The following is a 72,089-nucleotide window of genomic DNA, read 5'->3' as shown; positions in this document are numbered from 1 at the left end:
GCAGGTTCCATATTCATAGACTTTTCCCGGGCAGTTGACACCATTGACCATGACATTCTTAATAGTAAACTAGACTCATTTGGTATAACTGGTCCTCCTTTACTACTACTACGCGACTACTTACGTGACAGGTATCAGGTTGTTGGTGTATGTAATGCTTATTATAAACCTAAAATGACTAATTTAGGTGTATCACAGGGGTCCATTTTGGGCCCCTTACTATTTTCACTGTATATTAATGACCTGCCTAATTGCCTTACATTTTCTAAGTGCATATTATATGCTAATGACACCACAATCATTAATTCTGACGAAGATCTATCACTAGTAGTAACCAGGCTAACAGTGACCTTCATAACTTGTTAGGATGGTGTAAAATTAATAGACTTACCATTAATCCATCTAAAGCTCAATTTCTTGTGTATTCATCACAGCATAAATCACCAGAGTGCATTCCGCCCATTTTCATTGATAACCACCCATTATTAGATAGTGAAGAATGCGTATACCTAGGCGTAAATATCGACCGTAACTTGAAATTTCAAAACTATGTAACACATTTAAAAAAATTATCACATGGAATACACATTCTCATCAGAGCACGTTCATTTTTTTTCACGACCGGTACTACTCTCACTTTATTTCGCGTTTGTACACTCTCACATTAATTACTGCCTAACCTCCTGGGGCAACACGTACACTACTCACATTAAACCGCTACAAATTATTCAGAACCGGGCAATTAGATTAATCACGTCTAGTCCACCCACATACTATCCTGAACAGTTACTTCAAGAAAATAACATTCTCGATGTTGCCGCCCTTGTAAAATACAATCTCGCCACTTTTCTTTTCAAACTAATTAATGAAGAAATCTCATCGTCATTAATTCCTTCATCGTCTTTACTTAATACTAACCCAACTCGTTTCGCGCAGCATAACAACTTCATTCTGCCCAAAGTGCGAACTAATTATGGCAAACAAACAGTTCACTTTGCAGCCATATCATTGAGGAATACATTACCATTTCAAATAAAAATCTAAAAAACCATAAATTTCGCCATAAATTAAAAAAGATATTGTTATGCGACATTCATTCTTCTGTATAACTGGTTTTTCGGCATGTCATTCTCTCCTCAAACTGTTGTTTTATTTTTTTATTTTTATGTTATTTACACTTATAGCTTATATAACCGATGACACACAGTTCATGATAACATAGTCTTTCGTTGTATCTGTATTTCACTTTTATTGAATTTTGTAATCTTACTATTTTTGCTACTGTCGTCGCATCAAACATTTATGTTAATATTGCATAAGAGGTCCCATTTCAGTTCACACTACGGGACCTCCTTCTGTTTATCCTTATCTTGTACATTGTATTATGACTGAACAAAATTTGATTTGATTTGATTTCATTTGAAGAAAAAGGTTCATATATGGTCCCTCCCACTCATGGTGTCGAAAGGAACAGAACATTCTTTTTTTTTACGGCAAGCGCGATAGATGCACACTTGGACGTGCTGGCTGAAGCAGCTGAGAAAACCTCTTCTGAATAGAGATTCATGGAGAAAGTATTTGAGAAGTTTCGGCGTGTTCCCACCGTTCGCGTTGCTGTTCTATGCACGCAAAATTTGATTTTTTTTTATATGTCTTGCTAAGTTTTCCTGATTTCCTTCCGAAATGTGCAGAAACAGAAATGACAGGCGCTTTAGCGGCATACGTGTAGTTATTACTAAGCATTGCCTGGTTACGTGCCGGGCGCTGCTTGAAACGAGCTACGAGCAGCTGGAACAGACGACGTCAGCCGATGAATCGCCGCCACAGTTGATCGTCACCGATTGGCCTAGAAGTCACGAGGCTCTGCGGAGAGCGCGCTTTTCTGTTGAGCCGACTTGTGTAAGAGAAGCTGGATCGGCACAATGCACGGCGTCATGGCTGAAATAATCAGGACGCACGTGCAATCATTGTTTCGTTTGCACAATAATCTTTGCTCCGTGATTGTAACAATTGGTGGCCTCAAGATCATGTTCCACAAATTTTGACGCGCCGGCAGAGCGATTGCGGGTGATAGACACAGTCAAATCCGAGGCTGTGGTGCAGTTTGGCGCACTTTAAGCCGATTTTATCAGGAAGGCGAAGTGAATTGAATTTGGCGCACTTTGGCGCAGGAGTGGAATCACTGCATTTTGCCTCCATCGAAATGCGGCCGCCGCGGCCAGGACTCGAGGCCGCCCTAGACGAACAACCATATAACCACTAGACGACCGCGGTGGGTAGCCACCGACGCCAATGTTTGATATATAATTAAGGAAGGCTACAGTTGTTACGCACAGTTGATTGGACCTGATTGATTTGGCGAAACATGGGAGAGATATCTGCTCTGCAATGGGCACAGTCCTGGTTTATTATGATAAAGGTGACAGCTGTTACGGCCATTCAGAATACAATGAAATATGGAGGTGCCCATATAGAGTTTAAAAGCACGGTTTAAACGTATGTGTAATGCTAAGTTAATTCTCCGTGCTATCGCAAAAACTGCAAGGGTTCGTGAAAAGCACTCATCGCCAAAAACAGCATGGTTGGTTGCTTCTGCCGCTTTTAGTGCAGCCACGCACATTGTTTCCAGATGGCAGCAATACGGCGTTAAAGCTTTGCATGGAAAAGGTCAGCCCTTCTTTTGTAAACTGACACGGGTTATGTTCATTCAAGTGTAATTAACAAGATTTGCCATGATAAAATAGGCTTATTGACACAAATATTCTAATGCCACCGTCCTCCTTTACCTTTAAGATCTTTAAGGAACGAAGGCAGGAAGTAAGGAACAGGAGAGAAAAGATTAAGTCCTTTAAGATGGCGTGGGTCTTTGCCTCTATGCTACGGCCGATCAATATTTTCCTATTGGAGTGCGACATAACTGTAACTATATCAGTTGTTTTCTTACGCATATTACGTTCAATCAAAACTTATACCTATGCGCTGGAGGCGTGAGCGCGTATAGTAGTAGCCCACCTAACTCGTTAACGTAAAAAAGTCAGGCGTGTATGCGATTAGAGGTGGGCATTACATGAACAGTAACAATACACTCGGTTTTGTAAACTGCTAAAACGTATTGCTAAATTACATTTATAGAGTGCGAGTGGCAAATAGAAGTCATCTGATGCTGCAGTAATTTTTTGCCATTCAACGCCATTCTAATGGCTATTGTGTATTTTCTCCTAATGGACTACCTCGTTCGCGCTGCGCTAAGGATATATCTTTAGGCAGGTCTTGGACGATTGCAATGTGTGGAGTCTTCCATGCTCCACAACGGTTTGGGCTGAATAAAAGAATCGTCCAGCAACATACAACCTGTTCCCAAGTCCTACGAGAAAGCAACATTCTTTACAATGTTATATATATATATATATATATATATATATATATATATATATATATATATATATATAATATGTGTGTGTGTGTGTGTTTGTGTTTGTGTGTGTGTCTGTGTGTGTTATTTTAAAGACGTCTTTCTCGTAGCACTGCAAGACAGCGAACGAACAACCTAGCCGCATTTAGTCGCAATCATGGCGACAAGAACAAAAAAGGAAGCAAACTGCATCATCTGTCCAAACGCTGAGTATATGAATGCGTATTTCTTGTTAACTTTGAGTGAGAAGCTTTTATTTCCTGATCGTCTGTATTCTTCTTGTCGTTTTGTTTCCTGATTTTTCAAAAACATTGCGGTGATGGCAGCAAAACCAGCAAAGAAGGTTGAAAAACTAAAATAAGGGAGTTCCACCACCAGAAACTACGGCTTCGGGTATTTATGCCTTATAGTTCCTCAACAAGAAAATGTAATTTAAAGAATGCTAGAAGAGGCAGTGCTAATATTATGTTTTCCAAGTATTCAGCGTTCAGTTTGTCGACTGATGCTGTCACTTTAACGTCCAAAACTTCTATGTCTGTCGTTTACATCGGACACCTTGTTCATGGTATTGTTTGTAGGCTTTACTTTATTTTTTTTTTCTCTTACCTATGCAGTATTTCAGAACCGTCTGGTTGAAATGACCAGTGAATACGTCAGGTGCATTCACTGATCCTGCGGATAGATAAATAATTACGCTACGTACTGCATTTCTGATTTATTTCTTCTTTCACACCTTTGAAGGCGAAGCAAGTGTGTACATATAAAAATAAGGTCATATAGAACTTTTCTACAGGGCTTCGTTTGTTATTTCTTCTGGAAGGATTCTATTTCCGCTGCTCTCCGCATTCTGTACGTATCTTCATTCTGCGAGCAGCTCCAATTCGTCGGTGACAGTGTCAGCCGCTCTTGGGCCTCTTTTGTTCCCTGCCACGAATGCATCTGCCGCTTTCAATTCCTCGAGCGTTGTCGATTTTTCTACCGTCTTTCAGTCTATTCCGTTTAGCAGTTTCGAGCTGTTCGAAGAAGGGTAGTTTCCAGTTCGCAAAGCGATTTGTTCTAAGGCACGGCGCACTGTTTTTTATTCAAAGTACAATTTTTTCAGTGCTGTCTTGTAGTAAATAACTCTCACTGTCACTAGAAGGGCTCTCTCCAATATTTTCGTTTTATCCAAATCAGCCTGTAGTTATTTTCTGGCCGAGGGTTTATATCCCGACGGCTTTTGCTTTGCACACATTCGAGTCGATAACCCATCTATGAGGCCTTGGCTCAAGTATTTCGTTTCTTGTACTTTCCTCGCAGTTTTACTGCTGTCTTTTACAGCCTATACAGAGCAAACAAACTGCGCATTCTTCGCTTCCACCGCAGGGTTGATGAGCCAGCAGTTCCTCTTTAATTTAATAAATGTCTTTATCTCTTATTCTCTCTTTCTTTTTTATACAGGACGCATCCCAGTGATATCGTACCACCGTGCACACACATGCAGCAAACTGACGCAACTGCCTCAGGACAAAGGACGGTGCGCTTCTCGTTGCGTTTGCGTCATTCAGTGCCACCCTTTCGTGGTAGACCGTCCGCTTCTACGCAGAACTCAGTCGTATACAGTGTTGTAGGCGTTACTGAAAAAAAAAAAAAAAAAAACGCCAGGCCTGCGCGCAAAGCGCAGCACAGTCACAGCGAAAGCTAGAAGAGCGGCGTTTCTAGAGTCCGTTATAAACTATCTTGTGGCTACTAATACAAGTATATTAGCAACGTACCCACTACGCCACAAATAATAATTTCTGGGAAGTTGGGAAGCACCCACCACGACATTATTCGTTATTCTGCGGAGAAGCGAGGTACCATCTGTGAGGCATTATGTACACTTTGTTATTGCAGTGGTTGATGAGGATGAAGAATTATGGCCGAGCCCTTTGTAATGGGCTGAAAGCTTTAAACGACCCACTAGTTACGTAAGTCATATTGTGTGACGCCCGGTCGTTATTTAACTGTGCCACCACGCTTTATGACATACGTTAACCGGAGAAACCGAGAGCGAGAGAGAGAAGGAATTAACTTTATGGAGAGCCTGAGGAAATGGATCATGGGAGTCTTATGGGCTTTCTTGGCAACCAATAGAAGTGCACTTGCCAGGAACCCACTACGCTATGAATCGTCATATTTTTTGTGAAGTAGGGAAGCAGCCCATATGCAATTTTTCGTCATTCTGCGGAGAACCGTGGTACTCGCTAAACACCTGTAAGGCATTATGTGCACTTTCTCTATGCTGTGGCTGATGACGATGAAGAATTATTGTAGAGGCCTTTGTAATGGGTTGGAAGCACTCAACAACCCACTCGTTGCGCAATTTGCATTGTGTGACGCCCGGTTACAGAATTCGCGTTTGTGTGACGCCTGGTTGTTATTTTACTCTTCTACCACACTACAATACATATGTTAATCTGGTTCCTTCCCGACAAGAAGCCTGTGTAGGGTCTCTTTGCAACGCAGTTTCAGGCACCAGCATGGCCCCGAGGTAGAACACTGGGCTCCCACGCAGAGGGCCCAGGTTCCAACCTCGTTCCATCCTGGAAATTTTTTCTTATTTCCTTTTTTACAGCGAAAGCTGTTATGAGATCATTTCACCGGCCGTTTTTGGTGCCGTAGTTGTCCGCCGCCGCCGCCGCCGCCGCCGCCGGTGTCCGTAACCAGTATCGCTCGAAATAAGAAAAAAAAACTAAATAAGAAAAAATTCCAGGATGGAACGAGGTTCGAACCTGGGACCTCTGCGTGGGAGCCCAGTATTCAACCTCTGAGCCATGCCGGTGCTTGAAACTGCTTTGCAAGAAGGTCCTGTACAGGCTTCATGTCGGGAAGGAACCACATTAGCATATGCAATATAGCGTGGTAAAAGAGTAGAATGAGCACCAAGTGTCGCACAACGCGAATTCTGTAACCAGGCGTCACACAATGCGAATTGCGCAACGTGTAGGTTGTTGAATGCTTCCAACCCATTACAAAGAGCTCTGCCATAATTCTTCATCGTCATCATGCACAGCATCAACAAAGTGCGCATAATGCCTTACATGCGTTTAGCAGGTACCACGGCTGTCTGTAGAATGACGAAAAATGGCACAGTGCCTACTGCCCTACTTCTCAAAAATTACAATGATTTATAGCGTAGTGGGTCCTCGCAAGTGCACTTCTGTTGGTCGCCAAGGAAGCCCATAAGGCTCCCATGATCCATTTCCTCAGGGTCTCAATAAAGTCAATTCTCTCTCTCTCTCGCTCTACGTTTCTCCGATTAACGTATGTTATAAAGCGTGGTGGGACAGTTAAATAACGACCGGGCGTCACACAATATGCATTACGTGACTAGTGGGTCGTTTAAAGCTTCCAACCCATTACAAAGGGCGCAACCATGATTATTCATCGTCATCAACCGCCGCATCAACAAACTGCACATAATCGCTTACATATGGTACCTCGCTTCTCCGCAGAACAACGAATAATGTCGTGCTGGGTGCTTCCCAACTTCCCAAAAATTACGCTTTGCGGCGTAGTGGGTACGTTGCTAATGTACCTGTATTAGTAGCCACAGGAGAGTTTATAACGGGCTCTAGAAATGCCGCTCTTCCAGCTTTCGCTGTGACTGTGCTGCGCTTTCCGCGCAGGCCTGGCGTTTTTTTTCTTATTTCGTGTGATAGTGGTTACGGACACCGGCGGCGGCGGCGGCGGCGAACAACTACGGCACCAAAAACGGCTGTTGAAATGAGCTCATAACAGCTTTCGCTGTAAAACAATGCGCAACTTTTCAAAAATGCAGGACTTTATGACGATGCCATCGATATCATGAACCAGCAATTACGAAGCCTAGACATCAAAACAATAATCATCGCTAGGTCTCTCGATCATTTTAGATCCTATTTGTTGTAATATAATACTCAATGCATTTGTTTTGCTATGAAAACTGCGAGAAAGAAAGAGAAGTCGGACACGAACGAACAACTCTGGGCGGATATTCACACTTGCAATTTGCGTGGGATAATAAATGGTGTCCCACGCGTAAATTGGAAGTATCCATCACTAAATTAAGATGTCGTATTCCACCGCTTAATTTCTACTTAAACAGGTCTGGTCTGGTCCCATCCCCTGTGTGTCCCAACTGTAACGAAACCGAAAATATTGACCATTATCTTCTAAGATGCCACCTTTTTAAAAACCAAAGGAAAAAATGCTTTGAAATTTTATTTTAAAAATTAGGAATACCACTAAGTACTCTAAATATCCTCTCCTTTGGGGCTGCTTCATTGGAATTCAGTAAAAGGAACGTCTGCGGGGCCCTCTGCGAATTCCTGATTGACACGATGAGATTTCCTTGCTAATCCTTTGTTTATCAATTTATTGTTTCCCATCCCCTTTCCCCGAAAACAAAATCTTATTTATTTCGTTATTTCCTTTTGTCGTATCACAAGAATCACCTTATTCTACATGAAAAATGCCACCTTTCCCTTTTCCTGATTTTCTTTTTTAACCCAATGTTCCAATTGACTGTAACCGCCGGCTTCTTGGCCAATCCCCCGGTGTGGGTGTGAGCCAAATGCAAGGAACAAGCAAGCAAGCAAGCGGATGCCACCTGTGCCACCTGTGTCCAGGGACTCCGAGCCGCCACCTGAGGCCGCCAAGACCATACTGCCGGCCCATTCTGTACTTCTTCTTCAAGAGAGAGGTAGAATGTATTCTCGTGGTGTCTCCGTTCGTTGGTTTTTGGAAAAGCTAAGCTATGAACAGAGATATTGAGATTTATTGTTATGCAATAATCAGTCACGCATTAATTAGAAAAGATAGGAAATAAAATTATCACATACGCAATTGTTCGTTGAAGTGCTGCGTATTTTAGAGTCTAGGCGACAGTTCTAGCTTGAGCATTCAGAAAACGTCGTCTCATAGAGCATACTGGAATCCTTATTAAAAAAAAAAACATTTTGTTCACCCTAGATAGACATTTTAGAAAATTCTTTTACAATAACAAGCATCACCGACGAGACGTGAAGCTCGAATGAGTTAAGTCGCTTTTCATAAAAAGCAGAAAAATGGTGAAGCTTGCACTAAGTCTCGCAAGGCTTGAAACAGCGATACGAAACAGCTTGAAACAGCGAACGAAATCGGAAGTCTAATCTGGTGGTTTCTAGGTTGTTTCTAGGCCTTAGCTAGGTGATGCAGGTTGTTTCTAGGTTGTTTGTAGGTCATTGCTAGGCTTTAGCTAAGCGAAGCTTGGTCGTTTCTACGTTGATTCTCAGCGCATCTAAGTTCGAGTCAAATGACAGACAGTCACAGACACGACACGGATGTTCGACCTGCAGAGAGAGAACCTCGCGCTGAAACATATCGTTCGCACCCCTCATAGATCCACGGGCTGCTTAGTCTAGTTGTAGCAGGCAGAACTTGGTTAGAGCTAGGTTGCCGGTAAATTGAGTCGGCAGCTTGTGGAGTTTACTTTTTGCCTTGGCTTCTTTTCGCATACACGTTTGATGACGATGGTTTTCTACATTTTTGGTGGGCCAGAGGTGAGTACTGAGATTTACCCAATTTCTGTGGCACGTACCCGTTCATGATGATGGTACCCGCATAGACGCTTGATGAGGAAAATTTTCTGTTTCACTTAAGTTGACCAGTGGTTGAGTAGTGGGATTTACACAATTTGTGTGGCACATGCCCGTTTATGATGACGATAGTTCTCGCGTAGGCCACACAAAATATAGCTAGCCTTAACAGCTTCGCCATTAAAGAAAACGGCTTGTTACATGGGCTTGTTGCGTATGTAGGCAGCCCAGGTGGCATGAGAACTGTCCGATTGCGTCTGTAAGCCATCTGTATTGCTCTCTCCCAACAAAGAGAGGACGTTTTTATAGAGCCGCACGTGTCAACTGCTTTAGTGATGATTCAGAAATTTTCGTGTAGTTCATGTTTTCTCATGTTCATCTCTTTCTGTTTCGGTTTCTTCTAGTATGCGCGAGACAATTATGGCTTCGCGTATCTTTTGTATACACTCAAATCGTTACGGAAATAAAACACGACTCATTGCTTCTCTGCGTCTCTGTCTTTTTTTACCTGTTTCCTATGCGATGTGCACCCTCGTATATATTTCAAAATTTCTTCGGTGTTTCTGGCTCTTTTTTTCTTTTTTTTTCCATTTCAGCATCTATAGCGCCTAACACAAAACAAGGACCAAGTGACAAACCGAGAAGACAGGCGCTAACTTCCCAGATATTTATTTTTTTTGAAAGCGTCACGCTTATAAGCATGGGGTTGATGAAAACCCTGCGCAACCGTATTCGCACATTTGACATGAGATATGATGAACAGTGCAAAATAAAAGCCGACTGAAAACTATAAAATTAAGAGGTTATTTGTATTGCCGTTTGCGCCGAGTCATTCTCAGCTTGTGATTAAGATCTTTGTTTGCGTCTATCGCTTTCAATTCCGTTTCTCTCACTCATTTTTTACAGCGAAAGCTGTTATGAGCTCATTTCAACGGCCGTTTTTGGTGCCGTAGTTGTTCGCCGCCGCCGCCGGTGTCCGTAACCACTATCGCACGAAATAAGAAAAAAAAAAGGAAATAAGAAAAAATTTCCAGGATGGAACGAGGTTCGAACCTGGGCCCTCTGCGTGGGAGCCCAGTGTTCTACCTCGGGGCCATGCCGGTGCTTGAAACTGCGTTGCTAAGAGACCCTACACAGGCTTCTTGTCGGCAAGGAAACACGTTAACATATGTATTGTAGTGTGGTAGAAGAGTAAAATAACAACCAGGCGTCACACAAACGCGAATTCTGTAACCGGGCGTCACACAATGCAAATTGCGCAACGAGTGGGTTGTTGAGTGCTTCCAACCCATTACAAAGGCCTCTACAATAATTCTTCATCGTCATGAGCCACAGCATAGAGAAAGTGCACATAATGCCTTACAGGTGTTTAGCGAGTACCACGGTTCCCGCAGAATGACGAAAAATTGCATATGGGCTGCTTCCCTACTTCACAAAAAGTATGATGATTCATAGCGTAGTGGGTTCCTGGCAAGTGCACTTCTATTGGTTGCCAAGGAAGCCCATAAGACTCCCATGATCCATTTCCTCAGGCTCTCCATCAAGTTAATTCCTTCTCTCTCTCGCTCTCAGTTTCTCCGGTTAACGTATGTCATAAAGCGTGGTGGCACAGTTAAATAACGACCGGGCGTCACACAATATGACTTACGTAACTAGTGGGTCGTTTAAAGCTTTCAGCCCATTACAAAGGGCTCGGCCATAATTCTTCGTCGTCAACAACCACTGTAATAACAAAGTGCACATAATGCCTCACAGATGGTAACTCGCTTCTCCGCAGAATAACGAATAATGTTGTGGTGGGTGCTTCTCAACTTCCCAGAAATTATTATTTGTGGCGTAGTGGGTACGTTGCTAATGTACTTGTATTAGTAGCCACAAGATAGTTTATAACGGGCTCTAGAAACGCCGCTCTTCTAGCTTTCGCTGTGACTGTGCTGCGCTTTCCGCGCAGGCCTGGCGTTTTTCGGATGCAGCAGTTTACACTGACAAAATGGTAACGTGAGCACGTAGCTCGAAAATTCGCTAACGCAGACAGCAAGCGTAGTTTTCAATAAAATCTCGGTCATTATTTCACTTCTTGCTCTTCCTTCACACTGACTGATTGTTTTTGAAGAAGAAGATGGTATCTCTTTATTAGCCTGGCATGACATGTTGAACCTTCGGATAGTCTTTTTTTACACTCGTTTCGCAACGTTTGAACTGCCGGCGACAAAACGAAGGTGATTTTTAAAGGTGCTTGTGGGACTGTTACCAAAATAACGTAAAAAGGACATTGCTTTGAGGATAAATAAATCGGTGAAAGAGAATATTATGACGTTTCTGACCATGAATGAAAAAGTAAACTGTAGTAGAGATAAATCATCAAATATTTAAATACAGGACATCGGGTGTGATGGCATAATTTTTAAGTTGACACTCAATTTTAATAGCGCCTCACTTAACAGGACAGCTCTGCCGTCCGATGACAAAGCCTTGAGTATGCCATATCATCGCCTCGGCCACGTTACTGGCAAAAACGCCATTTTTTTGAACAGCGAAGCTATTTAAGCCCACAATAATACCGTCCCTGCCGCAAAACTATCAACATCATGAAAGGGTATGTGTCCACAGAATTTGGGCAAATCCCAGTACTCATCGTTATGGCGTGGGCTTGTATGGTATAATGTAGCAAGAAAAAGGAAAGGAAAAAGAGCGGGAGAAGGAAATATGTGATGGTGAGGAGGAGGGAGAGAGGAGGAAGGGAGAGAGTAGAGCGTAGCAGAAAAAGAAAGAGAAAGAGAGAGAAAAAATGCAGAAAGAAAAAGAAAAGGAGACAGAGAGAACGTCATTGAAAGAGAGAGAAAGAAGTAGAGGGATAGAAAAGAGATAGAAAGAAAGAAAAAGAGAAAGATTTATGACCAAATAATGCTCTTCAGGAGGTGGGATTCGATCCCGCGTACTCTCATTCCGAAGGCGAGCGGCCTAAGCCCTCGGCTATCCAGGCACGCTAGCAGAGCATGTGAGCAGACCTAGAGAGTCATGGGGCGTCCTAAGAAAGTGCGTACTACCGAGGAGGAAGCCGCGCATCTCGAAGCTGGACGTGTCGGTCGACAGAAAGTACGAGCTGCGACGGGCCCCTGCTTCGCTGCGCCAAGCTTTGCGCGACTTATGGCAAACATGAATTTTTTTGCTTCGTCTTCTTTGAGACACCTCGCAATATTTTGGGTTGACAACTCATTTTATTAGCGCCTGACTTAAGGTGACTGCTTTCCCGTCTGATGGCAAAGCCTTGAGTGTGCCATCAGACGCATGCGAGATAATATTTTGTTGTTTATTTTAGCCCCTGGCTTTTAAAGTAAACGTGTCGACAGGACAGATCGTCTAAAAATACTATGTGACACCTCTGACATTTTCATTGTTAATACCTGCACATATGAGCCGGTGTGTATGTCTTTATAAGGCTGCTTATTGCTATGCGAGTTGCAGCTACTTTATTTTCGATTCAGCTTAGCTTCGCCGAGACTTTCGTTTCGTTAAAATGAGCCCCTGAACGCCAGCAGACTTTGTTATGTATCTTCCCTGATTTTAGTTTCTTTGTTTGAATCATGTCAGTTCCACGTACAGCATGCACGTTTCAAGCTATAATACATATATACGAGTGCCTCCAGCGCCTCGAGGGCATGATTGTAGAGGGAGCCTGGCAGCTCGACAATAAAAGAAAGTATCTTCACAAAACAGAATACTTCTTTACAAACATGAAGCAAACATGAACATATGACGTACTGCCAAAGCATAACATACAGGATGGACAAGTGGTAACACACAGAAATGAGAAAAATTGACTCGGAAGCAGTCACAATCAATTCAAAAAAGGAGGAGAGGTAAGTTACAGCTCACGGAATGTTAGAATGCGAAAGCGATTGGAATTCGGATAATGATATACAATGCGATATATCATAAGAAAGTCTGTTCCAGTGCATGGAGGTATGCGGGAAAAAAATTAATTTCGAAACACATTCGTACAACAGCGCGTTTCAAGTGCTTTACACTCATGATCACAACGCATAAAACGAGCTATGACTGAGGTATAAATGAACAAATAGGCAACAAAACGAATAAATTTGTTGTCGCCGCCATTCCTGTAACCTCTTATTTATTTGTGGACCCTGGTGTACGCACAGAATTGAAATAAAAATTCAGTGGTCGTCGTATATTTAAAAATGTCAGAGCAAACGCTCGCATTATGTCAAGCAAACTCTTTAACTCTTTTTATTTGTTCTAAGAATTGATAGGATCGATAATTAACGTAGTGGAGATTGGCACGTCCTCCTGGCCGTTGGATGTTTTAAAAACGCCGCTGGTGATTGAATGTTTTTATCATTGCATGTTTTAGGAATGAGGATCGCTATTTCATTGCAGCGTCAGCTGACGTCCTCGTTCAGCAATATTAGGTTACGAGAGCATTCTATTCCCACATCTTAAATTATTATTTTTTTATTCGGTTCAAAAAAGCGTCGAAGTGGACGCGCATTTTTCAGTACAATGACTTTGTGAATTCAAATGAGGTATAAAAAGATGCTTTTACGGCATCCCAGATGATGTCCACAGTAATTCAAAATTTATTGTTCGACATACTGATGTCCACAGCGGCAAACTGACTTATGGGAAAAAGAAGACAGGTGAGATTGAAAAGAGCGCTGTACGGCAACAAATGCACCGAACTTGTAGCCTGTCTCACGAATTGACGTGTTTAAAGATATTGCATTAAAATGTGACTCTTGGTACAAGCAGTGCAATTACGTTATTTCAGGCAACTATAGTCACCATATGGGACACGGAAGCGTCCATACCTTTATGCACAATTACCATAAAGCCGTTCTATTCGTGAATTTGAACTTAGTGCTTCGTATTTAAGTTTGTTATCTCCATAGAAACGCGAACAAGGCTCAGAGTTTTGAGTTTTACTATGCGGTATCTAAATCAACCCAAAATAAATACTGAACTCTCGCTAGATAAACTGATGCAGTCTTCACAAACTATGTACAAAAAGAACAAAAGAAGAAGAATAAATCTGACCGCTAACAAACCGCGATCGCCAGAACAGCAATAGAAGCCATAGCTATGGCTTCGTTTTTAATGGCAGATTCAGTGCAGTGAAGCAATATAGCAGCAGAAATGTAAATGGGCTGCTTACGACTCCTGATGATATGTGGTAATAAAAATAATGGTACTCTAGAAAGCTCTCCGTTCAGAGAAAACCTCAAGTAGTTATTTGAAAGCAGTCATACTGCTTTTATGAATCGCTGGCGTATATTTCATGTTACAGATTGTGCAACCATCAAGCGAAATCCGCAACACGAGAGAACTAACTTTTTTCTTTTTGTTTTCGACGCTACAAACATATTGTGACCCACTATCTTGATTCTGAATAAAAGAAATTCTATAGACGCCCTACTGCTTGCAACAGGAAATTAATGCACCCTGATCGGACGACATCATGGATATAATGTTAAATTTTTTTTTGAGAAGCATGCCGCGTCTCCGCTCACCCATTATTACGAAAATGTACTTGAAAAGTTTATGACAGCGCGCATACAATGCGCCATATGCTTCACAGCACTCGTCTCTGCGCTAATAGTGTTAAAGTCTCTCGGTATAAGTGTGATCTGTATCACCAGATCAGTATAATATGACTACATTAGCTGAATGCTCATTAAAAACGGTTATGAGGTCTTTAGAAGTTTCAAAACAACGTCATATCAACCGATTCGAACAACGCTTTCAGGGCCGCATCTTATATTCTAGGAAGCAGTCCAAGTCAGTTCCAAATCGATAGTACTAGTCAAAATCTAGCTCCAATAGCGTCAGCATGGTGGCCAGTATACAGTAAAACCTCGGTGATACGAATCTCGCGGGGTTACCAAAAATATTCGTATCATTCGAAATTCGTATCACCAGAAAACATGGAAAATTAGTATGCGACAAACGAAAGTTAGCATACGTTTTGATTTAGTGTTTCTCAGGGTCGCAGCGACGTCATGAACAGCTCTGAATGATTCCCAGTAAAGTTTTTAGACATCAACGTTCATACTTGTACTCGTAAATATACGGTGCATGCATGCGTGTATTATTAATGAACAAGATGTGTTGTGCCCCGTGACCGCTAGTAGTCCCTTCCTAATCTTTCTACGCTTTTCTGCATGACACCGTATTACTGCGGCGAAAATGACTTAACAAGCGCTTTGCACACGACAGATAGAGGCTCAGGCCAAGCTCCTTCGCCAAGACCGTCCGCTTCGTCTCTTGGGGTCTTCGTCCACGTTTCATGGGACTTCATGACAGACCCGCAGCCCAAGTTTCAGTCTTGTTTCGTGGAACGTCTGATTGCGGGGACATGGCTTGCATCGACGTGGCAGGCACGTGTTAACACAGTACAAAGACGCTGCTGCCTCGAGCACAGGAGCACGCGTCAACACGTCAAGAAAAAAAAAAGCATGACGTCAACGTCTTCTGTAATCTAAACGCGAAGGCGCATAAAGGCCTCCAAGAGTGGCGCGCACTATTTCGGAGACAACGACGCACCATTGATGATCGCGCAACGCGCATGGTGACTGCCGCGTCTTCCGCGACAGCTCGGGCAGCGCCTGTTCGTACCTGTGCGCTAGCGTACGTTCGTATCAAACGTCGCGGGGTGCAAATCGGTTCGCAACAACCGTACTCCAATACATTGCAGGCTAATGGGCCTTGGCTGGGACCACAAAAAAATTCGTATCACCCCGAAATTCGTACGAGCCGTGATCGTATCACCGAGGTTTTACTGTATAGAGGTTTCTGATATCTTGACACTTTCACCTAAACTCGAAATACCTAGGTAATTGTGATAGAATTTGCTTTATGCTGGACACTGATCGTCGATTCTTTAGGCGTGCCAAAGGGAATATGTAATTTAACGTCTTTAATATAGCACCGCTGTCAATGAACGTATTAAAGTTCAAGATTTCCTCGGCTGATACACTGTCAGTGCGTGTAAATGCATAAACGCGAGTTTTATCGCTAGGAAAATGGTCATTAGTACAGTGAGGCTTTCCAAATGGGTCAAGATAATTATAACAGAAGGAGCTCGCTCTACAGTAATATATCTTTTCTGTTTAATGCGTTCACAAGTAGAATTCACAGCTGTTTTCGACCGAATGTATGTGTATACACATCAGTCAGTACGTACTTGGGCTTCATTATGCAGAAAGCATTGGTACAATTATTTCTCTTTTACCTTTTTCCTTTGACTATCATAACCAGAAGCCTGAAGCACGAAAATCTTTTCATCTAGGCGGCAGCAACCCGGTTGCATAATTTTTGACGGCAGGCCAGTTTCGCGTATCGTTTGAAGGCTATGTTTGCTCAGCAGTAGCGCTCCGAGGGACTCGATTACTACGAAAGCTGGGCACGTGGCTTTGAGGTAACGGCACTCAAGCGGCTTCTATAAAAATACCCGAGGCTGTTTCGATTGCTGCTCCTAAGCTGAGTAGTCTCTCGCTGCAAGCGGCAGTGTATTGAGCCATCGGACACAATCTAGGAGCATACATATCTAATGTCACCCTGCCATACGACAGTGCGGGGCTGAGGAGCGCACCGTAGCTGTTGCAAGAACCGTTGTTTGAGTTGGTTACAGTGTGCTCGAATACGTTCGAAAAATTATTCGTTTTGTACACTGTATCCTCGTTTCTGTAACCATAAACGTGAGAGGCCGGATAGGTGATGCCCTATGGTGGGGTCGAGACGACCAGCCAAGCACAAAATTCTGTCTCCAGAAATATAGTGCATCTGCTTCTCTCCTGGTGTTAGCTCCTTGCATCGGCGTAATTCCTGATGAGATGCCTTTTTATTATTTTTCCCTCGAACAGAGGGCGAAAAAAAGCATGTCAATAGATGTCCCATCACGAAGCGTCACAAGATGCCGACACCATCTTATGGTAACCCGGTATTCTGCACATCCTGTTACGTATACCGGAATTGCGTACGCGCTAAAAGCCTCTATTACGATTTTGCCGCCGCATTGATTGAAACTTATCACAATTAGATCAACCTTAAAACCAATTATCATCATCATCTAGTAGTTTGTGAAAACGTAAACGTATACGTCTGCGTACGTACATCAACGTTCGAGTATGGGGAGCTAAACCTTTCGTAAAACATGCGTTCCGGTAACACGGTAACGCTAAGAAGTGTACGGAAAGGGTCAAAACCTCTAGTATGCGTGGTCACCATTTGATTCCCACGACATTGAATTGTAACAATAGCGATTATTGCGATAGGAGAACGGACGCACCTTCCTTTTTACTACGTTCACATTTGTCGAAAATGCTTATTCGACCTTACTTCTCCTGCGCTAACGATTCACCGTTTATCGTCCCGAGCACCAAAGGAGGAGAGATCTGGCTATTTGGTGTTTGTTCGTGGCTGCAGGTGCGCGACAGCAACCTGCACAGTCGACAAGACAGTCGCATTGTTGTAGCCTTGGGCGTTTAATCGTGGCTACTTTAGCAGCGTAGCTTGTGATAAACTCGTCAGCGTAGTGCCCACAACTCATGTGTGTGGTTCAGTCGCCAAAAAAGGCAGCGCAGCGAGCTACAGCCGAAAACAGAACCGTCACGAGCAGGTGCCAATATTAACATCTGGAAACGCTAGCGATTGCACCTTTTACACCAGAAGTGCCGATAGCTAGACCGGCAGTAATGGAACCGAGTAATGAGTAGAAACGGAGATAATAAGGAAAATATAGTTGCATGAAAATCGCGTGCACCGTGTTAGCAAAGAACGTGTACATGCGTGTATATAGACCAGTGTACATAGCATACTTCTGTATGGGGTAAGGAAATGTGCGTATGCATAGAGTATACTTTCAGGGGCGAAGCTCCTTAAGGCGGCACCCGTTCGTCCCTCGTAGTCGTAGTCGTTGTAGTCGTAGTGCGTAACCAGTCTTACGCTTTGACCTCCAAGGTGGTGCCGGTGGGAGATTTTTCCTGTGCGTTGTTGAACAATCAAAAATTCGCAGCGTGCGCGTTAACTAAAAGCCGAATTCTTCTGTCTCTCATTCCCCATTAACAGCCATTGGCATGTTCCAGCAGGAAACGTTAGTAGAAGTAGAAGTGTAAGTGTTAGCTAAAAGCCGACTTCTTCTGTCTCTCATTCCCATTGGCAGCCATTGTTTACCTCCAAGGTAGTGCCTGGTGAGATTTCTCCTGTGCGTGATTAAACAATAAAAATTTTGTTCAAAACACCGTTGATTGATGAAATAAACCAACGAAAGACGCCAGATGTTTTGTAAAAGCAAAACGAAAGACCGCCAGATGTTTCTAAAGCAAAATGAAAAGACGCCAGCTGCTTAACAAAAGACGCCAGATGTTTTCTAAAGCAATGGTTTTCTAAACAATGAAAATTCACAGCGTACATGTAAAATTAAAGTGAGCTGCAAGTCGTCATAACTCATCGAACCTTTAGTATAAACGCGCCCGATCTCACGTCGGTGATGATGTACTGGGCAGAATTCACGGAAGATTCACGGTTTACCGATGAACCTCCGCAGCTTCGCCCACTCATCATCATTCACTCCGTGGATATGCTGTGATTTTTTTTTGTAGGTACACATTTTCATTTGTGTATGCATAAATATCAATGTATACATACTTTTCTTTCTGATTTGAAATTGTATCTTTATCTCGCTTATTATTTTGCTTCAAGAGTTGTATTTATTCATGACATTTATGCAATGTGCTGTTGTCATTTGTTAAAGGGGGCAGGACCCTTGTCAAGCTTCTGTAGCTTTTAGTCCTGTCTCCTCTTTTTCAATGGGAAAATAAAATAAAAGTGATTGATTGATTGATTGATTGATTGATTGATTGATTGATTGATTGATTGATTGGTCGACTGATTGATTGATTTATTGATGTACACGAAGCGTCTTTGAGCGTATATATTAGGGCGTATATAGTAGGGGCAACTTGAATACGGGCGCAAATTGCGAGTGCTTTCCACTCTGGTGGGTCCTGTACATTACAGCACTAGGACCTGCGTCTGCCTTGCTGTTTTTCGTCAATGAGGAGCGGTAAGCGTGCATATTACTTCTATATAAAATGCTTGGGGCAGGAAAGTAGTGTAGTGGGTAATGGGTTAATGTGGAACACTAAAAAGGAAAACATGCTACACATCCTTTTCCCTCTTCAATGTTGCATGCACTGTATTTTTTGTGATCGTTTCAACGTCTAGCGTTAATGTATCTGAACCGTGGTAAATTAAGTGGACTCTAGACTATATTCAGAGCAAAAAAAAAAATGCTTGAACCATTGACATATGAGAAGGCAGCTTGAAAGGCGACGCAGATACAGTTGAAACCCGCAATAACGAAATGAGCGGGGAAAGCACAAAATTTCGCTCTTGCGGGAATTTCGCTGGTGCGAGAACGCGGCAGAAAAGACATGGAATTTACAAAAACCACATTTCATTTCCAAAAGTCAGTGTGTTTGCTTTGACGGGCCTTATCAAGCCACAGTTTCATGCCTCTCGATCGTAGGTAATGTTGCGAGGGTAGATTATTTGCGCACTCGTGTTTCAAAAATTTCGTTAATGAGGGACTGCGGTATGAATATCTTTCGTAGTCGCGAGTTACGAAATGCATTGACTCCTATGGGCGTTCGCCGGTGCTCCGAAAATATTTCGTTGCGGTGAGAATTTCGTTCCCTCGGGATTTCGTTATCGTGGGTTTCGACTGTATTACTTGAAATAAACTGACCTTAGTGATTCACTGTGGGTTTATTAGACAGCCATACCTGTTTCAAAATGATATCGTTGCCTGCCTCCGACGTTCGTTTTTCAGTTGCTTCTTTTCGTTCCTTAATCTCGTTTTCAAGGCGTATGGTAGGAAACCGGATTCTTGTCTCGTTCCCAACTCTACCTTTCTTTCGTTCGCTTCTCCCACTTTTCTTGAAAAATCTTTTACGACAATAGGCCATAAGATATTCGTGTAAGAAACAAAAGAAGTCCTCCGTCAACATCTCTGCCAGGGGCATGGTACCATACACGGGGTTGGATAACGTGCCCTTTTTTACCGCTTCGCTTATCATGATTCTAGCTTAGCCTGTGAGGTAGGGATTACACAATGCCGAAGCTCTAGTAAAAAATTCGACAGATCCCGCGCGTTGTGGGAATCGGTTACATACGAAGCAGACAGCGCGTACTTCTATGCTGTATGTTATGAGATTGAGCCAAGCGTTACGAGGTGGATCGACCTGTTTTTGCAAGTGTCGTAGCTGTGTGCACATCGTGGGCTTGCCAGGCACGTCGACAACACTGGCGTTTAAAGGGTAACTTATGGTGGGACGTAACGTCAGCCCTCCCGTTAGAGTTGATACGTCAGTATTATGAAAACTAAGCGCACTTTATGGTGCAAACATGTAAATATCATGCGCAGTTTTCGTTAATATATTCCTCCGGGGTCGAGCAGTGCTTCAATATAGCTTGCTAAATCATACGAATACAAATGTAATGTTTATTAGACTGCTATAAAAGCGGAGTCAACACTGGAACCACGGACATTAATCTGATATGACGCCTGTTTCGCAGAATTATATATGTAGTGTTGCACTGACATTACGCCGGCATAGGCTGTTTTTCCAAACCTGTTTATAGGCCTCGCGTGGCTCCTTGGTAGAATGCCTGATTGCCACGCAGAATGCTTGGTTTCGATTCCTGCTGGGATCTAATTTTTATTCATTCCATTCGTCGGGTCAACGCTGCCGATGTCGGTATTGCTTAGCGCTTTCTCATTTAAGTTAGCAATGTCCGTTCTCATCGTTCCTGAGTAGCTGTGAACTATGAATCACCTGTGGCGCGTACACGTACACCGCGGCACGTGGTGAACTGGTATGTACCACAGGTGTCTGGAGGAAAGGGTTTGACGACGTACGCGACGGGATTTTCACGTTAGTCATGTCATGACCGGGCAGTCATGTTTGTCAAGTTCTCTTACACTCCCATACTAATATTGTGCATACCAAGTTAAGGAGGCGATCATGAGAGCACCCAGACGTATGCGGCTAGATAGATTGATAGATAGATGCGTAGATAGGGACGCTCGAAATGTCAAAGGGTCGCTAAGAAATGCTTCGCATTTAAAAACAAACAGGGCGGCGAGCTCCACTTCGCGAGCGCTGCCGAAACAGCGAAGCTCATGCCCCCCTTCGTCAGGCTTACCCTCACCTATATTTGTCCGCCTCTCAATGGATTATTCTTTCCACCGAGCCTCGACACTGCTTTTCTTAGCGCACCTCTTATTGGTTCACTCTTTCTACTAAGCTTCGCCTACGCCAATCTTGGCGCTGCGCAGCCCTTTCTCTCCTGCCGAGTCCCACTCTCACCATGCCAACAGACGGGGACGCCGCAACTAAGAACAGCTTCGCTGTTAGAACAGATGCTGCACGAAGAATTCGGTTCCTTTGCTAACTAGCCCTAAAAACATGTCGTAGAGCTGAACAGTATTTTTTTTTAGTTGTCGTCTACACGTGCTTCAAATAGGCTGCAAATTTCATCGCACCGCTTCCGCAAAGAACTTTACTTCGACACCTTTCAGGGCGCTCCTTTCACAAAAGCGGCAGCTGCAATGAGCGAAGTGACCTTCGTGCACTCTGTAACTTCCACGCAAACTTGCGGGAGAGAGCAAGACGTACAAGATAAGCGCGCGCGCACGAGCGACAACGCCCTGTAGAGGCGCACGCTCATCTCAAAGCGTAGGGCGACGACCGTTAAAGCGCGCCCTTCGAGCCCTTCGTGCCATCTCGTTAGTGATAACGAAAACACGCTGATGTACCCCGATCTCTGAGTACCGCCACTGGCAAATGGTGTATATAAATAGCACGCCGTTAGTATGACGAAGAACGTGCCGCCTGTGGCGGAGTCGTTTCGCGTTGCGCGCTGGATATCGAGGGGTCGTAAGTTGGACTCCCGCTGGCGGAGATTTTTCTAGTTTTTTCTTTGCCATATGTTAGTCTTTATATTTTACAACGTCATATCCGTGACGGAAATGCGTCAGTCGAGCCATGGTGGATTCCGGCATAAAACACTTTCCTGCTAAAAATTAAGAGGTGCTCTTTATGGGGAAAATGGGGGCAAGCGAAGCTTGACTTGTGCGTGCCTGATCCATTATTTTTTTGTTTATTTTTTTAAATTTTCTTTCCGTGTTTCTTTTTATTGATCGCATTGCGCAATGCTCCCTCCCAACTTTTTCCTTCCTCTATGCTGTGATTTGGACCTTCACTCACGTGTTTTGCAGTGAGACACATTTGTAGCTATAGGCAACAACGACGGTGATGCTTCAAATTAACAAACGCAACAATGAGAGGCAACAATGAAACGTGGCGTCGTGAAATGACGAGCCAAATCTATAAAAGTTAAAATTTCCACATCAAAAACGGCTGATCGTCGACATGCCAACGATCGACAGAGCTACAATCAATGGAAAACGGTGCATACCAATATGCATGTGACCGGCGCACCTTAGAGGGCCTCACTTGTGTAGATTCGCATTTCTATACATTCGCCCGCACCAGGTTTACGCCATCCGCCACCGCCGGCGAAATATGTAACTCACAGAAGCTTCGCTTAACTCGCAACTCAGAGAGTGCTTTGGCTGGCTGGTGGTACATACGTAGGGCTTAGGTAGGAACAACATACTTAGGTAGGAAGAACGAGAGAACAGCGCTGCAGTTTGTCCCACTTCTTCGTCCGACAATTTTGCACGGTGTTCCCCTCACAAGAATATACCTGCTAAAGGAAGCCCTCACGGTGTTCCTGCATTAACACTTTCCTCGTGATACAGGATAGCAAACGGCATAAAAAGAACAAAATTTCCCGGGACACCTATGTGCCGGAAAGAGAACGGTCGGTCATGGATGAGAAGGGCTAAGAGAGAAAACCGAAGAACGGAAGACATTGCGGTGACGTTTCCGCAGGCCGTTATCGCAGTAGGTGATCGCAATTCGACCGGAACTTGCCTGATTACTTTGCTGTTTCCGAATGGAGTGAATTAAAGAATGGAGCAAGAATAATGCTCTTGACAATAGAGACGAGGTCATAGTGTAGAGGCAGCTAAGGACAAAAAAAAAATCACGAGAGAGACCTGCAATGGATGGTTTTCTTGAATAGCGCATCTTTCTTTTGCGTGAGAAAGTATTGGCAGCCGGAACGCATTATTCTCTCCGGGCGAGCAGGTTGCCTTTCCTTCAAGGTACTGCAGATAGGCCTTGCGAATCGTTATGCCAGCTTCCTGCATGCTATGCAACGAAAAGCTACGGCCACACTTGTAGTCGAATTGAAGGTTTAAAGAATGGAAGAGTTGACGTCAGGGAAGAAAAAGGGGTATCAGCCTTTAAATGTCGTGCACAGAAGTATGCAACTTTACTGCTCAAGGGAAAGCGTTTTGCATTATTACATGTTCGTTTATGGGGCAACGTTGAAGTTATTGAACGTTGTAGTAAGCTGCTAGCTTTACTTGACATAACATTCCAATTTGTTGCCACTGCATTCATTGCTTCATCCTAACAGCGAAACTCACTTTTTTCACCTTGGATCAGCGTTTATTCAATGTTATCGCCAAATATTCGTGCCGATGGGACTAGATTTTGTCAGAGCCTCGACTTCAAACTTGGAAATATTCTTAACGTGGACGTCCATCAGACATCTGTTCTGCCTAACTATTGACATTCTTGTTGTATGTCATCTGACGGCATGTTCACTACGTTCCTGCATATGTTACTGTAGCACTTTTTTGTTCTCATTTCTTTGTGTATTTATACCCGTGCCTGTTGTTTTGAAATTACTGTACACGTTTTAAACATTTGCTTGTATTACCACCCCTTGCCCAATGCATCTGGGGCATGTAAAGTGATTTAATAAATAAATAAACAAACAAACAAGCAAATAAACAAATTATTATTGCGATAGCAATTATATGGACAGTCTCGGCTGGATTTTGCCGTCGCCGTCGCCGCCGTCATGCACCGTATATTTATAAGTATGTATATATATATATATATATATATATATATATATATATATATACAGGCCCCAAAGAAAAATAACTCAGAAAAAATGCTTCCGTAGCGCGGAATCGAACCAGGGACCTCTTGCTCCGCAGCGAGCGGCGCTATCCACTACGCCACGAAACGCAGATCCTCCACGTAGCTAACGGCGAGCGTTATATACACACCATTTAGCGCTGGACGGACTCAGAGACAGCAGGCGATAATAAGCGTTTCTTCATTACCAGCGAGGTGGCGCTAGGAGCCCGACGGGCGCATTTAAAAGTCGTCGGCGAGCTCGCTCGCTTCTTCTTATATTTGCGCATGGGAGAAGCTTGCCCTTCCGCTGTCTGCTCGCGCGGTTTTCTCGTGGCGAGGGGTAGAGGAATGTTTCACGCTTTCACCGTGATATCCGCGCTCATGTTACGGCGCGTACGAATGTCACTCGAGCTCAGGGACGCCGCTAAACGAACAAACAGAAGATGAGCGCGAACTATCAAGTGTCACAGCTCGACACTTGAAGCACACTAGTTTCCTTCGCTGCTTCGGCCGCCATTTGCAACAGACGCGCTGTTCAAACTGAGAGTATCCATTGGCGAGCCTCACTTCGTATAGCATTAGTTCCTTGCTATCGCATTCATTGCTTCGCCCTTGCGGCGAAACTGTGACTTTTATTAAATGTGAACTTCTACTACAGTTACATGACGAAAATGGGAATATTCCATCCCTATTCACTTGAATTAACTGGAAAATCTTACGCATTAACCGAAAGAGTTCTCAAATATTTCATCGGAGAAGCATTATCCTGCACTGCTGAACAAATGTGGCGAAACTAATACATAAAAACACCAAAATAACATTACAGCTGCTCGGTAAATTTCTCAGTATAATTTCTCGCTTGGCACTTTTTTGCGTCAAACAGAAAAAAAAGACGATTTGTACTGCTCCGATATTGTTGCTTGGAACCGCAGAGCAGATGGCGTCCGCGTGTTTTCTATCGCGTCAGTTCATTCGCCAGCAGTTCATTGGACATTGTTTTCAAAATATATTTTAGCGTCACTAAGCTTGACGTAAGCTATCACATTCCTTGAAGAAGGCAGACCCCACAGACGTTTGTCTTGACAAAGAAACAAGTTGTCTGGTGACACTTGGCCCGAAAAATTCTGTACTAGTGAAAGGTCCGACGTTATTCGAATAGCGGCGATGTGGAAATACAGCGCCGCAATCTTGTTTCTTTGGGAAACGGGAATGTCATTTGGCGCTGCCAAAAGAACGACTCGCATTTCACGTTAGAAGAAAAATTCGACTTCAACCTGAAAGTATATATAAAACGGACATTGTAGGTCGCAACCATTGCATTCAATACGGTGTCGACTGCGCTACCACGTCGGATAGGAAAAGAAAAGGACACTACGGAACTTGGAAGACAAGACCGCGCGTTTCGGGGAGTTGGAATTCTTGAGCGAAATGAAACATTCTCCTGTCATCCCTCGAAGTGTTTTTTTTTTTTCCCATGCTGAATGTTTGCTTTTAAATTTCAAAATGCAACATACTTTCTAACGGGCTTTTAAACGCAAGGTTTACTAAAATTATGTACAGCCCTGTACAGTGTGTTTTTGAGATTGATATTCAATCACAGCCTCAATATCTCTTTTAAGCAATCTACGAACGGCAGCGTGACAGTCTGCAAGCATGACCACCTTCGATGCTCTTCTTTTTCTGCTCATTTCAGAACAACATAAGTCGCTGCCAGTTCAGAAGTTGTTGATAAGTGTGGATGAACTAACCAAGTGAAGTCAGTTGGCATTAACCATCGGAGTGTCCGCAAAGAAGTTTGCTCGACAAACCGAAACTATTGATATCATGCCAGGTCAACATACCCTAATAATATAAATGAAGAGAAAACAATTTTCAACATAAATTTTAATCGAGGACTACCTTTCTGTTTATGAGTAGCTATAAAAAAACAAAGTTGCTAAATAATAGTACTTTTATGGTACCGAGGCGATATGTACGGCCGTAAAAACGTGCATCTGCTGTAAGTGGTGTGCTGACACAAACCTTAATATAGAAACGTGCCATACGATAATTTAATCGATTCGACGCGATTCGACGATTCGGCACCAACAGTAAGACTCATTGCGCGCATTTTAGGACTGTCTTCAGGGTTCAATCTCTTTCTTGATCTTTTTATTACTAGTGACCTTGTTCCATTGCAGCACAATTTTTCAATTTGATACCATGTCTAGTCCCATGTTGTCTTTCCTGATGGGCTGCGTTGCAATTGTGACATTGGCAGCATCACCAGTTTCAGCAATAATTACGCTTGTAGCCAAAAAATGAAAACTACTTCTTCCTATGGCAGCTCAAGAATACGTATAGTTACAGCACTGAAGCGAAGGAGTAGTCAAATCATGTCTGTGTAGCAGCAATTAAAAGAAAAAGAATAGTAAGACATTTTTCATGTGACTTTAAAATTTTGAGAAATACGTTGGCACCTCGGGTGATTTTTCAAAAGCGGGAGAAATATTCAAAAGTGGAGAAATAAAAACCAGAAATATTAGGGCAATTTTTCGGCACTGCTTGACAACCGGTATCTCAAAAGTGGTGCTTGTCTACAGATTCTTGCTATGCAGACCTTACTTGAGTACTGTTATCTTTCAGCTTCGTATTTTAAATGTTCACTCTAAACGTTGCAACTAGATGGCAATTTGCATTGGTGCTCGCAAGGGGGGGGGGTTGTGGCACCCCCTTAGCTATCGAAGGGGGGCGTCAACCACACGTTTACTCAATGAACCCCCGGTTGTTGGCCCTATCTACTTGTTCGTAGAACTTCAGGGTAATGGCCATGCAGGTTTTTGAAGCTAATCGCGGCGAAGGACACATGAGGTTGCATTCCGAAAATGGTTCAGTTCTCACCTATACCCAGAGACAGACGCGTGGGCCATATTCTGATTTACCAGACTTACTATTCAAGTTTTATATGTTATTATTACCCACCAACCAAGAATCAGACGATAGCTAGGGCTGATTTGTACATACTACTTGAGATAACTAGCAAAGCACAGTTAATAAACGCTTGGCATGAAATACTGCGTAAGTGCGTGCGCGCGCGCGCGCGCGTGTGTGTGTGTGTGTGTGTGTGTGTGTGTGTGTGTGTGTGTGTGTGTGTGTGTGTGTGTGTGTGTGTGTGTGTGTGTGTGTGTGTGTGTGTGTGTGTGTGTGGCATACCGTGCCGCCGTCCTATTGGTCGCTTCACTGTCTACTGTTCCTTATCATCGGCTCTTGGAGTTGTCCGCGTTATTTTGAGGAATAGTATTGACCCTCGGTACTTCTCATACACCAAAGCAGCTCCGTTATGAAGAACAGCTCAACCGCAGCTGTCGCGATGCCTATGAAAGCCACAACAATCAAATTTAAAACCTCTCACCTTACGACATCGACAGTAGAAGAGCTCGCAGCGCTTCTTGCCGCATTACATTTCATTACTGATGAACGGACACAAAAATGGACGATCTTCGGTGACTCAAAGGCGGCACTGCAATCACTTCTGTCACCTTTACGCCGCGGCTCGCACGAGCAACTGGTATTTCAGTTTGCAAAAGAGACGCACCATTTAATTGAGAAAGGCCATGCAATAACTTTTCAATGGCTACCAAGTCACTGTGGCATTATCGGCAATGAACGGGCCGATCAAGCAGCCCGTTCAGCCCATACAAAAAACAGTCAAATAATAATACCGCTCTCTAGGACTGACGCTGCACGGAAGCTCCGCGTGCTTGCTCGTCAATGCACCACGTCGCAATGGAGCAAGCCGCACTTCAAGCATGCCGAACTATAGTCCCTGGACCCAACTCTCAGCCTTCAAATTCCTCCAGGCCTTCGCCGAGGCGACGCTACCCTTCTGTGCAGGCTATGGTTGGGTGTTGCATTTACGCACGCGTACGCGTGCCTCATAGGAATGACCGACGCCGCATCATGTGACCACTGCGGCAGTGATGAAACTATTCAACACGTTCTGTGCGACTGCCCACAATACTGTTCACAGAGACAGTCCCTTTGCAACGCGCTCGACAAATTGGACGACCGCACTCTGTCGGAAGAAAGAATCCTGTGCCATCGACCGGACCCAGCGTCACAGAAAAAGGCTGTGCAAGCGCTACTGCGCTTTCTGCGATCAACCGGTCTCTCAGAACGGCTCTGACTGGAACGTCTTGCGTGTGTGTGTTTTTTTTTCGTTTTCATTTTATCTCTCTCTCTGTCCTCTTTCTTACCCCTAATTCCCCACCTCTGTGCAGGGCAGCAAACCGGAGGAGGAGGAGAGGTTGAGGAAAGGAATAGGCGCAACTTCCGCAACCCTAATTGGGAGCACGGCTCAGTGCCTGTAGGGGAAAGGGGGAAATGGAGATAAAGATGAGAAGAGGGAGGAGAGGAGGAATGCTGTCCATGACCAAGGATGCGGCGGGCGGCTACTATAGCCGGTTGGCCAGTCCAGTGTCCTCAAGGAAGCGAAGAACCGCCTTGAAAACCTGGTTGTGGTGCTGTGCAGGGAATAGGAGGTCCCTCTGTGTAGCCGCGGGAATACCCTGACGACGGAGTGCAGCGAGCAAGGCAGCTCGTTGTGCTTGAAGCGCTAGGCACACACACAACAGGTGAGCAATTGTTTCGTCTGCCCCACACGCACTCACTGCACGCAGGTGACGAAGCTCTGCCTAGCCGATGACGTCGTGTCGCAGGCCAGGAGCAGCCGATGCGCAGACGCAGTAGGAGGGACCACTCCCTCCTGGAGAGGCCCCTGTCAATCAGCAGCCGGGTCGGAGGTTTCAGCCTGGCCACACGTTCGTCGGGGTGGCAGCGTAGCAACAGCAAACCGGTCACTCGCGCCAGGTTAAGCTCCCTGCGTTTCCGTTTCATCTATTTCTCTCTCTTTCTTGAAGAATAGCGGTCGTGGAGTATGATACTATTGAACAAAATTGCTCATGAGCGAAATGATACTATTTGATACTATTGATACTATTGATACTATTGATACTATTGAGCAAATTGCGTATGATTGCAGGAGTGCTGAACGATAAAATAGGGTTCGCTCTCACGCCGAACTATATACGAAACGGACAAATAGGAAAAAACTGTTGATGTTTTATGCTTTGAGGTGCGCGCTTTTTAAGAACATACAGAAAGGTCATATTGCAGAGTGCAGTGAATGTCCTTAAAGACCAGTAGTGTGTTATGTATTTTCTGTAGAGACAAAGGGCTAAATTCTGCCGTTAGCTTCGCATAAGCGAAAAGTAAGAAACAGCTGAGAAAATTGAATACCTCACAAAATATGCAGTAAATACATAAAATTTTTGAAAAGATTGCGTGAATAAACTTCTCGAATTCGCAATTGAACTTGAGCAATGCGGAAGCCTTGGCTATGTCATGAAAATTTGCAACAAAAACATTAGAAAGATGAGCTTTTAGCTAGTACGTATACTTTTTAACATCACCGTGTTACCGGACTACCGGATTGCGTTTACCGTGTTAACGGAACGCATATTTTAGCAACGTTCCCATAAGTAAACATTTATGTACGTACGTAAACGTAGAGCTTTACGTTTTTGCAAACTACTAAATGGTGATGAAAAGTCCATTTAAACTATATTTATTTTGGATAAGATTGAATCATCGATGGGGCAAAATCATAAGCGAGGTTATTAGCCTGTACACTATCTCTATATACGCAAAGGGGTGTAGGAATGTATTGCAGTAAGACAGATAACTGGGCAAGCTAAAATGTATCCATATTTAAGCATTTTTAGCGCGCACAAAAGTTAGCTCTCGCGTGTCTCTTTCTTGTCCTTGTCTTTTGTGCGCGCTAAAAAAGTATAAATGTGGGTGTAGGAATGCCGGGTTACCGGACAATAGTGTCGACATCGTGACGCTTCATGCAACCACTGTAATGAACACGGTTGTCTTCGCGTAGTGTTTTAGCGGGAAAAATGATTAAAAACATGGTTGATCCCTCCGTCATAGGAATCGGAATAACACGAAAGTAAAGCGTGCCCTTACAGAAGTAACTGAATCTTTACTGTACATTGATATCAGAGAGTTTGCACAATGTACATTGATGTCTGGCAGCTATAGCACCGTTTCACGTGGATGTGCCCACTTTGATGATTGGTGCTACATCTCCATCCCGACGACTAACGCCCCTGCTAAATGATTAAACAAACCCTCGTGTTAGCTGTAACAGTTAACGGTGAAAACGTAATCAGAGAACTAGATGTGATAGCCAGAAGAGCGTCGCATATTGGACGCAGAACTTGTTAAAATGTGATTGAACCACGGCAGGACTAGAGGGAAACGCAAAGTGCGTCGTGCCGCCCCGGTAGCCCGGCCGCGATTTTTCTAGGGGCGAGCGCGTGAGCGGGGAACGCAGCGTTACAGCCAGGTGAGGCAGGCGCGCGTCGCAGAGCTATGGGCGAGGCCGTCGCTTTTACGATGCTTAGAGTTATTGTATATGCTACCTTTAGTTACTGTATATGCTACCTTTAGGTAGCAGAGTTGCGCCTCTGATAGAACTCGCCGCTCGCGCCACCATTCGCCCATCGCGCTCACGTGCGCAAAAAGCATCCGTTTTAGGGAAAGCCAACTTCACGGCCGCGCGGGTGCTGGCGATCGCTGCGCCACCACCGCTGTATCAAGCCAAATCAAGCCGTCCGGCGAAGCGCAAGGCGGTCCAGCTGAGTTCGGATTGTTTGTCGTTGTTGTGGTGGTGTCTTCTGCTGTCCGTTTTTGCGAACGTCTGCGCGGCGCAGCGCCTTGACTCAGTGTTGCGAAGTTGCGACAATGACAGGATGCTGCGCTCCCCACTGCACGAACCGACAAGAACACGGAAAGGCCTTCTTCTCGATTCCATGTGGCAAGTCTGTCTCCGTCGTCCGTCGCCGTCTCAAGTGGCTGCTGCGCATGAGACGTCAGAAGCCGGCGATAGCGAACAAGACATATATTGCTTCTCTCTCACTGGTCAAGGGTTGACTAAAAATTGAGCGGGACAAAACGGTAAAAATATGCGCTAGTGACTGCGTGAAGGAGGCGATTTCTTTGAATATGAACCTTACAGGTCTATCAAAACAGCATGATTCATTCCGAGCACTGTGCGGCATAAAAGTTTGAAGCATGGCCGAGTGTTTATTATATGCCACATCTACCTAGACGTACACGAAATTCTCGTTAGCTTGCGCTATTTGAAAAACACAGTGATAATTCTAGCACTTGTTTTCTCGAGCTATTCACTTAATCTTTTGAAGCGCTGCATCAAAAACTACGTGAAACGAATAATTAGGCTGAATTTAATTGATCCAGAATTGTGACCGTCGCACTTTTTCTAGTTGCCATTTAAAACAAAAATATTACTTGCGATAGTGTTCCATCTCCACCTGTTCCATCTCAAATTATTGTTTCTCCGAGCTTTCCATTCTTCTTTTTTTTCTTCGAATCGAAAGTCATTGCGCCAGCGACGCGTTATGAACGAACGTGAAGGTGCACGGAGCCGCTGGGCCGAGAGGACAGCAGCAACAACAGCAGCCGCGTCGGCTCCTACATTCCAGAGAGGTGGCTTTCCTGCTTAGCGTGGGTGCCACGGCGGGCAAGATGGCGGACCTATGCGCAACTCTGCTACCTAAAGGTAGCATATACAGTAATTCTAACGATGCTTGGTTAAGGTCGCCACCTTGCGGTGTGTTAAGGCATTGACAAAATTGAGCTTCTATTGAAAACGCGCCGAATGGGACGGACGTGTAACGCGTTGCAGATGCAGATTGTGGAGGCCACAGTAATGACGAATTACTTTCCTTTACCGCTCCCAGAGGGCAACACCAACCCGCCGACTGAGAGAGTGGTAGGTATAAAAGGCGTGTTTGTAAAGCCTCTAGAGTCTGTGACCGTGGCGCAGTGGATAGCGTGCCCAGCATTTGTTGTTGCGGACCGAGCGGTCGTGGGTTTGATGCCTGTTGACAGAACTTTTTTTCTTTGCCATCTGATCGTGTATATTTTTTCGACGTCATTTCCGTGACGGAAATACGTCACTGAAGTCTTGGTAGACCCCGGAATAAAACACTTTCGTGTTAAAAAGGCAACTAATTTGTAATTACGCAGCTGCAAGGCATTTATGCCAGAAGTAGAATACGCGGTGTTTCTGCAATAACAATTTTGTGCTTGCCTTGTTAATCTCGGCCCCGCTAGACCGCACCACCTACCCAGCCTGTCAGGGGCTCTAGGCCTTTCACGGTTACGGCTTCGCTATTCTATGTCACTCTAGTTTCGGTAATCCGGCTGAAACAACGTGGTTGTAAGGGGCCCTCGCACGTCGGCTTATTTTGACTCGGCGGCTGCAGTCTCCGCAAAGCGGATATCGCGAGTAGCCACGAACAAATGCGGATTCTCAAGACGGGACTGTAAGTGTAAGGCCTATCCAGCAAGTAGTTTACGTTACGTAAAACGCTACGTTGCGTAAAGGCCCACGCATGCGCAGATTTCTTGCGGTATCTGGTAACACGGTATTGTGAAAAAGTATGCGCACCAGCTAAAATACCCTAATATCTGCGGTATGTGGCCGAATTGGCTCAATCGAGCTGCATACGGCTCTCCCATACTGGAGCACACCGTATTCTGAATCTCCCACCTTTTACAGCGAAAGCTGTTATGAGATCATTTCACCGGCCGTTTTTGGCGCCGTAGTTGTCCGCCGCCGCCGCCGCCGCCGCCGCCGGTGTCCGTAACCAGTATCGCTCGAAATAAGAAAAAAAACTAAATAAGAAAAAAATTCCAGGATGGAACGAGGTTCGAACCTGGGTCCTCTGCGTGGGAGCCCAGTATTCAACCTCTGAGCCATACCGGTGCTTGAAACTGCTTTGCTAAAAGGTCCTATACAGGCTTCATGTCGGGAAGGAACCACATTAGCATATGCAATATAGCGTGGTAGAAGAGTAAAATAAGCACCAAGCGTAGCACAACGCGAATTCTGTAACCAGGCGTCACACAATGCGAATTGCGCAACGAGCAGGTTGTTGAATGCTTCCAACCCATTACAAAGGACCCTGCCATAATTCTTCATCATCAGGCACAGCATCAACAAAGTGCGCATAATGCCTTACATGGGTTTAGCAGGTACCAACGCTCTCCGTAGAATGACAAAAAATGGCAGAGTGCCTGCTGGCCTACTTCTCAAAAATTACAATTTTTATAGCGTAGTGGGTTCCTCGCAAGTGCACTTGGATTGGTTGCCAAGGAAGCCCATAAGCGCATGATACACTTCCTCTGGGTCTCAGTAAAATTACAATGATTTATAGCGTAGTGGGTTCCTCGCAAGGGCACTTGTATTGGTTGCCAAGGAAGCCCATAAGCGTATGATCCATTATCTCGGGGTCTCAGTAAAGTTCTTCGCTCCCCCCCCCCCCCCCCCCACCCGTCTCTTTCCCACGTCAGCGTATGTTATACAGCATGACGGGAGAGGGAAATAGCGACCGGGCGTCACCCAATGCAAATTACATAACAAAGGGCTGAGCCATAATTCTTCATCGTCATCAGTCGTCGCGTGAACAAAGTGCACATAATGCCTTACAGACGTGTAGCTGGTGCCTCGCTTCTCCGCAGAATGACGAATAATGGCTTAGTAGGTGCTTCCAAACTTCACAAAAATTGTGATTTATGGCGTAGTGGGTACCTTTCTAGTGTACTTGTATTGTAGCCCCAAGAGAGCTTAACGGGCTCTAGAAACGCCGCTCTTCCAGCTTTCGCTGTGACTGTGCTGCGGTTTCAGCGCAGGCCTGGCGTTTTTTCCTAAACGAATTATTTCCTCCGAATAATTTTGTCCCAATACGCGATGAGATAGTAGGCATGGCTGCCTAGAGCTGTCTTATAGTAAAGAAATTGTTCCCACTTTTCTGAACAAATATTGGCGGACTGCGCGAGGTTGAAGCAGCAACAGATTTCGTAAGAAAGTACGGATCGCCCAAGCAAACGATGTAATTTATTTTTAAAAAGACACATATACTCCAATATGATGAATTTACACATACCGGCACTGTGAGTGAAAGGTGCAGCTTCCTTTAGGCTATGTACTCGTGATGGGTCTTGATGTTCTATTAAATATAAAGGACACAGAAAGTGACTGATGTGGTATATGTTTGGAGTACGCTTCGTTTTTCATGACAGCACATACACTAGTACGCAAGTATTTATTCATCCTGTACACAATAGAAACGGTCAGCACAACACTGCAGCAGGACGTCATAGTCTAAATTTTGGAATAACACGTCTCTGGCTGAACTTTCGAACCAAGGTTCATACCGTGGACTAAATGAGAATTCATAAGTGCAACCTAAGATTAAAAAGCGCCAACTCCTCATATGATTCACTTTGACAGAATATCGGCCCAACAGAAGAAAAGAGGTGCGGTCAAGTCATTTCAATCGTTTCGCACGTACGTGTGTCAGAGGAGGTTTTGCCCAAGCGTATCTATGGAAGCTAGCATTCATGGAATATGCGATAGCAAATCCTAGTTGAGGAAACTTAAATAGATTTGCCACATTGTATGAGTAATATCTTCAGATAGACAAAAGAAAGTGCCAAAACGAAAACAATATCGCACGTTGTGATGCACGTTCTGCGGAGAACAGGTCCAGCACTCACATGAACGTAATATTGTGTGCTCCATATAGACGAAGTAGTCGGACAGAAACGCGTGTTTTCACACCAGGGGGACGATTGGAATATCGAGTAAAAAATGACGTTGCCTTTGTTGCTGATGCCAGCGTCCCGTCACTCTTCCTCTTGCCTTCCCCTCTCTCTTGTTGACGCGGTCTTTCACGGTTTCCAGGCAGATGCACAAAGGCGAGGCCATTTGCAGCGAAGCAGCAATCAATTATTGCTACTTCGTTCATGTTCGTCGTGACTGGCGAAAGCAGAATACCGCAAGCACGGCTCATTTGAACGGAGCTCTAGTTAATAAACAGTGCTGATTAATGGTGCTGCGAAAACTTCTGCCAAATCACTGCACTGCTCCCGGCGTCGTTTCCGTCGCGGCAAGTACGATCAACAATAAAATTAAAATTTAAATGATTGCGCCCCGTAATGAAATGCTCTTATTGCCTGTTATGACGCTGAAGTCCCACATGCGTGGCTTAAATAGAAGAAAGCAAACACTTATCTCTTCTTTAGCGTTTCTCTGCTTTTTCACCTGGTTGTTGTCACTTCTTCGTACGCGAATCCTTTCGCGAATGTGTCCGTTTTATTCAAAGTTCTTGCTTTTCGCCGGCCACTAACGTTGTCTTTCACTGTAGATTTTTGTTGTGCGTGCAGCTGATGCATTGCGCACTTTTGTTTTTCCCTTGTCAAGTCAGCGTTCGGTCGCGCAACCTAAGCTAGAGATCCAGCCGTCGTCAGCCATACCCTAAACCCCTAAACACACGTTCGCGTTATAACGCGTCAGCGCGTGGCGTGTCCTCTCACTATGCGCACCCTTCCTCTCCAAAGGAACACTACGTGACGCCGAGTCTACAGACCACGCGCTGACGCATTGTAAGGGCTTAACGAGTCCAGTTTGTATTATCGTAACTAATCTATTCTAAGCTCCTGCTGGCAACTGATATACAAGTTCACGATGACTGAGCCCTGTAAGTATAGCCTATGGTAACCCTTATTTTTCTCCTTTCCGAAAAAGGCTATGGTGCCTGTTGGGGTTTAACGATTTGTCAATTTTTTGGCCAAATGCCTAAGACAGGTTGTTAAATACCACAATGAAAACCTGGATATCGTGAACCAGACAAGCTAGTTCAGCAGCAGTGAAGAAACCTTCTAAGTTGAAAAAAAAAAGGAATCGTTAAGTTTGGCAGTCATTGAAAGCGTGCAGTGGCGATTAATCACGTTGTCTAAAGCCTGCCAAGTGAACCCCACACACACGCGTTCGGCTGTTTGTTAACCCTCAAAGAATTCAAAGTTAAGAAGCCGATGTGGAGGGGTTAGCCTTAGGCGGCAGGCTACTGCTGGCGGGAACGATAGAGAGTCTTTAATCAGGGCCCAGGCTAGAGACCCACTTTAATCTTAGGTGACATTCGCTGTATTTTAAATGACCCTTTCCTTAGAAAGATGACATCATTCGATCGGAATTTATTGCTACTGAAAACGACACCGAGCTGACCTAGTTCGTAAGGATTCATGATGAATTCCTAGTAACTAGCTACAGCTTTTGCATTTGACTGGTTCTTTTCTCGTTTGCCCGTGTCTGCCCGGCTTTACTTCTGTCCTGGTGAATAGCTAGCGACATAATAAGGATATTTGGTGGCAACTGGCTCTTACACTTGTGCATCTAATATGTGAAGACCATGTATAAATCCGCAGTGGAGGTCCTAAAAAGCAAATTCTTTTTTCATATTTCCAATGGCGAGATCTATATATTAAAGCGTTAATAATACAGCATGAGGTGCCATGGTTGTCCTCAAAATTAACATTTACCATAACACATAACGTTAATGTGCGGTGACCTACGGTAAAAAAATGTCATCCACACTTTAGCCCATTCACTACTTTGTAATATAACACATTTACTACTGTATTAATATTTTAAGTTAACTTGTCGCTGCAGCACCCATTTATATAGCTTGACATTGCTTTGATACTAATCAGTAAGAGAAACATCAGTTTCCAGTAATACCAGCTATCTAAACTTGTAATGTCTCTTGGCGCATCTTGAACAGTTCTTAAGTTTCGCCTGCACTTTTACGTCAAAATTCCGTGATGAGCCACATTACAGTTTCTTGGTTGTTGTCAAAAAATGTTTTACCTGCTACCGCGTCTCGTTCCTTGTTGAAGAGCAATATAATTTAGGAAAAGACTTGCGAGTGGTAAGATGCTGATAGTACCCGCGCGTAACCATTTTTAATGCTATATTATTGCGATAGCAATTATATGGACAGTCTCGGCTGGTTTTTGCCACCGCCGTCGGCGCCGTCGTGCACCGTATATATATATATATAAGGTACAAAAAAAATCAGAAATACTTTCCGACGTGCGGAATTGAACGGCCGACCTCTAGCTCCGAAACGCGCGGCGTTAGACGGCTAGGCCACGCAGAGTACCGTCTTTCGGCATGCTAATGGCGAGCTATTTATATACGCCATTTACTTCAGCGTGCTTTCTTACTCACCAGCTTGATGGCGCGAAGTGCGCGCGTGGCGCGCTTTAAAGGTCGTCGCCTCGCTCCAGCGAGCGCCGATGCTCTTCGCCCTACAGGGTGTGGTCGCCTTCATGCGCGTATCTCGAAGAAGAAAGTGGGGCGGGCGGGAGGGGGGGGGGGTGAAGCGGGGCGTTGTATGACATGTGCTTTCCCTGCGATGTCCGCGCTTAAGTCACAGAGTGTACGATGGTCACTTCACTCGCTACAGCGGCCGCGTTTGCGAAACGGGCGCGCTGTTCAAACAGAAATCAGTAATAACTGCGACATTTAGTTCGCGCTCGTCTTGTGTGTACCTGCTCGTTCGTTTCGTGCGTCCTGCTTCATGTTTCAGCAGTCCGCTTCAAGTATTGAGCTGTGACTCATGATAGTTCGCGCTCGTCCGTGTGCGTTCTTTTCGTGCGTCCTTTGGACTCGAGCGACGCCGTGGCACTTTCGAGCTGCTTTCAGTTCTTCGCGTTACATTCCAATTTGTTGCGAAACTGTGACTTTTTTAATGAGTCATCGTCTCAATAGCGCATTGGAAGCGTGCGTATTCAAGGCATTTGCGCAGAAGCTTTAAAGCGAACTTTCTCATTTTTTGTCAACGCGCCTGCAATAGGGTATTCCTTGACTTAAGCGTTTTAATACTTAGATGGGCTTCTATATGCACAAGGCCTAGAAAATTAAATTCCAGATCGAGGCCCGGTTGTCTCAAGATAAAATGTGCGCAATGACAATCCTTTTTAATAACGGTTCAGCTAACCTGACAGGTGCCAGCTCTCAAGACATGCGGTTGGCGGCACCCTTAATATATTTAAAGCGATATACCTGAAATAACACCAGTTTTGTAATGGCTTTTTACTCGCTTCTACAGCCTTCATTCTATCACCATTGCTGATTATTTGCTCGGTGAAAAGCCTTAAAGACTTGAATATGATTTTGCTTGTATGTGGGGATTGAAAAACGCCAAAGAAATCAAAGTAGATTACAGGTTCGAGGCAGTCGACAGAATGAAGCGTACGCCGAGGGCGCGAAGAAATTGAGTGGCATGCAGCCGCAACGAGAAATTAATTGAAACGAAAGTGACTGCTCCACCGTAATATTGTAGATATTGCCCAGGAATACTTGATGGGCTTATGACATAAATAGGCTATTGGCATGGTGTTAGTGCCGCTTTCATATTTCTGTGCACTAGGCCAAAAACTTAAGCGGTAATATTTAATAGCTAGCTTTTGCATAGTTTGCAGATATTTGCGTCAAAGATGAAATAATTACACATATTGAATGGTTTACATCGGAGCAAGGACTTTTCTATCTGGTTTGAATTCATATCAGGTGTATTTCATTGTGAACTCAGAGAAATATAACGTTTTTACCGAACTGTAATGTAATGCAATTTCATGCGAGTCAAACGAGCAGTTTTATACATATGCTCTGTAATTGTGTCTTATTGAACCGGCTACGACTGAGAGATCAGTTTAGGAGGTGGCGAACGCTCGATTGCAGCTTCTGAATATTCATTTGTATACTGGAGATGCTGCTGAGAACATGAGAATTTGCCTGTTGTAGCCATACGTTTGTTGATGTATATGTGAATGAGCATGTTAATAATCGTTTGATGGTACGCATGCAATAGTAAATATTTACCTGAACCACATATTGCGATTATATGAACGCCAGTATCTCGTACACTGAAATTATGCAAGCTATAAAAATAGATATGTTATTTTCAGATATGGGCATTTTACCGCAAACCGTAAATCGTTTTTTTTTTCACCGCGCGACTTCACCGTGCTTAGGTCGGTAGCATTCTTAATGGCGAGACGAAGACTTCAAGACTAACTGTAAGAGGCGTCGCTAAACTACACACATTATATGTGAGAAACAATTTGTTCTGTCTATTGCCGACGTTTCCATACTGCTTTTCAGTAACACTAAATTATTAAAGCCATTATTTCTTTAGTAGAAGCTAGTAATGTATCTGCGCTCACTATGGAAGAATTAACCATTGCATTTTCTTTTTGCCTTTCGCGACGAGAAAGTATTCTAATACCGTGTGATTTTTTGTTGTAACGCTTCCGTGGTTAGGATAAAATGCATTATTAGATGACAGTTTATCGATGGCGTTATGTTTATCCGGTCAATACTATGAGTAACGATGGTGGCACATGATGAACATGCGCACATTAGTGGGTGGACAGTGTGTGTGGGCAGTCAGAAAACAGAAAAGGAGGACTCATTAGCATGTCTGCCCTCTAGCAATAAGTTATCTCCTTAAGGGAAGGCAGCGACCCTTTTTGATCAACCAAAATGCGAGAACTTGTGATGTTTTCATCAGTGCCATGCAATTTCCTGCGCTCCTACCAGTGGAGTACGTGCTTTGTTTTCACATGTTGGAAATTAGAATGTTATGGACTGAAAAAAGAAGAGAAAAGATTGTACAATATAAATGTTCTTAGTTAGGGATCTTGCGTAAAGTCGTTGGTTCACTGAACGAAATTGAGAAAGCTGACCTAGTATATATTTTCTTACAGACAGTTGCTAAACAAATTAGAACGGCTTGGCGGCTTTCTTAAGTGCTACTTTGTCTTCGTATATCGGTTTCGCTGACATCGTTGTTTCAGTCGAGCAGTTCGTTCTATTTAGCGACGACAAAGAAGTGTCACTTAGCCGCACGCATGCGAACACGGCGAGACTGATGTCACGGAAAAAGCGACGTTACAGTAGGGACCATAAAGCAGCGTGCAATTACCAGACGCGGACAAGTACAAAAGATACGTATTACACGAACAGTGGCAAAAAGAAGAGAATGGTCTCATTAGTGTTGCGTTATCACTTCTGCTTCCTTTTCCTATAACTGTCACCAGCGTACCATTAAAGGAGTCTTAAACAGCACGCGTGGGCTTAAGATGCGCCTTAGCATAGCGACCTTCAGCAACTGAGTAAATAATTTCGGGAAAACAAATGAGTCGAGAAAGCCGGGCGTAAAGATTACAGGCGGTGTTAAGCAGGCAAAACAAGGCCACAATTTATGCTGGTGAAAGGAAGGTAAACCTAGAAGTTAGGACACAGGGAAAATTTTAAGTAGTCACTCGAATTGAAAACATGGATCTGAAGAAACTGATGAGTTGCATGAGTATGAGAAGGTTACTAGTATTCTTATAGACCTTACGAGACCACTTACTACGGAACGGCACTACTGACGTACATTTAAACAGACTGCATGCCTGATTTAATGAAGCGTACACTTCGAATTGTGTTCTGTATAGTTCGTGTTTAGTATACTTGGAATGCATTGCGTTCTTGCTGTATAAACCTGACGCTGTCACGTCCTGCCAAGAGGAATGGCAACGTAAGAGCAACGAGGACCACCGACAAAAAAATTTAGAAAGAAAGCTAGGTCTACACAGGACAAGTGCAACGTTTCAGCTTATAGCATCATAAGCTGTCTATGTTTTGAAAAGCCAAATTTACAATGGTGTAACATTTCTAAGGTACTTCAAGATTACCAATTCATGGCTTTACATTTATGTTTGGATTTCATCCGCGCTACTACGAACCTTTAACTGAATCCTGAAACGTGCTGTACCACTCTTACAAAACTGAAATGCCTCGAGATTTCCACTGATATAGTGGCATACTAGCGGCGACAGTATTTCATTTGAATATGTCTCAAATACTCTCACGAATAAGGTGCACAAATATCGATGACATTCATTTGCAGCATCCTAGAAATTGAACGTCCAGAGGCGCCGGTCACGCGTTAGAATAACGATATAGAAGCAGCTGACTAGAGTAAACAGCACCTTTTTTATTTATTTTATGGTCACATGTCTCACACATGCATTCAGTATAAAAAACTAAAAAAAAGAAAAAAAAAGAACATTGCGCGCATGAGATGCAACGGGTATATTGAAATGCATTAGGTTCTGTATATGGCGCATGTCAGCGGTCATTATTACACAGAAGTTCTGAGCAGGGAATTCAGAAAAAAAGGGCATGCAGAAACCTCTTCCAACAGACTCCTTCACTCGTTGGAGCATTCTCCTGTTTCACAGAGCTTTTAGGAAAAGTCGATAACAACTCGAATGGCTCGCTACGGCACAATGTTCTTCGTTGCGACACCCCGATGGAGGCCTGTACTTTGAGCTGAGTGCCGTTTCTATTCAGTAATTCGATGCAGTCTCCGCCATTCCTGGAACTCTTCCAACTGCAGGGTACATAAGAATTTCGTTTATATTTGCTCCTGCGCGAAGCACTGTTCTTGCAAGGAAGCGCATGGTCTCCAGTGTCCCTTCTTGAAAGCACAATATTTCGGGTGATATCTCAAATAAATGATGAACGCACGTAAACGATCGCGCCCTTCGTAAAGTGTTTGCAGCGACAAACAAGTGCTCTTTATTGATGTAGCTAGTCTGGCGCGAAATCTATACGGCGCTTTCTCCCTCCTCCAGACACACATAGCGGAGAAAGTAAAGAAACACATTCCTTGTGCAAACCAATTGAGTAGCCTGTGCCATAGACTTAGTAAGCATTTGGCTTGAAATGTGAGCGCTTTTATAAACTTGCATGCTGGGCTGCGGAACAAGAGAGCTTTCTGTGCTTCTTCAATTCTGTCCTGTTTGAGTGCTGTTTTCGTCTTCCTTATCCTACATGTTCACGACGAGTTCTGTTATCTCTGATAAATGATGAACGTTTATCTGTAAACTCAAAACAACGAAAAGACATGAACAGCGTTTAAATTCAGCACTATAACTACTAATTTTTCGCTGCATTCCCAGAAGATACAAGCCATTTCGAGAGAAGACACAGGTGAAAGCTGAATTTCTATCAATATGACTGCCGGCACAACCTAATGCATAGAGCATGTAGAAATGAAAAGTTACACATCATCTTCCCCTACGGGTAACCATGGTGGGATGCGAAAGCATCGCGAGGGGTACGCATCGAGTTTCCGTTTTTTTATGTGACTTATGAGACGGTGGTTGTCGAGGCGTTTCAATTACTGCTTGCCGACGCTGACGTTTACGTTCGGCTTCCCGAGCCTTCCTCTGCTCCGCGGCGGTGGCGCTGCCGCTGCAACTAGCGCCGATGTTGACGTTGTTCATAGCGTTTTGCACACCGTTGCACCGAGAGAGAATAACGGAAGCACAGCGAACGCGCGCTTTCGCAGCCTCGCAGCTTCGAGATTTGCTTGCCGGCGTTGCCGTTTACGTTCAGCTTCGCGAGCGTCCATGGCGCCGTTGCGAAGGAGAGTGCAACGGGAGTGAGCGCGCGCCGCATTATGTACGAGCGCACAGCTGTGGCGGAGAGAGAAAAATGGGAGAGGAGAAACTAAGCGGAGGCTCACGCCACCTCCTCCACTCCACCTCCTCGCGTTCACGTGAGGAGAGGGGGAGAGTTGACGCATGCGCAGTATGGGTGCGGACGCCGCAGAACGGACACTGCCCCGAGCATATGCTTTCGCATCGGAAACGTAACGCATCAGATGCCGCATTTTCTCAACGAGCATTATTCCGTAGTTGCTCTGATCGAGGATATCAGCTCATATTGCATTTAAAGAAAATGTACACTTATACTTAATATCTACAGAAACTTAAACTCCGTTTACCTTTCTGCTACAAAACAAGCTAATTGCGAATGACGTGGGCCTCGAAAGCTATTCGTGCTATACGTGAGCCTAATGATGAACAAGCGTCTACACGAAGCCTATACGCTTGATCGGTCGCTACATGCACATTTTGCTACCATAGCATACGTGACAAAAAGATGGAACCTTGCAGCGCATAGCGATGGCCTCATCAATGCTGCCTGGTCTGGCTATACATTAGCTCATCATGTTTACTCTTTCTGTCAAGCGGTTCAGTAGCTTCACTAACATTTCCACTATTCACAGCGCTCGTTTGTTTACCCGAAGAACTAGTGTTTGCTTAGGCGGCTTCTATACTGATAAGTAAAGAAGTCACTACATGAAACCCTTTGCCTCAAGGAATTGCGACGCCAAAGTACGAACGTCAGAAGCGGGAAAATCGGATCACTTAGTAAATATAATCCAACACGTGGCAACGCCAGCGGTTCGTCGATCAAAGCTAATGTGGTCGCTTACCTGTCTTACAAGCGTGTACTTACGCGTGTTTACTCAAACATTGTGAATATTAATGTAGGCTCGTATCTAACAGACGCAGCGAAGTACGAAGAACTCGCACTGCTTAGATTTGTTGGATTATCGCAAATCCAATTTAGATTCGCAAAAATATTTCTTTGCGCGATTGAGATGAAGGGAATTCGTCTTTTTTGTCGGATTCGGAATATGGCTGAGTACCGTTCGTTGTTATTCACAAGGCATGTACTAGATAACAATAATTAAAAACACGCACACATGCGTACTCAGGACAAAAGACCGCCCTTAATAAATCTGCAGACGGGAAGAGGACTTACAGTCGAGCACTTTGAAGAAAAAAAAACAATATTAGTGGAAGTTATGAAAGTGAGTCGTACGCCACCCACGCTTAAGCGCACACTTTCTTGTGATTGTTTTGTAGCTCTAACTCCTTGTAACTGATGCTTTTTTTTAAATTCCAGGTCTGTCATTTATTAGTCGAAAATGTTTTTATTATTCTACCGTATAACGTATGTCGCGTAAATAGTATGGAAACAGCCCGCGCGAAGACGAACCAGCTTTTATTAACCCCTTGTTTTAGCCCAACATTTCCGCTTTTGAGCTGTGATGAATTTCACCATTAATGCAGGAATAGGCGAGATGGAACATCTGATATGACGATACTGCAGTCTCCTAGATATATGAATAAGGTGATTCAGGATAAGTAATCATAGCTTCAAGGCAGTGCTGGATATTGCAGGTATATTGTAGTGCTCGAGAAAGGAGTCACTCTTATTTATGGAAGCAAGTCGTAGTTATCAGAACGAGTTACTTGTAATCGTAGAACAGAGGACAATTCTGCCACTACTCATTGACAAACTAACAACGTGTCTTTTAAGTAGACTGCCGTAATCTCCTCTCTGGTTCCCTGTTTATTTAGGTGTCGTGGTATACTAACCTGCCTCTTTACTATCATAAATAATATGCGAAATAACCACTTCAGTATACATCTTGATTCGACCCTTATTGTTGGAACAAGCAAGTGGCGTGATTTTCAAGGAGAATATTTTGTACGACGAATGTAACTCAATGTAACATTGTGATGCTAGAGTTGGGGTGCAAATGTGAATTGTTGCGCTGTGATTGGTGGTAACTGCTCATGACAATGGTGATACACAGCGTGCGATTGCTTTCACGAACAAAATACAGGTAGAGAACGGAAAGCTGCGTTTTCACTCTCCGCATGTCTATTGCTTTATGAACTCTGTAAGTGCTGCGAATGCCATCAGTAAGAAATGGGGGCTAGCCAGAAGAGAGGCGTGAACAAGTAATGTCAGCCACCGGGCTATCGCAATAGAGAGTGGCGCTGCGAAAGTATAGGTAAAAGCGAGGTAGGCTGGAAATCGTAAACGAGCAGTCTTAACCATCAGTCTGACAAGTGGTGTGTCCGATAAGTGAGTTCCTCGCTGGGCCGTACAGGTGAATGGGGCAAGATTTACGACAATGCGAGAAGGAACACGACGTGGGCCAACGCCCATTCTGTGTCCGAGGTAAGAGGTGGTTCCACCAGCAGGCTGTGATATTTCTGCTTCGAAAGTTATCTCTCGCCGCGAAAAGACACTGTTGTGGCTTTTGTTATATTCACCACTTTCACAGAGCTCCAGGTATCTTCTCGTCCCCGGCGTTGTCAAATGAACGCCGCCCGACAACGATGTGCTCTCCAAAACGCAATCAGGCCTAACACGGCGCCCGAGCCAACACCTCTTAAACCTTGCGGGTAAGTCTGATAAACTGTGCGATTCTTGTAGCTGCACTGTCGAAGTTAGTTGTTGTAACTGATCTAGTACAACCGGACCGCTAGCGTTAATGAAGCAAAAGAAATGTTCTCAATGTTAGTGAACTGTGGCTGGCCTCGAATTGGTCAATACGCCGCACTGCTTAAAAACGGTCGCCTATGTTTCTTCTTATGTTCCCTCCTATGTGAAGAAAAACTAATTGTTTGACGGAGCCCTTTAGACGTGGCAAAAACGCCTTCGTAATTCGAACTTTTATTGTAATTAACTGTTGGCACAAGAATGTATCCGCGGTATTTTATGAATGACCGCTAACTGGCAGACTAACATTATACGTCATTATCTGCAATAAATAAATTTGGAAGAAATATTACAAATTATGGCCACTATAACGACATTCACGAATGCCTACGAGTAGCTATCACGAGGACAAATTAGACTCTGAAGGGGGGTTGCAGCAGCAGGGTAAACAGCGGGGTAACTTTTCCACGAGCCATTATCAAAATACGTGACAGCACACTCTGTGCCGATAGTCTTTGGCTCTATCGTACTGCAAGACCAGTAGAGGCGACCAGCTCAACCGACAAAGACAATATCAAGATGTCTGTACGGGGAGACAGACCAGAAATGAATGACGCGTACAAGCAATAAAACAATAAAGTCTACAAAGTAGGAGTGCATAGGAAGGAAACTCAAATGGGGGCTTTCCATCAATACAGGATAGCTCCAGATTTTCAACGAGTGAGGCGCACACAGAAGTTATATGCTGCAATGCTTTCGCTCGGCTTCAGAAAACAATCTCCTCAATGCCCTCGCTCATCTCTGTATATTGATTCGGAGTGTATGAGAGCCAGACGTATGAGAAAAAAAGATGGGAATCTCTCATTAGCATACGCCGCGAATCATCATACGTTAGATGGGAATTCATGAGGCAATACTTTATGCCCGTACACTACAACTGCATACGGCGAACAACAAACACTTCGACATCTCTTAACTAGGAGCCTAAGAGAATATTTATTAGTTAGATATTTGTAACTTCCCTGGTTGTCTTTGAGACTCGCCAACTCCAGTTATACATGTTTATGGAGACGTACTGTGTGCATTTGCACGCGCAGTACGTCTGAGTATTTATCAGTACGCATATTACGAAATGCTTAACAACCGAGATGGTTTGAAGGAGCACAACATTATAAAAGAATGCAAAAACTTCTTGGTTATAGCGTTTCTGAAAAGTAGACATCTCGCATTCTTTTTTGAGTTCCAGGAATTCTTTGTAAATCCAAGTTGCTTGCATAAGAAGTGAAATGTCTAACATTGTCGCATAATTAGCCTGAAAACAAACACAGCATTCAACTATACAAGAACAGGTAACGGAGTGGTGAAACTAATGCCACAGTGTCCTATCCATTTTACTAAAGCAAGTGGCAGTGATACATCAGCCACAGAATAACATTACGCACATCTGTCGGTAGGTTGATTCACTTGTTAATAAAAATAACTACGCCAACGCACAGTTCTACCTCCAAGCATAAGTTGTCAGTTGACATATAGGTGCATGTCATGTGAGCACAAGTTGGAAAACTTTAGTGCGTTCGATTTGCTTAGTGTGATGGTATCGGCAAGACCACTGACGCACCATGTTCATCTGTTCTCAACAACGGAATCGAAGTGCCATCGTATTCCCATGTGCTACATCTCAGGCAACGTTGTCGGCCAATGGTCTGTAATGTTGCAGTGCACCGGCAGCCACTGAAATATTGCGACCTTGCTAGAGTCAACCACTACATAATTGTGTAAACTTATCTCTATCAGCGAGGACCCAGGCGCACATCGTGAAACCCTTTTTTTAGGTTGTGCCAGCCGATAAAAAAAAATCCGAGCCTTTGCACATCAAAAAGTGAGCGCGACATATTTGTGGCAAGTGGTCTTACGCACGAGACTAGGCTTTCAAACTGAATGCAGGCGAGCATGCAGCCGTACTCGCAAAGTGGAGGGGAAGAGTAGAAGTTCGTTTTAAAATATTCGCAAAATATGAAATGACGAGTGTGACAGATAACGTAGTGCAGAAAGGGTTGATGAGATTCACCCCATAAAAAGGTCCGTTTCTCTGACATGTAAATGGAAACGCCAGAAGCTGCGTCATCATAAGCGAATTCAAATTCACACCCTGATGAGCTACACGCAAAATAGGCAACTTCATAATTGAGGCACAATGTTGATAAACACGAGGGAGATGCCATTCCTTACTTCGCTATACGAAACTGTGCTGTCTCATCACACACAGCACATGCAGCGAACTATATAAATAATGTGGGCATGTGACTTTGTTGCACACTTCTCTACGGAGCTGGTTTGCACTCAACCCTTTCGTTATTTGTTGTTACCCGGAATGCTAGCACGCGTAAAGACGATAACTTCTTTCCGGACTTTTCTCCTACTTGAAAAAGCCTACTGCTGACGATGCAGTGACAGCATCACAACGAAAATGGTTCCTGTCACTGCGACAAGCTGAACAGGACGGGACACTATAGCAGACATTACTCAAGAAACTTTGACTGAAGCGCACCATCTGCCGGACACTCTTTTGTTCCCAAAATGCTTTTAGAATAAAAACATGAATTCAATGGCAAAGGAATGGGCGCAGCGCAAATGCTCTGCGTCTGTAGCTGGTGTCATGTTTCGTGCGTCATATGTGCCTGAAAGGTTTTAAGCGACGTACTCCCACACCTTCTAAGTTGGTTGCAAAATGCACCGCGCCTGTCGTGATGGCATGGTCGATTTGTATGCTTGAGAAGGGAACTTGCCTCTTCATGTACAGCGAGGAACATGTAATGTACAAGTACCCCTTAAGAGCACGCCACAAGGTGTGCACTTGATGCTTTTTTATGGCTCTGATATGTCTGTTTTGTTGAAGTAGTGTTTTTTTTTTACTTTATGCTCGCCATGAAAGAGACAGATTTTCCCATTTCTCTTACTTTCTTCAAAGCTCTGAGAGAGGACCCTATAGTAGCTGAACATCTTTAGTGACAAAGAGAGAAGTTGTAAAGATGACCAATTAACTAGAATGTATAGACGCCAAAAACCAATCCATAGGAGACAAAAGATTGCTTTCGCCCTAAGAAGAAATAATTACTAGCAACAGCAATCTGGCGTTGAGTGAAAGCTTCTCGAACAGCGCTTTACCACCACGCTTGGTAACTCAGCGGCGTAATGTTAGCAGTCACCGACTGCTCCTGCGCAAGAAAAGCGCTGCCCTAGCATCTACTAGATGCCTCGTCTCACTGCTCTGAGGCAACGCCTCCAATGTATACGTGAAATCAGTATTTAATAGGTATGATTTTCAAAGCACGAATTGCTGCCTATCGCATGCTTAAATTTTTTTATCGTCTGTAGAATTCACATTGGGGTCACGGTCAAATTTACTGAGACATCATTAATAAAAAGCTCATAATACCTTCGTATAGTGTCGCAGCCACCGCCACTGACCCCGCTGTTAGTGCATTAATGCTTTCACAGTATGAACGGCGCATGACCGTCCTAAAGCGTGCATGTTTGCGAAGCCTTCAGTGACAAGCGGTATCCGCGGCTCTAGGAATGTCAAAGCCAAATTGACACTGTCACTATCTAGTCACCAGGCACCCAAATGATGTATGAGCGACCTTACACGTTCCACCCCTCATAGTTGCGGCGCGAACACGACACAAGTTTTGAAGACGATAGTCTTTCTTGGGGAACTTAAACGCAGAAATTTTGGTCTGTCTTTCTGTCTGTCCTTCTGCCTGTCTTTCTGTTTGTCGGCACGTCCCTCGATTCAGCCACTCGGCCAAAGTTGAACCACTTGCCCAAGGGCCAGCCATCGTGAACGGCTGAATAGGTTCATACTTGTGTACATTGTTGATCAAAAAGCAAACATTACGCATATCTGAGGCGCAACATCACTAGGTAAGTATTAGGCGGTGTGTTCCTTTAACAGAAAATACATAGATACGCAATTTTAAAGACCTTGATGGTATGCGTTTAACGTTGAGACAGTAACGCGTTTATTAAAAGATTGCCACAGCTGAAGCGATCAGCGGTCCAAGCCGAGCAAGCGCGAGCGCCAACAACAACCGTCTTCGTCGTCTTCTTTCGCAGGCGTTCTTGTATGCGCCCTACCATGTTACAAATCACTCCCCCGCGGAAAAGGAGCCATCCTGGCGACCTAAGGAACAGGTACAACTGGTGGGTCATAATGCGGCTTCAGTCGATCGACGTGAACAGTCTCGCCGCGGCGACAACGGCGGTCCGTAGATGATTGAACAGGCTCAATCATATAGTTAACTGGGGATGCTTGACGTAGGACGCGGTAGGGGCCTTCGTACTTAGGCAGTAGCTTTGTGGAAAGGCCAGCAGCGGAGGAGGGAACGCGAAGCCACACCAACGTTACAGGCGAACACGACAGAGGAGGCAGGTTTTCGTCGTGACGGTCCTTCTGGCCCTACTCGCCCTACAATGTTACAACCCTAGTTTCTTAAGGTGCGCTGAAAATGCGACTGCGCTGAAACTTGTCTTCCTCCGTGCCCTCTGCACAAGCTCATGTTGTGTTTCGGTTTCGGTTCAGTATTGCATTGTACGAATGACAGGGGGCGCCACTCTGGCATTCCTGTTTTACCCAGGCGACGTGTAAGTAAGAGAGTTTGTGGAGAGTACTCGTTGGGTGCGGACGTTTCTTCTCCTTCGGCGCATCGCGCCAAACAGCGTGTTCGGGCTGGCCGGCGTCCCCACCGGTCGCGTTGGTCACCGCCGGTCTTCGCCTGCCGCTGCGCCGGGACTACCAGCCCGCAACACAGCACTCCTGTTTCCCGACGTATTGCCAGATGGCGTCCATATCTCACGCAGCGCCTCTTCTATCGTCTTTAGAAGACATTTGCAGCGAAGCACGCAGATATGCGGCCAATTTTTTAACAGCGAAGCTGTTTAGCAAATCGTTCCTTGTCCGGCGAACCGAAAAGCTATCATCCTCATAGACGGGTGTGCGCCACAGCAATTCGGCAAATCCCAATACTCACCAGTCCATCATCACCAATGGGTATGTACCACATAAATCGGGTCAATCTCACTGCTCACCATTGCTCTACTAAAATGAAGAAGACAACAGCTAGCCCAACAAACGGCTGCGAAGCGCCGGCGGCCCCGAAGCGATGGAAGGCATTAAATAAAGAAGAATCGGTCAGCTGGAGGCAAATTCAAACCGGCACGTTTCCAAATTTGCACACCCTCAGTAAAATGCATCTTACTGCATACTCTTCTCACTGCCAATGGTGCCCAGCGAAAGCTACCCTGTACCCTGTTACGTGGGCATGTCAGGCCATTACAGCCTTACCCCCGATACAAAATCCCACAGCGGAGCGATGGGAACAGCTGCTGGCCAGCGAGAACCTGGATGATCAGCTGAGTCTAATTGACCGGGCCCGTAGAGCGGCTGCTGCGAGCGGAGCCCTGGACTGAGGGCCCCCCCACCGCAAGTCAAGAACCTGCGCATACCCGGAGCTTCTCCGCAGAAATTCTGTTAATAAATGTTTTCACCACCACCACCACCACCTACCCCAACAACGACGTGCCCATGGGTCTATGAGAGGTGCGAACGCTCGGTTTCAGCGCGATGTTCTGTCTGAGCAGCTTGGACATCCGTGTCGTGTCTGTGACTGTTTGTGGCTTAACTCTAACCTCTCTGAGCTGAGAATCGACGTAGAAACAACCTAGCAACACCTAGCTAAAGCCTAGCAACGCCCTAGAGTCAACCTACAAACAACCTAGAAATAACCTCGAAACAACCTAGAAGCAAACAGACTAGTCTTCAGAATCGCCCAGTTTCGCAGTTTCAAGCCTTGCGCGGCTTAATGGAAGCTTCGCCACTTTTTTCTTGTAAACCAGCCTGAATGGTATACTTTAGTATAGATATTCATTGGCCTGTGCGGGATGGACAGTACACGCCGCTTTGATTTTGATTTATTAACAGCTGAGCTGTTTTAAGCTAGCCGTAATATGTCCGGCCCTACCTCAGAACATGAACGGGTAGGTGCAAAAAATTTTAGTAAATCTCACTACTCACCACTGGTGCACTAAAAATGATGAATACAGCAGTGAGCCCAACAAAAAATTGGCCGCGTATCTGCGTGCTTCGCTGCAAATGTCGTGTAAAGACGATAGAAGAGGCGCTGTGTGAGATATGGACGCCATCTGGCAATACGTCGGGAAACATGAGTGCTGTGTTGCGTGCTGGTAGTTCCGGCGCAGCAGCAGGCGAAGACCGGCGGTGACCAACGCGACCAGCGGGGACGCCAGCCAGCCCGAAAACGCGGTTTGGCGCGAAGCGCTGAAGCAGAGAAACGTCCGCACTCAACGAGTACTCTCCACACACTCTTTTATTTACACGTCGCCTGGGTAAAACAGGAACGCCAGAGCGGCGCCCACAACCGGCAGCCTGAAGGCCGCCCACAACGCTGCTTTTTCATTTCTTAAATATTTTTTTCACCTTCTTGGCCTTCTCAAAACTAAAGTTTTTCAACACCAACCCATGGCAATCGTACAGTGCAATACAGAACCGGAACCGAAACACAACAATGACCTCGTGCGAAGGGCACGGAGGAAGGCAAATTTCAGCGCAGTCGCATTTTCAGCTTTGTTGAAACAGCGCTCACTAGACGACGACGAAGTAAAAGAAGGCACACGACAGACATCGCCTGTCCTGTGCCTTCTTTTACTTCGTCGTCGTCTAGTGAGCGCTGTTTCAACAAAGATGAACGCCTACCAACTCGCTCAAGCTTCCATTCTTATGCATTTTCAGCGCAGCTTAAGAAACTAGGGTCCTTAAAATTACGTATGTATGCATTTTCTATTAAAGGAACACGCCACCTAATACTTAGCTAGTGATGTTGCACCTCAGATAGGCATGATATTTACTTTTTGATCGACAACGTTCACAAGTATGAACAGCCATACCAGTTCAAGACGGCTGGCCCTTGGGCAAGTGGTTCAACTTTGGCCGAGTGGCTGAATCGAGGGACGTGCCGACAAACAGAAAGACAGACAGACAGAAAGACAGACCAAAATTTCTGCGTTTAAGTTCCCCAAGAAAGACTATCGTCTTTAAAAGGGTATTTTCCACAGAACGACCTATCAGAAATCCACCATCATAAACGGGTATGTGCCACAGAAAGTAGCTAAGTTCTACTACTCACTACTGGTCCACTTAAAAAGGAAGCAATAGTTAGCCCAACACGAGGAAACGGGAAAGGCAACTGCGGCTGCGAGATGCGAGAAGACCCCGAAGCGATGGAGGCCTACGCTTACGACGACGTGCCCGTAAATCTATGAGAGGTGCGAGCGTTTGGTTTCAGCGCGAGTTTAAATCTGGACTGTGGACATCCGTGTCGTGTCTGTGACTGTGTGTGGTTTAACTCGTACCTTTCTGCGTTGAGATTCAACGGAGGATGAACCTAGCATCACCTAACTAAAGCCTAGCAACGACCTAGAAGCAATCTAGAAACAACCCTCATTACCTGACTAAGGCCTAGAAGCAACATAGAAACAACCAGATTACTCTTCAGAATTGTCCAGTTTCGCTGTGTCAAGCACTAAGCACTAAGCCGCTTAACGCGGCTTAGTGCTTAGTGCAAGGTTCACCATTTTTTTTAAACTTGGACCACAGGCTACCTGCCCATGCGTCTAGACGGCCTTCAGTGCGAAAACTAATTGCCTGCAAACACTCCGGTAATAAGCATGATGAAGCCTACATCATAGACGCATTCAGACAAGTGCTGCGCGCGAATACTGTGGTGGTGTCGCCAATGGCGTAGCGTTTCCGCAGCAATACACGACAAAGGAGCTTAGCTGCAGTGCTGGCTCCTTACTGGACGTATTCCCGCGGCGGTAATACGGTAAATCGATTTAATGGTAATTGAATTAATGGTGGCAGTCATCATGATAGAGGCACTACTTGAATATCTATACCTCAGCCTGACCAATTATTTCCTTAGCGGTCCGGACGGTGAATGTAACAGGCAGCGCCTGTGTTGTGTACTCTGTCCGTCCGCGTTGATTTCACGCTGTGCAGATATGTCGATACTAAATTACCAACTAGCCCAAGCAACCGTTCTTTCGAATGTAAACATGTGCACTGAGCAATACTAATAAATATTGCTGGGGTTTCCCGTCCCAACACCACGATATGAGTATGAGACACGCCATAGTGGGGAACTCCGGCGGAATTTCCGCCACCTGGGGTTCTTTAACGTCCACCTAAGGCTAAGCACGTGGGTCTTCTTTGCATTTCGCCCCCATCGAAATGCGGCCACCGTGTCCGGGAATCAGAGCCGCAGACTCGAGCTTAGTAACGCGACACCCTACATTCTAAGCTACCACGGCGGGCGTGAACTAAGCAAGGCCTCATCTGTGGCCTATGTACTTGTGCAAGCGGCAAGGTTTCGAAGCAAGCGCTTACCTACCGACCTCACAGCAGGCCTCACTCGATCGCGTGGTGTCGTCGAAAAGTGAAAAAAAGTTCTCAGTAATCTAAAGAGATGTGGCGGTAGTAATTTGGCAGCTTCGATGCCTTGTGGACTACAATATATGTGAATGGCTGTGTTCTTTTGAGACTCTGAGAGCCCGGCCCGAAAGTGTTCGTGCTATCCGACGAATAATTCATGAGCTGAGAGGAGGAGGGCGAAGGATGGTGCTGGAGTTCGGAAGTAGTTTACATTATTAAGGAAAAAGGCGCTTACGGAAATAGGAGTTGCGGGTTGGTTTAAAAGACAAGAACAAAACGTAGGGCATTAATGACTGGCGCTCCTTCCTTTGCTTTCTATGCCTCCTTTTCTTTATCTTTTTGAGCGTAGTCTGGAATGCAGCGGACCTTGGATTGCAGCATTTAGAATAATGCCCCACCTTAAAAGGTTCACGTTTTCTCATCGACCGTTCTTCGGCTCACAACTGTTAAAAGTTATTTTCTGTGCACCCCAATGTTGCGCAACTTACTGACATTTTGTCGGCGACTCTCTCAACGAAAGTGTGTACTGTGTAGTCGTAATGTCTGGCGTGAAGCAACAACTGGTGCACATTGTGAACTCTGCGCAAGCACCTGCTACTGCACTGGGATGTACGGTCTGTCATGTAGAAACATCCGATTCACTTGGCCCACGTGTTAGGGCGGTTCATCAAACAGAAACGCCTTCGTTAAAAAAAGGAAAATTACCGAGTGGGGAGCTGCACTCTAAGTAAAATATCACCTGTTACTCATTTTGGTAAGTACTGACCTCCCACATGTATAGCTGTCTTCAAACATACACGTAATAATTTTTAGGTAATTGCACCTCCTAAGAACAAATTATGATCTCCAAGAAGAGAGTCAGGGCTCACCAAAAAGAAGCAAAAGGTAATGTGTCTTTTTTCCATAGAGTGTGGGCATAATATAAGCCATCGCAGTCTGCCAACAGCGGAATCACGAAGAAAACACTTTTAGGCTTTTTGTTCAGGCGACTGCTATCCCAGTCCGACCTTGGCGATAGCTTTTTTTCGAGCTTTATTTCATTTTCCACGGAATATATTACATACCTGAAAGATCCTTTTAGTGCTGTATAACTAGTCGCCGTCACTGAAACCTGCAAACGTGGCTTCTCTATATTGAGGGCTTCTCTGAAAAGCTTCTCTATATTGAAGAGCGCTACACAGAAGTTAAGCAGACTTTACCCTGTAAGAGCAAGCTCCCCTTACGACTCCCCTTGCACTAGAGTTACAAGAAAGAAAGGAAATCTCAGGGCGATTGAATGTGCCCGGAGGAGATTGCTAAGCTAGATGATGGCATTGCAAAAACGCTGCTCAAGTTGCATTGAAAGCAAGAGTTAAAGTGAAAAGGTAGGTTCCGCACAGTAAGCCGCAACAAAAAAAAATTGTGTGGATTGAAAAAGACACAACCATAGACCTATAGAAAAGGAAGAGAGCGAACTGAAGATAGGAGGAAAAAAAAGATTTCGATGAAACAACTTGAAAATGGAAGCTCTCCAGCCCTCGGTGTTTCTTTCTTATAGCTTCGGAGCTTTACGTCGGTAACGACACATCGGCAACGACTCGTGTGTAAGTGTAGAATATAAATGCTTAATTACCGAGATTGCACATTGGCACAATTTTGCGTGCATGTATTTTTGATAGCGTAAGCTGAAAATAAAGTCATGTACGGCACTTTTTCTTTCTACGTTAGCACAGTTATATTGAAATTAAATCTGCGAAAAATAATCTGAGTATACATAAGCACCGGGAATCCCTCATGCATAGTAAAAAGCATGCTCATAGAGCTTCAAGTAGAAAGATTTCTTCTATACTACTTTTTTTTTCTTCTGCTTAAAAAGCTTTCGTTAATTTGATCCTCCCTTAATCTTTAAGGCTTGTGCTGGAACTCTCCTCTTTATTGCAAGGGAAGCAGAAAACTGCTTATAAAGCAGATGATTAGCTTTACCGCATGACCTACCGAACAAAGTTCCCGAAAGGCCAGGTCTTTGCCAACTCTTCCACTTTCGTGTGAACGACTTGGTGGAGTGCTCTTAACTCCTGTACACGGCCTGCGGGATAAGATTTCGACAGCCCGAAACGCGTGGCAGTGACGTGCGACAAGCGCCTCCTAAGGTTGCACAGTTTGGCTAACCTCATCGCCATCTCCAATGTCTCGCCTTCCTAGAATTTCGGCCCGCCTCTACTTTCCTCTCTTTACAGCTCCCGGAACGCTGTATACGACGAGGGAACGGTTCGAGCCGGTGTAGCGTAAAACCCCGCGGGAGATCGGCATTTAGCTGGCTGTTTCGCCAACACTGGACGCTCTCCGATCTGAATACGTCGGGTAGGAACCTAATTACACCGCTGCTGAGAAGCAGTAAACTCTGTAATTTCCGCGAACTCTAAGAGATCCGCAGAGAAACAGCGTACGCTCGCTAATCAGTGTGCCGGTCTGCTCAGCCCCTAAGGAGCAAGGGTCGTGTCGCAACGAAAGTTATGGAGGCCGCAGCGGGTGGGTGAGGACGAAGATTTTCTCGCCTATTTGTCTAGTTGTAGAGCAAAGAATAACCCAACAAAGTATCTGTTTTGCTCTGTTTTGCTTTCTTGTCGGGTAACCCATCCCTGATATCGCTGAAAAAGTAGTGTGTTCCTACGATTTCTCTTAGGCTTCTAACTTTACCATTTATTCGCCCTTTTATTGTGGTTGGTCAGTTTTTTCGACTCCAACAGCTGCGGAAAAAAATAAGCACTAAGTATCTTGAAAAGAGGAAACACACAACGAACGCAAGTCACTGTTTCTGTAAAATATATAACAAAACGATTAAAAAAGCTGGATTCTGTTTATATATCCCTTCATTAAAAAAACTGTTGTAAGTCACTCTCGTGACCTTATAGATGCGCTTTCTTTTCAGGGAGGCCGTGTATTCTGTCAAAGAAGAAAGGGAGGAACAGGAGAGAAAGAAAAAGGAGGGACGTTAAGCAGTCTGGAAGGACCGGTATGCTGCCCTACGCTGGGGCTAAGGGATGATAAGGCTTTAAAGATAGAGAAAAAGAAGAGTTTCACGTTACTATATATTGATCCATCAGGATGAAGAATATACACTGGAAGTCTAAAAGTCTGGTGTTTCACATGTGATTCTCTGCCTGTGTCAGTAAGTATGCAATTTTTATGGTAAAGTATGCGGCGTAAATTTCTCTTCGGGCATATTGAGTGGTTCATGCGAAGATGAACTGCATATTCGATTCTTGCTGCAACATGTAAAAACGTGTTCTAAAGCAGGATATTTGTAGTTTGTTATATTACCTTCTTGCGATCACCTGAAATAGTATTGTGAACTGTTCAATCGAGAGAGTAAGCTTGAAATGTGGTTTCATTTGCAGGATTGACAACGCTGTTTTAGATGATCCGGAGTAGTAGCAGATCGTCTGATGCAGTGCCAGGCTGGCTAAGTCTGAGGCAAAATAAAAACGTAATGCTTTACGTTACGCTTTCATTGCTTCTTCTTCTCGATCCCAATCTTAATAATGAATTGACAACTGAATCACCTTTAGTGGATTTTATCACTGTGAAAAGGGGTCATAAAAGACGTAAACGCATTTTCATGTATGCTGTACTTGAGTGCATATACATAATTTATATTTTAACAAAAACACATATTTTTTTTCTGTGCTCGTGACACAGGGAACTAACAACGACAGGCAGTCTACGAGGTTGTGCTGGTTCGGTTAACTGTATTGGTGCAGCACAGCTAACTGAACTGCTGTGCCGTCAGCACAGAGAAAGAATTGCAGCGGAAAGACAAACCGCGGCGATCGACGTCCCTAAGTATTGCTGCCACTGCTGCAGCTGGGATTATGGAGAAGCACTACTTCCTCCTCCATCTCTTTCGTCTATCTTTCTTGACATTTTTTCTTCGGTAATAACCTAGAATTTATGAATCCATGCCTCGTACTGGCCCGCTGAACCTCAGTTACTTTACTTGAAATCGTTGCTCATAATCTGTTCGTGAGCAGAACAATGACGTAAGCAATGTTATTTATGCTGGGGAGGATTACCTTTTTTATTGCGATAGCAGTTATATGGACAGTCTCGGCTGAGTTTTGCCGTCTCCGCCGTCATGAACTGTATATTTATAAGCTTGTACATATATGTAAACGCCCCAAAGAAAAATAAGTCAGAAAAATGCTTCCGAAGCGCTGAATCGAACCAGGGACCTCTTGCTCCTCAGCGCGTGGCGCTAACCACTGCGCCACGAAACGCAGATCCTCCACGTAGATAACGGCGAGCGTTATATACACACCCTTTACCGCTTAACGGACTCGGAGACGGCAGCCGCTTATAAGCTTTTCTTCATTACCAGCGAGATGGCGCTAGGAGCGCGACGGTAGCATTTAAAAGTCGTCGGCGAGCTCTCTCGCTTCTTATATTTACGAAGGGATAACCTTGCCCTTCCGCTGTCTGCTCGCGCGGTTTTCTCGTGGTGAGGGGAAGAGGGATGTCTCAAGCTTTCACCGTGATGTCCGCGCTCATGTTACGGAGCGTACGAAAGTCACTCGAGCTCAAGGGACGCCGCTAAACGAACAAACAGCAGATGAGCGCGAACTATTAAGTGTCACAGCTCGACACTTGAAGCACGTTAGTTTCCTTCGCTGCTTCGGCCGCCCTTGCAACAGGAGCGCTGTTCAAACTGAGAGTATCATTTGGCGAGCCTCACTTCGTATTGCATTAGTTTCTTGCTATCGCATTCATTGCTTCGCCCTTGCGGCGAAACTGTGACTTTTTTCTATGTAGCTGCGCATATCCATCATGACGAGAAACGACAAACGTCTGTGCGAGCAGAACTTGCTCCTGCAGGCTCATTATTTTGCTTTTAAAGCGCTTTAACTGCCTCGTTGCAATGTGGATGGGTATAAGCATTTAAGAACCGACGTGTCAACACATTAGCAACGACGTCTGAATTCCATGGTAATTATTGTTTCAATGCCTGAGGCAGCCGCCACTGTAGCCTAAATATCTTGATTAGCGAATGCATTCTTTTCATGTTGCCACGGGGCTACGAAAGTACAAAAGGAATACTCATCGGCACGAGAAAGAGGTCAAAGAAGACAGAGCCGTTACGTGTGCCAGATGCCCACCATTTTGTCGGTATAGAAACATCTTGGGGGCGATCGGAGATCTGTTCGTTCCGCTTGTTCGTTCTCCTGGGGAAGAACAAGCGCGCTGATTGGCTGAAGCGGGAGATGCCACTCAAGGCCGGGGGGTGTCGCATTTCTCTTTTTTTTGCTTGATCTTTTCTTTTTTGGTGACGTCATATCGCGTCATAACGAGTAGGGTGATCGGAGATCTCTGTTCTGCGCCGTTCGTTCTGTACCCATTCTGGCGGCGTACGCGAATTGCCGAAGCCGGAAAAAACCCACGTCTCTGAGGGGCGTAGCCATTTTTATTTTTGCTTGATTTTTTATTTTTTGGTGACGTCATACCGCGTCATAACGAGCATGTCGTCTGCTACAAACGAACGGAGCGCGAGACCGTTCGCACGCGTTCTCTCGAGCGAACAAACGGCTTCGCACGGCATGATGCGCCGGTTGCGGCTGCTGCAACCTGATTTTGAGAAAATGGCGTGTGCTTTTCTTGCGGTTGGAGGTGCGAGATGCGTTTGAAGACATGAGCGAGTGCGGCGTCGCTTTCTGCTCTCGAAACGAACAGTGCGAACAAAATGAACGGGCCTGCCACTGGGTTGTTGTCTTACGCGCAGAAACTTCTTAGTTCAAAAGCGCTACCAGGTACTGCCACGTGTCGTCCCGGTCCTCACTCGTGAACCACGGCCCCAGTGGGCACGACGGCGTAGGTATCTGTGGGTGCTCTTTTATAAAAGCCAGCAGAAGCTCATTTTGACGATTCGACACCCGGGAGCCAAGCCAGACATTCCGGTGGGACGACATCTTGAAAAACTGCGCCAACCGCTACTTTTCTCTCTTTTTTTTTTTCGCGTGCGCGACTTCACATAGCGAGCACGTTAGAAAAACTAACACCAATACATATCAGCCCTCAAACCTATTGCTGTATCAGAAACTGTTTGAGCTTGAAAAGAAAAACAATATCTTTTCGTATAACAACTGTATTTATTAGAAGGCGAGAAACACTTCGTTTTGAAATATTCGGTCCCTTTGCCGACGACAAACGATGCGCGTCTACTTCCGGAAAGCTCGCCGCTCACCGCTTGACGATTGGCTGTCGTCTTCCTCTCGGCGGAAGAGAGCTGCGGACCGCCCACTTTTGTGACGTAACACCGCCAGAACGAACGCGGAACGAACAGAGATCTCCGATCCCCCCCCCTTATCAGTAGTCCCAACTCGCGTTTTTTACGCAAATTCTCGGGGTGGCGGTGCTAGGTTTCTTCACGTAACAACAATATTGTGAAATTCATTGTCAATCTTTTTAAAGCGAAATGTTTCATTGTTACCTTGCAGAACACCGTTGTTCGGTTACTGCTGGTCGCATAAATGAATTAGTGTAAAACCCTCAAACATCGTGCGAAGTCTTATTCAATACTGTAGTTTCAATGGTAGACGACTCATGGCTATTCTACAAAGTATATAGGAGGAACACATAATGGGTTTAGCGGCGGGCAAAGAGAAACGCTTCTAATATTATTAATGAGAACTAACAGACAATAATGCCACTTCTCATTAATGTTAGTTCACATTATTATTGTGTCTAACGAAGAAAAAAACGAGCCCTTACAGGTCATCTTCTCATCTAATATTTTCATTTTTTCCTGCGTACTACACACAGATTTCTCCGCCATTTGGACTGAAATACATTGAGAAGGCGCTCATCTCTGTCTCTTGAGATAATTACGCCTTTCTTTTTTTCAGCTCCCAAGTACTCCCTTAAATCGATCCGGCCCTCTCTTAAGTGGCTTTTCTTACTGTCGCAATAGCAATATCATCGCAAGTTCACTGCTCTGCACTTGAGCAAGAAAGAGCGCAATTAGAATGGCGCCATGCAACGCGAGATAGAACACATGCAGCCACCATCTGGCAGAGCACCTCCGACACCTCATTACGGACGGCTTCTAGGGAGTTTTCTCCTTAATTAGGAAGGAAACCCTAATTGCGAGCGCTGCTACAATCCACCGCAAAGCATTTTCCAAGACCCTTATCGCCATCTCGTCGCGTGTATATTCGGCGCACAAAAGGCAACCGTGTTCTTGCAGCAAACGCCCTGCGCTTAGCGAACTATGTTTACCATCCTCTGAAAAGTCATCTTGATTCGCGTTCGAGATTTCAACGCTCCTTAAATGGGCTTATTTCTATCTTAGGCTACATGCCAAAGCGAATTGCTTCGCATGATGATGTGCCGGTGCGGAATAAACTTGGTCAGTTAAAAGGCTTGTTTTCTTTATGGTTGCTTGCTAGAAAACACTCTTATTTCTGTGACATACTTGTGCCCTAAAAGCCATGTCGATCATACCCACGGGCTTTGTCTCTTGTTTCTTTCTTTCTCTTCTTTAAATTTTTATTCTTCATATCGTTGCTCATTGTTATTGGCTATCAGGTTATAACGCCTATATATACGTTATACCGTTTGCATCAGCCATTGCACACACCGTTTCACACGTCAGCTGCAACGCTGTTGAATCAATGCAAAATGTTTGATCAGCAAAATGTATAACTCCGCGCGTCTCGTGGTCGCTTTCCATGGTTGTAAATGCTCGACTGAGCCAGGCACGAGCTTGTGCGTGAGTCGCCGTGAGCGCCTACAAATGAACTACCAGAAACCAAAATCAAGCAACGAGTGATGTGGAACAACGTAATAGAAGAAGTTTATTAGATTTGATTTGTTTCTATGGTACAAAACATCTACGTGTGCTATTCAGTCTAAAAAAGGAACAAAAATTCTGCGCGATCGGATCGTTAAACTATTTGATGGCGAGAACGCATTTACTGCAAGAAGTCTCGCTAGCATCTGCAGTGTTGCACCTAAAGTATGAAACGCAGCATAGCTATAATGTGGAGTTGGAAAAGAACAAAACAGTTGGACGTGAATACTTACGCAACGTATTTATAATTTCGACAACTTCTGTTCAGCATACTTTTTGTGCCTACGGTTCAGTACTATTGAAAGTGCACTCCGAATCAGATATGCTGCTTGGTGTTTCCGCTATAATGAAGTTTGAGTCCTTCTGAGCAACTCATTTTTGTCAATAGCGGTCCCGATATGCGTTCCTATTTCTTTCCCAGCGAGCCGTGCAGCCACGCATATGCTTTTTCTAGGCATCACTGTTGTTTTACTCTTTCGAAACTGCGCTTTTGTTCATTAATTTGCCTTTTTACCGCCTCCTATGCACAAACGTAGGAACACGTACACACGTATGTGGTAAAGTTCTAACAGTGAAATGTCAATACAGTATTGTGCTTCTACGACATTCGTATTAACGTCTAGCTTCCTTGACCACCTGCCAGCGTTGATTGTTCTCAGTTGTCTGCACCTATTCAGCAGTGCCAATGACGCAGCGGAGCCGTTACCGTCCTCACAAAGCTCTTGCTGACATCAGCAGCACGTCAAGGTTCTTTCGTCTCCCGCTCGCTTCCGTTGACTGCGAGCGCATTGTTCGCGGCACAGCTCGATAAGCTTCGATCAATTTTCTTTCTGTAAGATATCTCCACTTTCTTCTTGCCTTTCTTCTTGTCTCGAGGATAGCGGAAATTGTGGCTATTGAGAGAACAAATCTTCTATCAGAAACTGGCACCCCAGTTCTACATCGCAGGCAAAATAACTAATTGTGGGGCTTTTATATGCCAGTAATGCGCCCCTATTATGAGGCAAACTAGTTACCGTGACACTAAGGATACATTTTTGATCCTATGGAATTTTTAACGAGCATCCAACACATGTCGCACGAGCACTTCTGCCGTCTTGCGGCCCTACCCTAGATTTCGGCTGCCACTCGCCGCGATCCAGCCAACGACCTTGCTCTCATCAGCGCTAAGCCTGATCCGTTGACCTACCTCGCAGAGTCAGGTATATTCGCGGCGAGAGCGACCTGTAGGTGGCAGCACCGTCACCCCGCTAGTGTGGATACTGGTTTCGTGTGGTGTGTGTAGAAGTGCACGGGGCTTCTGTTTTCACATCGTGATTTTGTGTTCCGTACCCGCAGAAAACTCTTCCGTTATCGATGGTGAGGTTTTGTTCGGTGCCACAATGCCGCACATACTACACAGAGCGAGGGATAAGCTTCCATTTCTATCCCACCGACGCGGAACGTCGTCGACTGTGGCTCGTTAGGCTTCGTAACGGCAAGACGCCTTCCAAGTACGCGATGGTGTGCAGCAAGCACTTCGACGACGGTGCATTCTAGCGTTCGCGAACGAGAACGGATGGTGAGTATAGTCAGCGATAACTTCGCTAATGTGTGCATTTATATGCTTGTTGCTGCTGCGCACTACGAGCGTGAAGACGGTTGTAGTAAGCGAACGCTCGGGGAAGCTTCCCTGTGCTTTGATTTTCCTACACTTCCGCAGGAAAATTAAGCAAGAATCAATCGAGAAAGAAGAAAATTAATTCATGAAATTTATTCTGTGTCATTCATGTACCGTCTGCGCTGTGAATGCAAAGTTTGTTCGCGCTTGGCTATGAGTCTGTTTAAACGAGAGTCCCCGAGCCCTTTTGTAGTTCGCGCACGTTCCATTGTGTTTACATGGCCGCGAGAACAGTTCTCAGTGTTCCGCAGGGCAAGTACGTGCACCGAAACGCGGCAAGTGTGCATGCATGATCTATTCAGCCACATCTACTGTGTATGCACGATCTACTCAGCATAGTGAAGGGTATCGTTTTATGAGCCCTCACTCGCCACGTAAGCGATGAAAATGCGCGAGCGAGTTTATCGCCACCGCTGATCTTGATGAATATATATTTTTCTCGCTCGCTCTCTTTTTTTAAGGGTTTTCGCGGAAGAGATTGAGGCCTGACGCACTTCCGACACTGAACTTGCCAAAGCGCAAATTTGACAGGCATAAGCTACCTCGCAAATACACGGGTGTCTTTGTATACATTTCGCCACAAGTTATAATTGCGCAAGGCAACTCAGGTTTGCGATTCCCGTGTCATTTCATTTTCTGATTTTTAGGAGAGAATTTAAGTACCGAGGTGTCAGACGTGACTTGACAGAAATATTTATCTGCAGTGGGACCAGGACCGTACACAACTAACGCTCGTCGCGTAACATATAAACGACAGTCCCGAAGTTATACTCCTAACCACAACGCGCAAGTGCATGAGAGCCTTTTTTTTTAACCACTGATCTGCTAAAAGGCTATATTCACATGAGATTTAATACTTCTCATCTTTAGGACAACGCGAACTGCACTTTGCAATGCGCTTGAACCACAGAGCGGCACCTACACTGATATGACTCTCGTGAACGGACGGTACGACGACCACACACAGCACTCTCGATAAGTGCACTCACTGATCTTACTACAGTGCATATAGAGCCGATCAAGGCCAAATGCTTCTTTACATCATGTTAGGCATACGTACGAGCGGTTAAAGTTGCACCAACGCAACGGAACAAACCGCCTCTTGAGGCCCTGCATGACGTACGTGCACATGCAAACACAACGTGGCTAGCAGACGACGCATGGAGCACTATACACTAGGCGCGCTTCAGCCAGTAGCCGCCAGGCGGCGACTCCGCTCGATCTCGCGGCCAATACGGCGCGTAGACCCTCATCTGTACATATCAGCATAACAAAAATTTGTCGGGCTTCATGCAGGATTCTCATGAAAACAGTTAAGCAATCTGTTTTATATTTTGAATGTAAAAGCATTTTCAGTAAGCCGCACTACATAAAACAGATAACAGGAATTTGCAGCCTCTCTTGTGAAAGCCTGTGATAGTCATGAAATCATATTTATCACAGCAGCGTAAATTATTGTTGATTAAAAAAACAGTATTTTCACTCCCCACTATCAAGGGCGCTGCTATAGATAGGTTGTACGCGCTTTCAGTCGAATACGTTTTACATTTTATACGTGTTAAAGTGCTTGACAGTTTTGTTCGTTAAAGACACAAGCACCAGGGGCCTCCATAAGGCTGTTATCGAGGCTGAACAGAATAAGCGCTGCCTAATTTCTATAGAACAGGGTGCAAGTGCACGTGAGCTGTTTCGGCTGCTCTCCAATAGCCGCTCATTTTCTATTAAAAGAGCGAATATTCCAGGGGAAATGATGCCATGTCGATTCGCCATTTCTGCAAGCAGCGGTCTATAAGGTACCTATTAGCCTTGTTTCACTCCTAGGGCGCAGGGGAGTGTCAGCTGTCTTCGATATTTTTTGGCCTACACACCGCTAGCGGCGGTCTCTGCATTGGTGACGCATATAGTAAAAGTCCAGTGGACATTAGAGCTTCTTGCACATCGCGAAACAGATAACCTGTCCCTCCTAATGGCTATTCAAATAAAACCAGTGGTTGCACACTTTCTTTCTATATTTATCTATGTTGTGTACACTCGCATTTTTACATCCTTTTTATAGAGATGATATTTTTTTAAACGTAGCACACGGTACGAACGACGAGAAAACGTGCACAGTTCATGACTTCCGTCAGGCAGCTAGTCACGTATATGGTATGTAGCTAATCATTAAATATATTCGCGGAACATAACGTACGTGGACGCGTCTGTGATACGCTCTTGTCCGCCGCCTTAGCTCTTCCCAGCTGTAAATAAATCAAGACTAAATAAGCTGTGGGAATCGTTATTCTACGTAGGAGGGCTGCCCTCAGTCTGTTTTGCTTGTTCCATCGTTCGTACAATATTAAAGTAAGTATTCTGTTGCTTTCAAACGACTAGGTTGGTAGAGGAGCAAGCAAGTAACTTCTTAAAGCAAACAAACACGCCGGCGAAAGCATCTGCCACGGGTTCTAGGAAAAACAATGCATAAAACGCATGTCATTCGATACGGTTTCAATGCTACACAGGCGTTCGCGCTCAAAAATGACCTGTTGCTGTAGTTTGTTCGTTTAGAAAAGAACAGCACTTCTCCACGATAAGTGCCTGTCGAAAACAACCGCGCGCCCCACCCTTGTTAGGCGCACGCCGCCACTGTGCTTAGTCTCTTCATCGCATCGAAAAAGATCTCAGTCCTCACTTGCTCGAAGAGCATTTTGACAGGTGCATAACTGCATAGAGAGACCGCGTGTTCAAAAGGGGGGGGGGGGGGGGGGGGGGGCATTCAATTCGGATATACATGGGCACGACACAGAAATTATCCGTCTCGGGCTGAGCTGTATACGTGTTGTCCTGAAACAATGCCTTCCAGCACGAGGATTGTGGAACAAAATACAATAAAACAGCATAAAACAAGTAAAAAAGAAAATAACAAAAATAATGAGACAGAATCAGATCTATGAGTACCACACTCGTCTGTGAAGTCGTCGAAAGTATAGTCCCGGATGTTTACAGGAGGGGCTATATATTATTTACGGAGCGCCGCGCGTGTGCGCGTCTGTGCGCTTTCTGAGGCCCCATGCGAGTTTTTTATTGAAAGCTCACGCTTCAGTTTTGTCGCTGCTATGCGTATCTGCGTCAAATGGTTTTTTTGTTTCGGTTTCTCGTTCGGTGTCTTATTGCCCTGAGCGTTGACACAGTTCGTAATATTTTGTTTTAAAATCAATATAGTGACGTGTTTTGTGCAACTTTTTAGTTAACAGAGCGGCTAAAATGTCCTAATATGAAAAAAAAAACAGATTGTGAAGAAGACAAAGTCAGGCCAGAATAATAAATTTTCGCGGCCTTGAGGCAAAGTTGACCCAGAAAAGTCAGACGCTGGATACCAATTTCCTAGTAGGTGAGAAAGAGGGCTGGCGATTCTTCATTGTTGAACGCAGCACGAAAACAGCACACGCATTGATATTTGAGAAACGCGGTAAATCGAAGGCAATTGTAGAACTATACGAAAAGCTTGTAGTGCTTGCCACAAGTACACCTGGCGCCCTTCGGCCTTCGTCACTCACACTTAGCAGTTTCGACGATGTTTCCAGCGTGTTCTTCAGCATGCTACCGGCCTTCAGGCTCTGGGAAGTACTGTCTCTAAATGTCGGGGAAAACATTTTAGTAATCGAAAATCGACAGAAATGTCCAACAGGAATCCACGTGTTTATTAAATTTAAATCCTCATTTCTTCTAGGGTAAAAATAAAAGGAGATGCTACGTTCTTTCTACGTGCCTTGTTTTTCGTTATTGCAGTTTTGTTTCACCTCTTGCGGCTTCGAAAGTTTTGAGGGCTTTTGTAGGAGTTCGGAAGCATTAGGACACGTCCAGGAGCAAATGGTTTGTCGATTGCAATCTTCGCAGACGAGAGTGCGAGGCTGTAGTGGCGATTGAAGCCACTCCCCGGAACGACCAGCTCCCAAACTTACAGCGGAATTTCTGTCACGTTTCACTTTGTTGACTCGATCGATTTCAGTGCAGCGTTTTTGAGGAGCTCCTTTATTTCAGCTGAAGGCGACGAGTGAGCGTGGAAACAAGGAAATATAATCTTGCTCGATGAAGTTATTTCGGCTCTCTGTTTCGTCAGTACGTGTGGCCATGTTCTGGTGAAATTACCAACTTTAGAAAAACAACAGTACTTCTTCAGGAAGACTTTTATTTCTAGTAAAAATCCAGAACCAACATTTGTGTGAGCCTACCGCCTATAGATCGCCTGGAAGCATATACACGGCGTGAACAGCTATTGCACAAAAAAGAAAAAAAACATTATGTGTGTATTTGTTTGGGCTTCTTTGTATAAATTACAAAATTTACTTGGGTTACGTTACTATACGGAAGTAATCCATCCATGAAAAAATAACTTGCAAGAAAGCGAAACAAACCAGTGTTCTTGTTTTATAAAGGAATTATAATGCACCTTTTCTTCGTTAATTATTATACGACACAAATTTCGAGCAGGAGGTTGAAGAAGTTTGCTCTAAAGGTACAGTTAAATGTTTCTGCCTATAAATGTGGTCATGTGGTCCAAAATATCTGACGATATAGTAGGCACTGCATTTGGCCGTTTACGTATGCGGCGCTGTGATACGCTACTTGCGATCACATCGTTATTAGTTTAACTAGCGTGACAACGAAAAATGAAGGCTCGGCGTGCCATGCGATCAAGTGGTCCATCTGTTCCCTGCAGCTGAAGTGGTTGTTCGTTGAATCAGGAGTTTGTGAAAAATGCTTATCGCAGTGGCCATGAAGGCAGTTCCACTGCAGCTTCGTTTCGCATCACGCTTGCCCATCACGAAAAAAAACATCAACAAATCAATGCGTGAAGGTTTCGATAACCCTCGTTTATTGGAAACCCAGGATGACTTTACAGGCCAGCCCTCCGAACGTTTTCAAGTTTCTTTACTAGAAATTAAAAAGAAGGGTCACCGTCCCGGCGAGCAGGTGGCTCAGTATTGCTTATCGTGCCCGTTTTGAAACGATCATCAGCTTACGAAAGACTGTGAACATCTAAAAATTGCAATGCTCGAAAAGCACTCGCCATGGACCGCACGCCATATCCCTATTCGTTTCTCGAATTCTCCATGCAAGTGATAGAACGGTTTTATTAAATCTTCTTGCCCTCGTTGCAAAAGTATATAGATTGTTATTTTGAAGCGGCACGCACTCAAACAAAGTTCTACACATTTGCAGAGGATTGGTACTGAACCCCTTATATACAAGGTTGACGGCTATGCGCTTCAAGATATGCTGATACTATCGCACATATCCCTGTTTTATTGTTGTGAGCTCGGACAGTGGCATAAAGAATGCGTCCGAGACTGCAGAAAACACAGTGCTACTTGCAGCCACTGTGTCTGCGAACAAAAATAGAACATGTTTTTGGTGGCTGTACTCGCTGCAACGCGCAGACTGGCGCTCCCAGCTTCGATGGCCCGCCTTGGCGACCGGACTCTGTCGGAACAGTCAATACTAGAATGCCGACCAGAACTGTTGTTGCACCGGATGTCTATTAAGGTATTATTGAACTTCTTGCGTGGCAGAGGCCTATTGGACAGCTTATATATAGCCCCTTCCTTTTTGTTTGCTTGTTTGTTTTCGTCCGCGTTCTCTTATATCGCTCTACTTTCTTTGTTCTTTGTCTTTACCCTCGCACTAGATTCAGGTAGGAAACGAGTGTTATAATTCTGGTTGATGTCCCTGCCTTTCCCTTTTTTTATCTCTCTCTCTCTCTCTCGTGTTTTAATGTCTCTGCTCTATTTGCTCGAAACGTACCCAGCTGCAAAAACTCGTCCGCTATTCGTTAGTGCGTAAATACATGTTCGCTGCCTTTCGTTCCCCAGTTCATCTCCCACAACGAGTGACCGCCATCGGCACAGCAATTACCAATGCAAACACCCTGCCTGCTCGTCCTTATCGTATTTATGTTTTCAGTACATATTCAAAAGCTTATATATCTACTCGGCTGTAGTCGTTCAGGTTCACTATACAATATGATTTCTCTATTCTTTTCCCTCCTCACTTTCTCGTATTTTTGTAGGAGTTGATTACCATCGCTCTTGCAGCAACGCCACCGAACTCATTTTTGCACGTTGCTTGAGGGCGCAACAAGTATCTCGGCAGCCCAGTCGGCGCGCAATGAATATGAGAGGCCCGAATGAGGAAATACTGTGAAACATATTCCGAGCTGCCCGTTAGCTCAGAAAGAGAGATATAGATGAAGTCGCCTCATACAACACGCAGAAATATACCTACTGAGTCTGCTACCAATTTTGAGGTCCCAAAGTTTGCCCCAGGTTTGCTGCACATCACTGCTTGTTTGCCAAACAGACAAAATATTTGCGCACAAAATATTAGCGAATACAACTTTCCATAAAAATCGGATCCACACTAGACTTTAACTCAGCTTAGAGAGCAACTTGGTTTCATAAAAAAGGATCCTAACATAGCTGTTCTTAAAAAAAAAAAGAAGCAGACCATGGCCGGTCGCGTCATGACAAGGACAGATAAACGATGGTCAACTACAGCGTCGGAATGGATACCAATAGACAGTAAGCGCGTCAAATGACGGCGAAGGATTTTCTGCAGCGACGAAATTAAATTATGCAGGCATAAAATTAGATGAGCTAGCGCAGGAAGGGTTAGGTAGGGAATTATTGGGAGAGGCGCTAGTCCTGCAGAGGGCATAGGAGAGGCTGAAAATGATCATGATGACGACTATATGCTTTGCTAATTTGCAGCTGATAATCACGTGAATAGTAAGGCTGCAAAAATAATTCCATAGAAAAATGAGAACCTAATGTTGAGCACTCGATAAACCTAAAGATTCGGCAGATCCCACGCTTTGTGGGAACCGGTTTCATGCGAAGTACTCAGCGAGTACTTCTATGCTGTATTTTATGGCTTTGAGCCAAGGGTTACGAGGCGATTGACGTCTTTTTGTATATGTAGTAGCTGTGCGCAAATCGTGGGCTTACGAGGCACGTTGACAACTCTGACGTTTAAAGGTTAACCTATGGTGCGACGTAACGTCTGCACTCACGTTAGAGTACGTACGCAAGTGTTATCGAAACTAAGTGCATTTTATCATGCAGTCATGTGAATATCACACGTGCCTTTCGTTAATGTATTCTTCCGGGGTCGAACAATGCTTCAGTATAGCTTGGTAAATCATAAGAGTAAAAATATTATGTTTACTAGACTGCTGTAAAAGCGGAGCCAACACTGGAACCACAGACGTTAATTTGGTATGACGCCTGTATCATAGGAGTAGCTATGTAGTGTTTATTGCTTTCTTGTAAAATTAGATAGCCAGCACCACAACCACAATTGACATTGTACCGACATTACGCCTGCATACGCTGTTTTTCCAAACCAGTGTATAGACCTGGCGTGGCTCTGTGGCACAATACCTTATTGCCACGCAGAACGGTTGTGTTCGATTCCTGCTGGGGCCCTAATCTTTATTCTTTCCATTCGTCAGGTCAACGCTGCCGGTGTCGGTTTTCTTAAGGCTCTCGCATTTAAATTACCAATATCTGTTCTCGCCGTTCCTGGATAGATATAAAGTGTCAATCACCTGTGGAGCATACCCGTAGACCTCGGCCCGTGGTAACGGGTATGTGCCACAAGTGTCTGGAGGAAAGGGTTTGACGACGTACGCGACTGGATTTTCGCGTTATTCATGTCGTGACCCGACAGTCATATTCGTCAAATCCTCTAACCCTACCATGCCAATTTTGGTCTCTGCTAAGCTAAGAGGGCGATCATGAGCACACCGAGACGTAGGCGGCTAAATAGAGAGATAGATAAATAGATAGATACGTAGAAAGAAACGCTCATAGTGCCAGAGGTTCACTAAGAAATGCTTCGCATTTAAAAATATGCAATTTTCAACACTGACTTTTTGGACTAAAGTTAAATTATACGAAAATAGAACATCGAGCAGTGCGTGTACTTTATAAATACAAATCAATACGCAGGAACCAATATATTATTGGTTTTCATTGGCAGCATCCAAGCAAACACAATGCTTCGTTAGTTAGATGCAATAGCTGTTTTATACTTGAATCACATGACATAAAATTTTAAAGCAGCTTCAGTAGCAACTCTGTACACAAAATAGCGCAATATGGTATGTTGCAGATATTTGTAGCGTAATATTAATCCCATTCGTTACAAGTCAGCGAGAGTTGACTGCACATATTCATGTTTGACCGGATACCCTTGAAACACAGCAGGCTGCAATTAAACGCATTGTAGCAAAATGAGGAACAGCCCCCGTATTTTGTGCTTGCTGTCAACCATCGTAATTTCCTGTGGAAACGCTAGAGGCCCGTGTTTTGTGTCATGTCAGTGCGCGTTAAACAACACCAGGTGGTCAAAATTTCCGGAGCCCTCCACTACAGCGTGCCTCATACTCATATCTTTGGTTTGGCGCGTGAAACCCCAGATATTATTATTATTATTATTATTATTATTATTATTATTATTATTATTATTATTATTATTATTATTGTAATTTGATATATATGCATGCTACCAGTTTTTTGGGGAAAGAAAATATTGCTACACAAAAATCAGTCCCCTGAAGAAACGTGCGGGCGAAATTCTCTGAAGGCACTTTCCTAATCGGGTCGATATTCCCCAATTGAATAACAGCCGACGGGATTGAATTCATTAGCATCGCAAAAAAGCGAGAAGCAGCTCCAAGATTGTCAAGAATAACACTACGTTCCTAATTAATTTCGTCGTGAATAAATTAATGAGGGTGTGGAAAAATTGCTCTTGTTCGCCAAAGGCTAATTGATCCTTTGTCAGAAAAACAGAAAAGAAGGAAAATAAAGTGAGAATAAAGAGGAAAGCATTAAAAAATTAAAAAAAAGGTAATAGAAAATGTAGTGGAACAAGGCCCAACCAAGGAAGAAGTTTTGGGCCTATGT

The sequence above is a fragment of the Rhipicephalus sanguineus genome, chromosome 2 (assembly GCF_013339695.2).
Source record: "Rhipicephalus sanguineus isolate Rsan-2018 chromosome 2, BIME_Rsan_1.4, whole genome shotgun sequence".
Taxonomy (NCBI): Eukaryota; Metazoa; Arthropoda; class Arachnida; order Ixodida; family Ixodidae; genus Rhipicephalus; species Rhipicephalus sanguineus.
The sequence above is the reverse complement of the archived record's forward strand: the minus strand, read 5'-3'. Positions refer to the sequence as shown.